Genomic DNA, 72,089 nt, shown 5'->3' with positions numbered 1-72,089 from the left:
CATTTACTGTCAGCTGCATTCAACATGGAGTGTTTATAAGATCAGGATTCTTAAGTAATTTTGTTCTGCATTCAGTATTTGTTACATTTACCAGGAAACACATCAAAGAATGGCCTTTGCTTCGTTGTTGAGAACACTTTTATTTTGGAATCAAAGTGACATCCCAAAACTAACTTCAGTAAAAATATAGTGATTTTTCATTTTGCTATTTTAATTTGTTTTTATGTTGGCTTTGATTCCTGACACTCTGAAACACTAATTTTCCTAAATCCTATGTTTACCTGTTTTCTAATATTCATTTCACCCAAGAGTGTGTCAACTGGATATATGTCTAAGTAATGGTTGTCTCCAGATATTTTTAAACTAATACATCTTAAATAATAAAAATAGAAATCTTAGGACCTGATCGTGGGATTCATTTTTAATGTAAAGCTAAGTTACATTGATTTCAAATGGGAATAAAAACAGATAAAATAATACCCAGACCTTATGTTTGCCCTTTATCCACAAAAACTTTACATGCACTGTTGACTTCTCAAAATGTATCTCACATCCATTACTCTTGTTGCCATTGAATTTTAGTCTTTATATATCATAACACTGTTTCAAAAGTTCCCCATGTGGTCTCAATGCTTTCGAGAATTTTCTTTATAATCTATATTTCTCAGAAAATGATTTTTTTCTAAATATGATTTAACTCTTATCAATGTTTTGCTAAAAGCCTAGAATGGAATTCAAGACCTACTCTGAGTCTAACTTAACGTAATTCATCAACTTATATAATGTATCTACTCAGGACCCAACTCATACTATTTTGCTCAATGACGTCATATGCTATTTTGTGTTTCTAATTACTCATTAAAACCACTGTACTCTGATTGACACTCCTCCTCTGTTTTCTTTTTCATTTCTACCCATCTTTCTAGACTCATGGCATCTCCAGACTTATGGAACAGTTGAAGTCCCACCAAAATGATCAACTCCTCTAACCTTCCCTTAAAATCAGTTTCTCCACCACTCATTTTGCTCTTGTAAAAAGTGCAAACTAATGTTTAGCACAAAGCACCCACATGCATGTTTACACACTCAAAAACACATGTAACAGAAGCACATTCATATTTTGAAACAGTGGAAGTGTGCACTTCCCTGGTTCATCCAGTAGTTATATGTGTTGTTGCCACTAACCATATCCCAGTCCAACTGGTTATCAAATTACTTTACCATGAGAAAACAAAATTCAATTAAGCTCAAGAAATTCAATTGAACTTCATTCTATTACTTCAATATCAAGTTTTAATAATCCATTTTCTTTGAAATTTGAAATTTGAAATAGTTTTGCATATAAATACCTATTATTTCTTCTATGTAATAAAAATATACATTTAAACTGATATTTCAGGAAAATAGAAATCAAAAATATTGAGATTTTGTATCTTTGCAAGATATTATATTAATCGTAAGAGCTACAAAGATCAAATCTAACAGCTCAAAGAGTTTATAAGTAGCATATTACAAAATGGAAAACTTGATTTTTAAGCTGACAGAGTCAAGTGGGTAAGAACAGAAGAGTTAGAAAAGGCCAGAAAGGAAAATTGTTGAAGGAAGTCTTAAGAAAGAAGGAGGGATCACTTCACGATGAATAAATGTTCAAGAAAAAGTCAGAGCTCAGAGTGACAAAACCAATTTAAGTTTCATGAAACAATTTGAGGAGACTAACCTCATTAAGTGGAAAGAAGGAAAAGTTAGGTTTGAGTTTTGTTTTGACAGGATTCGAATACTGATCATAAATATGAAGCTGCTTAAAAGGTTACCCAAAGAATACACAATCAGGGAAAAAGACAATTTCTGAAGTTCTTTTGATATAGATACTTTCTCATACTTTCAATCCAAGAATAGATATTCAGTGTTATACCACCTAATCATTACATTAGTTTACCCTACCAGAGAGTTAAAGAAAATATTAAATTTAAATTGAGCATAAGACAAGGTGAAGGAGATATGATTGACAATGAGAAAAACTTCATTATATTTGAACTAAGGAGATCAAATATTAATTTTAGGTTATAAAATATGTGTAAATATTAACATTAAAGACATGAAGGAAAACTATTTGTTACAAAAACAGACTCTGAGAACTTAAACTGAAATCAAAGGAAAAATTTCTTCATGCATATTTGAAACCATATTTAAAAAGAAAGGTATGGGTAAATAGCAGTAATTTTTCTCAAGGATAGATTTTCAAAGAGAATAACCCTCCTTTGTTGTGGTTTGCCATAACTGCACCTAGAAAGTATAAAAGTCCAGGGCACTTGGTGACATCCATTCTCAGGAAACTCGCCATCAACTTCATCTCCATCCTCAGCCCCAGCACAATGAGTTACTACTACGGCAACTACTATGGTGGCCTTGGCTATGGCCTTGGTGGATTCAGTGGCCTGGGCTATGGCTATGGCTCCCTCTATGGCCTGGGAGGCTATGGTGGTTATGGCTATGGCTACTTCCGTCCCTCTTTCTATCGAGGATACTATTCATCTGGGTTTTACTGAAAACACGGCCATCTCTGTTGTCTGTTTCCTGACCCAGCATCCATCCCTCAGGCTGGACACCCTCACTTCTGCTCTGCTATGCACATGAAGAGTTCTTCTTTTTCCCATTCTATGATATTGCTGGACAAGTTATTCCAATAAGCACTCTTTGTGAACATTTTAAACCTTTTTCAATTTATATTTCTCCACCTAAATGCAGTTTTTATTCATAATTTGAGGATATCTAAGAAATACATTTCATGTAAGCACATTTTCCCCATGCAATTATATACTTCTTTACAAAATAAATAAAATTTTCAGATGATGACCATGCTCCATGCCTTGACTTGATCATTATTTGGTGTATGCTTAAGTGAAAACATCACATTTTGCACCATAAATATGTGTGTTATCTTATGTCTATTAAAATTCTTCAAAAGAAGGAATCATATACTTTTTGCAGGTGACTTCTTTGTTTTATGCGGCACAAACTCTTATGTATTGATCCCTTTTTGATTTGAATTCTAGAGAAAGATGTATATTTAAACATTCTTAATTCTTATAAATTTTTTTTCCACATAATCACCAAAGGAAATGTTTATTCTGACCACACATCAGGAAAATTGATAATTCGTAGGATATTTTAGTAAAAAATACAGTTCTTTTATGAACTCTATAAAGAAGAGCTGCTCATGCCCTGTTGCTGCGATGGTGTTCTGTACCCACTTCAGTGACTTCTCACACATTTCTCACAGAGGGACACACTGGACTTCATCCCAGCCCTGCTGCCTCCCTGATCACCCCACCAGATCCTCGCTTTATCAATGCAGGGGAGAGTCTGGGAACCGACTTTGTCCATTTTCGATGTTCCTTCACTGTAATAATTTTAACAGATGGCTGCCAATGTTTCAAATGTAACCCAACAGTTCTTTATATACACAAAATATTGAAAGCTAATTTTGAATCAAGGTTTCTATAACCTTTCCCAACATATGTCTAATATTGTTGGTATTTGCTCTTCATTTTGGGCGAGGGGTGTACTGAGGATTAAATTCAGGGGCACATGAGCACTGAACCACATCCCCAGTCCTTTTTTGTATTTTCTTAGAGACAAGATCGCACTGAGTTTCTTAGCACCTTGCTTTTGCCGAGGCTGACTTTGAACTCACAATCCTGCCTCAGCCTCCTGAGCTGATGGGATTATACACCTGCACCACCGGGCCCAGCTTTGTTCCTCATTTAAACCTGGGAAGGTATTGTAGATGTCTTTTTGGATCTTTCCCTCAACATCTAGCTCTGGTTTTGCAATCTTCTCTTCCCTAAGTTCAACTTAGTCATATGTGGCAATAGAGTCTTCATGGATCTTAAGCAATTCTGCTTAGATTTTACTAACCAATTCATGAACACAGAGTTTGTGCTGATCTTTTTATGATGTACTGAAATGAGGAAGGACTTGGGTGATGACCCTTTACTGATTCAGACTAGAACTCGATAAATCACATAGCAGTTATTCATATAGCAACCCATTTAACCTGGCAAGGAACTTTAAGCAGTAGTAGGAAAAATGATATTTTTAAAACATACCTAAAACTGTTTTGAAATACATTTGGCTTATATCTTTGAATTGAATGACTGGTTTGGGGCAGCTCTTTATTACTACTCTACTTGCCGCTCTGTACTGAGAAAATATTCTTTAAGGAGAATCTTAGAAAACAGTTAATATTTTTACTCTATTGTAAGACAATGGAATTAAAGAAAGTGGAGAGGTGTATCAAATGGAACTATACTTCATGGGAAAATTACAAAAACACTATAATTTAAACAAATTAAAGAAAGGCACAGACAAAAGAAGACAGAATGTGTGTTGTTATGGGAAAGAAGAAGAAATATCACTAAAAGAACAAAGAGGATACTGGAGCTTATTTGTCAGGTTTGTATTATCACACTAAGCATAGAACATGTAATGCTTAAATAAATAGTCAGTAAAAACAAGTGTTTTATTTTATATTTCAAGAAAAAAATATTTTTCGTTAGGTTCCACAATCCATCATTTAGAGACATTCAGAAAATAAGATATTAATGCTCCTTCATTAAATTCTTTGGTATGCATTGGTTCTGGGGTTTTGGTTTATGATTTTTTAATTGACACATAGCTACAGTACATATTTATGAGGTATAGTACAATACATGTGTTCAATGTGTAATCATTAACCATTATTTTTCTTCCCATGATTCATCGCTTCTTGGGTTAGAAAACTTTCAGCTCCTTAACCTACGTATAAAATATGATAACTATGTGATAGATAAATAATAAGTTAGAGATGTCCCACTAACAGCAAAATATTGGAAGTTAGTGCTGCTATTTAACCATATTTTGATACTCTACAACATCACTGTCTTCTTTCTCCATGAAGTTTCCTAGATTAGCGGCACAGATTTTAAAATAAAATTCAAAGAAAATAATTGAAAGTCAGATGAAATACTGCTGCAGAAAACCTGAAATTTGACAAAGGAGTCTCAATTCAAATTCTGTGCTCAACTTTGGAGTTTGGAATAGAAAGGGACGGAGTTCAAGAAGACATTTCACAAATATCTGGCGGATTGAGTTTTTTGAGTGACGATAAAGCAGAGGAGAGCAAGCTTTTATGTTTTCAGGGTTAATGAGCTGAATAAAGTTGCTTCTCCCAGTTATATAAAAAGAAGTAGCTATTCATTTGAGTCTAAATTTGATAAAAGTTTGATTTTTGATTGTTTACATTGCTGCAGTGATTGGCAAGTGAAAATACATTGTGGGCACACTAGTACTAGATTTATGGATTTTATGTAATTATAATTTTATGTATTTCTAATTATGTATCGATTGTAGTTACTAAGAAACACCTCCAAATCTGTCCTCTGCAAAACTAACTATGGCACCTTAAGGACAAAGGAATCAAAATGACATTAAAAACTTCAGTTTGAATCAAAATATTTTTCAGAAGGTTTTTTTTTTAAATTAGAAAAAAGTTGTCAATAATGAGTCCTCGTTTTGACTTTTTAAAACTAAATTCCCACTCAGTTGAATGTTGACTAATTAGAATCTGAAGAAATAGACTTCATCAAAATCATTTAAATTTATATAAAATTAACCAGAAATAACATGGCCTGATAACTGCTTATTTTTATTTTTTTAAAAATGATGTTGACCTAAAGGTATATTACACCTTGTAGTTGAACATAACTGCAACTGGCAAATTGTATGCTTGCCCATAAAAACCTGTAAAATGTTAGAGATTATAGTAAGACACCTTGTATGTATCCTCTCTAACCATTTTTTTCGCTTCGTTTTTGAAAAGAACATTGTGAAAGCCTTGCAAGTACTCCCCCTACTCAGCAGAATTTGCCACATAATACACACTGCACAGAATAGATACATTCCTGAAACATCACTCTTCAGAGGTCACTGCCTAAATCAACAGCATAGAACATCAGGCATGGCCCACCTTGGTCATAAGCCAATTCAGTGCTCAACCATCCATTATTCTTTACACTCTGTGCCCCTGGTGCAGATTTTGGCTCAGTGAGGACACATCTGCTTAAGTTTGTCCCCATTGGTGAACTAAACTTCTTGTTCCTTGCCAGAGCTACCTCTTTCCCTCCTAAATACAATTCATTTAACTCTTTCTCCAGAGTTATTTTGCAGGATGTTGCAATTCCTCTAACAGTTAATCCCTCTAAATCACTTTCAAAGTGAGTATCAGCACACGTTGTCTTTTCTTTATACTGTCTCAAGCTTTTTATGTTAAAAACTCACAATAATTCATTCATACAATAAATACCACACGAATATATTATGTCAAGAGGACATTCATATATATTTATGACAGTTCTTTTCACTTAACATATTAATATGAATACTTTACTGAATGTACCAGTTTTAATAATTATGGTTATCTATATTAGCAATTTTGAATATAGCATGTTATTTCATATAAATTCTCCCAACGAAATAGTTCACAAATTAAATTGGTATGTTTGGGAAAGGGGACATTTTTAAATTATACAAATGTGTACTTCACTTCTCCAAGGGATCATATTAGACCCCAGAAATGTGAAAATAAGTTCAAGTAGCTAGTTTAAAAATGGAAAAAAAAATAACTAATTCTGCCAGAGGCCATACTAATTTTAAAAAGGTAGCATGCAAACAATTTGTGGACTGGAGTGGTTGCGGATATGCTAAGGAGAGGAGGAGGGAGTCACTTCAGAGTGAGACAGAACTCAGAGTGAGAAGGCAAAAGTAACTTTTTTTCAGGTTTTTTTTTTTTAATTTTTTTTTTTTATTTTTTACAGACTGCATTTTGATTCATTATACACAAATGGAATTTTAAGGAACAATTTACATGAACTCGTGTAAGTAAGCTGATTGTGCCATATTAGTTATTATACTAAGAAACTTGAAAATGTAGGCTTAGATTAATTTATTGTAAGTATCGAAAAATCATCCTTGAAAATAAGCCATTTAGAAAGTTATCACACCAATATGCCACCAAACAGAAAAGCCTCATATTTTTCCACATGCTCTCCTGACAATATGTGCGCTCCCATGGTCTCAGTTGAATGCTGTCATTAAGATTATTTAATAATTTTGCACTAGTTGATCAATAAATAAGAAGAAGGCAGAATCAACATCCTGAGAAAAATATTTTCAGAAGTGAAATGGAGATGTCATTGACAATGGGAAATATCTCAGGCTACTGGGAGCAAAGGAGCCTGATGTGCAAGACGTAGACACAGATGTACGTAAAATCGAAAGCTTTGAGGACATGGAAATAGCTAATATCTGCTAATAGTTTTTTAATGTTCAATTAAAATGCCAGATTCCGAGGCTTGATAAACTATATTCAAAGGAACACAGTCCTCCTGCACGTTTGGAACCATACTTAATAAGAAAGGTATGGGTAAATAGCAGTAATTTTTCTCAAGGATGGATTTTCAAAGAGAATGACCCTCCTTTGTTGTGGTTTGCCATAACTGCACCTAGAAAGTATAAAAGTCCAGGGCACTTGGTGACCTCCATTCTCAGGAAACTCGCCATCAACTTCACCTCCATCCTCAGCCCCAGCACAATGAGCTACTACTATGGCAACTACTATGGTGGCCTTGGCTATGGCCTTGGTGGATTCAGTGGCCTAGGCTATGGCTATGGCTCCCTCTATGGCCTGGGAGGCTATGGTGGTTATGGCTATGGCTACTTCCGTCCCTCTTTCTATCGAGGATACTATTCATCTGGATTTTACTGAAAACATGGCCATCTCTGTTGTCCTTTTCCTGACCCAGCATCCATCCCTCAGGCTGGACATCCTCACTTCTGCTCTGCTGTGCACATGAGGAGTTCTTCTTCTCCCATTATGTGATACTGCTGGGCATGTTATTCCAATAAACACTCTTTGTGAACATTTTAAATCTTGTTTGTTTATATCTGCATGCCCTAATACACTTTTTATTCATAATATTGACATTTTTGGACAATATATTTCATTGAAACTTCCTCCCCATAGTATCACACCCTTCCTCACCTTTAATCTGATATACTTTTTAGCCAGTAATTCCTCTGTTTACTCTGGCATATGCTCAGATGTTTCTTTCTCTTTAATTTGATGTTGTATAAACATAATATATAGATGCTCCTAATTCCTATGACCATATGGAGACATACCTGCCTAACAATTGTTTCAGGATATCAGGAGAGAATATTTTTTAGTGTATGCATCATTTAAATATGGTTGTTCCTTTGTGTTTCATAAGAAAAAGCTGTCAGGCCCTGCTCCTGTCTGTGTCCAGTGTGCCCCTCACTTGGTGCCTTGTGATGAAATGATGACGGGGATACCCAGGGCTTTTTTCCAACCTGGTGCTCCCCAGACCAGTCCACCTGAGTCTGTTGTTTTCAATCATGTTGGAAAGTCAGAATATGCTTTGTCTATGTTCAGTGATTTATTTTTTTTTTTAGTTTTATCATTTTAACTCATACCATTTAAATTTTCAGACTTGACCTTATTTTCTCTTCACATTAAAAATAATGAGAATGGATTGTGAATGAAAGTTTCTACAATTGTTTCCAGCTCATTGCTAATTGTTTCTTATTTATGCCTTAAAAAGCAATTGTATTACAGGTCTTTTCTTCAGTCTTCCCCCGACCTGAGCCTGGCTATTGACCTTTAGTCTGTGTGTAGGCATGCTTGGATGGCTGATCTTTAGTTTTTAGTGATAGGTGATGTAATTCTTAACACAACTTTCCCTTAATTGGATAAGTTAGAGAAGTCTTCACGGTTCAAAAGTAATTTTCAGTAATCCTTATGCATTTTGTTCATGAACTAACACTTTGGGCTGAATTTGTTATGATTTAAAGAACTAAGGAATAATTTGGGTAATGAATATCTGTGGTTCAAGTTAAAGTTAGGATCCTTTAACCAATCTATAATTTAAATAATTTTGCATTTAAATGTTTATATTTCATTAAAGTGAACCAGATAAGAAACTTCAAATATTAGAATTTGATTTGTAGAGAAGTAATAATATATTTTATACTCTCTTAAAAGTATTTTTAAGTACAATTGATCACTCTTGGTAATTTTTAAAAATACATGACAGGTTCATGAGTGTTCTTTTTACTAGGGTACCTACTTTCCCATATTAGCCACTTTTAGAAAAGTTAGATATTAACTAATATGAAAAAGCAGATACTATAGTAAAAAGTACCATTTAAGGAAATGGATAAATAAGTCTGCCTATTACACAGACGCTGCATAGTAGAGAAGATAGAGAAATATACTAAAATAATTTCACTTAAAAAGCAGAATCCTCTTGCAAAAATGTTAGAATTTAAACAAATTAGATATAGTAAATATCAAATAGGAGACCAGCATGTGTACTATTATGAGAAAGAAAAAGAAAACACTATCAATAGAACAGGGAAGAAATTAAGCTTTAGAGTGGCTTTGGGATTTTTCTGCTGAATGCATCACATTAATATCTTTAAATAACAAATGCAGCAATAAAAAGATATTCAACAAATGTTAAAGGAGTTTTAAATGAAAAATAATTATAGTGCTTTACAGAGAATGATTGAATGTCAAGAAAAAGGATGCAGTAGTAGTCCTGGCACTTGCCAAAGAAGCCCAAACGGAATCTCTGTAGACTGATGTTATTTGAAATACAGAGAAAGTGAATTTAAGGAGATATATGTCAAATATATCATTCATACTGATAATATGTGACAGTGAAGAAAAGGAATGATAGTGGAGTCAGATTTTCAGAACTAGTGATCTGAATAGTGTTGCCCTTAATTGTGTGAAAAGAGAAATGGATACAATTTTAAAAGAGAAATGGATACAGGAAATTAATGAAAGCTTTATTTCAAACTGTTTGCATTTACATTTCTACTTGGATTGACAATGAAAGTAGATTGTGGACAGAATGCTATTTGATTGACATGTTTATGTAACAGCATTTTAATGAATTTCCACTCAGATATTATTATGGTTACTGAAATTTGCCTATAGTACAGCTAATAATTGATTTTTAATTCAGAATATGAGAGGCAATCTTTCTCAAACTGGTTTGAACATTAAAATATTTATTTTCATAAGACTCTTAAAAATATTATCATCGATGCCTCCTCATTTTATTTCCAAATATAATTTCTCTGCAATTGATTGGTGGCTAATAGGAAGTTGAAGGAAATAAAATTTATCATAAATATTCAAGCTTATGCAAAAAGTAATTGGAATTCTTAGATCCTAACACTGCTTATTTTGTAATTCTAAAAAATAAAATTAACTGAGAAGGATAAAACAGGGTGCCTTTAAATACAGAAAAATAATAACTATTATGTGTAAATTTTGCACTTTTCTCTAAAAATCTATATAAATGCTATTGATTTTAAATAAGCTTGTATTCATCCTCTCCCATCTATTTTTCTCATTTTATTCTTGAATGAAACTTTGTAAAATCCTTCAAAGCGCTCTACCAACTCACCAGAATCTGCCGTGCAATCGGTACTGCACTTATTCTTGAAACTTCATTCTTCTGAGGTCACTGCCTAAACTAAGAGCATAGAATATCATGCACAGCCCTTCCCGGTCATAAGCTAGTACATCGCCAAAACACTGATCTTTTCCTTATTTAAATTCCATGCCCAAGCTACAGTGTGTCTCAGTGAGGACACGCCTGCTTAGGTTTGTCTCCAATGGTAAACTAAATTTCTTGCTCCTTGCTGAAAGCCCCTGGTCTCTTACTTTCCAGAGAAAGGCTTCTAGATGCAGCTCACTTTACACTTTTCCAGAATTCTTTTATAAGGCATTGAAGCTTCAATAATAGTTAACTCTTTATCTATTCATCTGTTGAAGGGCATCAAGGTTGGTTCCATAGTTTGGCTATTGTGAATTGAGCTGCTATGAACATTGATGTGGCTGCATCACTGTAGTATGCTGTTTTTAAGTCCTTATATATAGACCAAGGAGTGGGATAGCTGGGTCAATTGGTGGCTCCAATGCAAGTTTTCTGAGGAATTCCCATACTGCTTTCCATCATGGCTGCACCAATTTGCAGTCCCACAACTAGAAGATTAACAAGTTGTGCTCCATTTATATATGATGGGTCAAAATGCATTCTACTGTCTTGTATGACTCATTAGAACAAATTTTAAATAAACACAAAAAAATAGTTAACTCCTCTAAATCACTCTTGAAATGTGCCAGGGTCCATTATTTTATTTTTCTATATACTTTCTTATTTGTACAATAAAAATATGTATTCCATCCATGCACCAAGTACTGTGCTCACATATGCAACATAAAGAGACATGCTTACAATGGTGAACAATATTAGATAGTGATATTTAAAATCTAAAAATGATTTTTTATCATCTTCATATTTTATCTCCCTGACTAAAAGCTCTATCATAGCTTCTTTCTGAAGATTACATATTTATATTTCTAATTTATTGATTGGTTACTTTTAAACATTTTTCTATATTTCAAATATAAAGCATTCATTTCAGTCCCTGTCTATGAAAAAAAATATACTCATAAAAACTTAAATTGCTCTTTCTACAAAGAAGCAAAAAATTCAATGAACATGTTTCAGTTCTTCACAGTATCACATTGAACCTCAGAAATACGAAGATAAGGTATCTTGCCTCAGAGTGCATTGGAAGCAATTCAAGAAACCAGTTCAAAAATGAAAAAAAAAAAAACAAAAGAAAAAGAAAATCTGCCAGAAGCGGAGTCAATTTAAAAGATCTTAACCTGAAGGTAGATGCTTGTGGACTAGAAAGGTTGAAGGAGGCTCTAAGGAGAGCAGGTAGAAATTATTTCAGAGAGAGAAAGAAAATCTGAGGAAAAAAAACTTATAATGAAAATGCAGTTTGAAGGAAACTTTGAAGAGGACTCACCAACATAGAGTAATTTTCTACCCTAAGGTGTGTTGGGAAGAAATTTGAAAATATAGACCTGGGTTACTTTATGACAAAACTTGAATATTATCTTTTTAAATAAGGAGATGTTTAGAAGATTACCACACTAATATAGAAACATGACAGAAAAGTCATTCATTTGCATGTGTTCTTCTGAAAAAAAGTATGTATTTTAATTGGTCTCAAATGAATTCCATTCATTTAGAATGCTTTAATAACTTTACACTGTGCATTCATTCATAAACAGAAAGAAGGTCACATCCTTAAGCAAAACTCCATCTGAGACAACATGGAGATATAACTGATAGTACTAAAAATCTCAGGATATTTCAAGTAAGAGTATCCGATCCCTAAGATATAGACGCTGAAATATGTAAAACAAAAGTTTTGAAGACATGAAAATAACTACTCAACACATTTGTTTCTGAGAAATGAAAACTGAACTAAATTTAAATTAATGCTTTATGCATGTTGTAACTCTAATGATAAAGGTGGGTCAGTAGCACATATTTCTACTGACCATTTTCTAAGAGAATGTAGTTTGGGTCTTATGGTTTGTCCTACCTGCACCCAGGGGAGTTGAAAATCCCAGTTGCAGGTGGTGACAATCACTTAGAAAACTCACCCTTAATATCAAACCCAATTCTCACACGGACACATTAAGCTACAGCTGCAGCAACTTCTGTGGTTCCTCAGCTATGGTCTTGGTGGCCTGTGGTTCCAGCGATGGCCCTGGGACTCTATAGCTACTTAATGCCTTTCTCTATGGAAGAAGCTGGTCTTCTGGATTCTTCTGAAAAGAATTTTCTATTATTCACTGAACACATTTTTAATGATTTTTTTGGTTTAGTTTTTTTTGTCTCCTAAATCATTAAGGAAATTTCTGGAAGGACACAAAAAAAGATATTACAAGGTAAAACACATCCTCTGATTTGGTGGAGACCTACATTTCTGAATAGCATTTGTCCCTCACTCTTGACCGTCCCATCCCAAAGTGCTGCTGGCAGTTAGCTTTTTTACCTATAGACTCTGATAATACTGGGAATACTCTACACATAACCTTCCTAAGCATAAACATTGAGAACTTGAACTTAGTTCTTTTTATTCATCCTAACACAATTGATTTTAAGTTTTGTAATAATAATATTTTCATATTGGACACTTTTTCCCTCTGGGACTATTTTCTTCACATTATCCTCCTTATACACAGACTACTGATGCTTTGGGATCATAACTTCTTCAGGTGATAGATTTTTCTCAGTTCATGCTTTCATTTAACTTTGAAATCCCACAAAATTAATTAATTTTAGATATTTCTGAATTCTAATGAAGATATTAAATGTTCCAAAGAGCACCTGTTCTGTTTTCAATACTATTGTGTTTTAAGAATCTTAAAATGCTGTAAGGGGGTGAGGATCTTTTTGTACACAATATTTTTTAAATTATTAAGCTGTGAAAAATGTTACAGATAGATCAATCAAGTAATTGCTCTGTCTTCAGAATACCTGGTGTTGTACTTCTTCTGAGAAGCCAGGGGATTATGTAGGCATTATGTATTAATTCTCCTGCATGTATCTAAATCAAACGGTTCTTCTATACTTTCTGCTCTGTGTGGTTACTGCTACATTCTTCTTGTTTAATCCTTCCTAGCAATTCTTTCCCAGGTCTCATCCTTGGCCTTCTACTGACTGTTGACTTCTCCTTCCTGTTCCACAGCCTCAGAGCTCTCTTCTTATCTGTGACTCTCAATCTGATCCCTGACCAACACTCACTTAACTGTGTGGACCTTTTGCATTTTCATGATTTGCAATTGATTTTCACAGGTAATTAATAAGTGCATGTAAGAAAGAAAAATTAAATTCCAATGATCATTGCAGAGAAATTGGGTATGATTACTGGTGTAACAGAAATTAAACTTTTCAATCAATTTAATAGCAAGTATTTATGTATTACTTCAGTAAATCTAAGAAGTAACTCTAGAAAGTGGAGCCTGTTTCACAAGTAAATAAGATAAAAAATAGAATTAAAATTGGTTTGATTTACTTCAATATGTTCCATGTTTTCCATTTTATATTTTCAGGTTGTACACATATAGAAGTGCCATCAGATAAAATTGTATAATGTCTGGACTATTTTCCAAACAACAAAAACAAAGTGTAGCTGCATGTATAAATGTAAGATAAATGGCAATGAATTGATTACTAGTAAATATACGTGACATTATACTATATTATCTAATTCTACAATTTTCCACTCCAAAATTATAGAGGACTGCACCAAAGTTAATAATTCTACCATGGGAGATATGCATAATAAGACTTATAAAAAAGAACTGGCATAATCAGAAATAGTGTAATATCTTACCCAAACCTTGTAATAAAGCTAAGGCTTGAACTTACTGACTCCAGGAATAGCAAGTGAAGTCTGCAGTATATGCATTGCTTATGATGATAGAAAAGAATACACCATATTGATGAGAAAATGAATATTGAAGTTCAGTATATAGGTTTTGGAAAGATTCAACTGCTAAGTAAGACTTTCTCCCTTAGGTATATTTAAAGATTTTTAGAAGAACAATGGTAAGGAAAGAAAGAAAAGAAAAACTGTTTTTAAAAGTTTGAATCACACTCTCATCCCAAACAAATACTGTTGCATTTTTCTGACGTTTGGTAACAAGGTCCCAAGTCTCCTACTGTGCCTTGGTTTAGTGACTAGCTTTAAGATAACATAGTTCAAAGCAGTCAAAATCTGTCAACATAAGTCATGAGATTTGGAAATGCAATATAGATTCAAACTTTGAAAATTAAGTGTGCAGTAATTACAAAGTAATTGGAAGTTTATAATGTTTCAATAAAAATCGAATAAAATTTCAAATAATTTATATTGATAGCATCCATCAGATTTTGAAGTAATATCATCTAAAGAGGTTATTTTTAAATGTATGTTTCCATGTATGGTCTCTATAATACAATACTTATTATGGTAATATTTTATATTAACAAAATACTCTGAAGTACAAGATTTGGCACCAAAATATTTCTTTGCCATAGGTTTTCTGATTGTTTTAGGTTACACTTTGATGATTTTTTTTTTTACTGTGAATTGTCAGGTTTACTTAAAATATGTTTTAATATTTTTTAACAAATACTCTTAATTCCAACAGTATTATGGACCAAATAGGTGGACTAACCCTTTAGAATTCAGGATATATGTTATAACATTTATGAGAAATTCATTCATTTTAAAGAAAAGCAATGATGGTTATTAGTGTGATATCATTTAGCTTTGCCTAAATTTAATAAATATTGCCTTAAAGACATTATCTTGGTAATATTTTCCTGTCTCTGATAAATCATTTTGCTATGAACAACATGTCATAATATATCAATACCTGCTAGCTATATTGTCATAACTGTTGCATCACAAATTTTTCTGAAATTTAGAGGCATGAAACAATAACCATTTATTATTGTTTATGAGGCTGCAGGTCTGCTACGCTGTTGTGTTACCTTAGGGTCTCATCCTTGGGTCTGTGGTCAGCCACATGTCTGCTCTAGAGATGATTTAGCATTCCCTTGCCTATGATGACCGGGACAGCTGGAACTATTTATGGGCCTCTTACACACTTGTAGGCAACAAGCATTGGGATATTCTCATGGTGATGCTGAGAAGAAAGAAATAAAATGACCGATTGTACAAAAGAGCTAGGGAATGCATGTAAACTTTTTTTAGTCCTCTACCTGAGTCCCACTGAGTCCTACTGACCAGTTGAGTCTCACAGCTAAGTCTGAAGTCAGAAAGTAGGACAAAACTCAAGGACATGTATATATGGAAGCAAGAAAAACCACCCTGATCAGCATAACAGATGCCCAACTTCTTTCATCTAACCCTTCCTGCTCATCCCTGTTGCTACAATGTTGATTTTTGTCCTTATCACACCATACTAAAACTACATTATAACCTAGTTAGCTTTTTGAAAGATCTTTACTTACAGTTTATCCTGATATGAGATGATTAGTCCAAAAATGTTATATATTTCCTGGTAGTTTCTTGGATAAAAATCCTAGAATAATTGAATCCTCCTAATAGGTAATATCCAGAGGCCTTTCCTGATACAGAACCAACAATACGTTTCTCTTCGAACATCCTTTCCAGAAGTTTTCTGTCCTGTTTACCCTCACATTTGGCTTAGCCTTGACATTCAGCATTAGTTAAAAAATTGCATCTTGATAGTGTCTTCTTTCCTCTTTTCTGTCGAATTCTTATTAATTATTAGTGGTGGAGCCTTCATTTACATCTTCAGAACCTCTGTTCCAGGACAATCAGCTCACTCCTCTGAACAACTTCTAAAGAATATAGTGCATACTCTCACTTTGGTCTTCCACTTATGTAACTTTGCACCTACACATACAAACACACACACACACACACACACACACACACACACACACACATGGCTTTATAGAAGTATGAAGTGATCATTTATTTCTTATCATCTTCCTGTCTAAAAGTATGAGAAATCATCTTTTATCTGATAAGGATTCATTGGTAGTACAACAGTTCAATAGATGATTGTGGTCAAGAATATTCCAGAGACAATTAGGAGAAAACATTCCATACATGTGTGAAATGTAAGAAGACTTAGTAGAAAGGTGTATGAATGAGCTTGAAATATAAATGCCAATTGCAGTTTTAGGAACAATTGGATGATCCTGAATAGAATGAAAATTTCATAAAAAAGAGTAATAGGAAGGAATTTGGGATGTGTTATAACATTACTTGAATACAATTTAAGATAATTTGATTTAAGTGATGTGAAGCTTGATGGAATGTTGTTATATGGAATAGACAAACAAAAAGATGGTCAAGTATTTGTTTTTTTCTCTGAACAAATTCTATCTTCAACTTCAAATGTGTATAATTATGCATGATAATTTTATAATTTGTATGCTACTTTATGGAATTTTTTAAAGCAAGAAAACATATTTGGCATAAACCTTATCTTAGCTAAAGTGAAAGACATATCCTTTGACTAAATCAAACCCTCAGGCAATACCAGGAATAGGTTGCCTGATGCAAGAGATCTGATTATTACATTTTAAATGTAGAAATATGTGTAGTCATTAACTTTGAAAAGAAAATTTAATTCTCCATAAAAACCTAAACTTAGACACAGCAGTCAAATAAACTCAAAAGAAATATTGACTTCATGCATGTTTGAAGCTTCCCTTAATTAATGAAGGTATGGCCTAATCGTACTGTTTTCCATCAGAGTTTTATTTTCAAAGCAAATGAAGCTCATGCATTGTGGTGTGTCACACATTTTACTACAAATATAAAGCATTGATTTCTTTATGGTCTCAAGTCTCAGGACATTTACTTCACTATCAAACCAAATCCAAAACCCATGACATGAGGAATTACTATAGAGCTTACTACAACACCTTACTTCTGGTCTTGGACTGTGACTCTATCCCCAGCTTGAGCCTTGTGGTCATGGTGGCTATGGCTATGGCTAAAAGTCTGCTGATCATTAGGACATCAGAAGCTGCATATTGTCATGGGTCAAAGATATTTTATGTTTTGCATGCTAAATTCCATATTTTGTGTCTGTTTTTTGGCTTCTAGCTAGTTATGCAGCATTTGGTATGAATGAATGATGCTGCTAAACATGACCAAAGGCAGTAAGAATTTATGAAGTGAAAGGGGATTCATAGAACTAACCTCAGCTCTCTGCAGAGGAGCCTGAGATTGAGGGAGTGGGGAGGGGATCCATGTGGGTAGCCTCAAGTGGAATCTGGGAAATGACACATGACAAAAGGTGGGAAGAAGGTTGGTCAGTGAGATCAGCCCAACTGCACTTGCTCAGATGGAGGAGACACAGACTCTTAACAGCTTCAGGACAAGATTGGTTTTGTAATCTGGAGGGAGGTACACAAGGAAGTTAGGCCTGAGTGGATGGAGAATTGGAGGCGAGAGAGCAAGGGCCCCTGGGAGGTTTGCATTTCAAAGGGAATATTCCAGAGTCCTTGAAGAGACAGTTCTGAGCTGTAGAAAATAGGTCTCTAGGGGACAGAGGAGAGGCTTAAAATTATAATGTTTTAAAGTGAACACTTCTAAGAAAAGTGAAAAGTGAGGTCAGGAACCAGGAATCAAGTTCCTACAGGAACAAAGAGTAAATTCATTTAGCACTGCAGAGTTTTCTCAGGCAATCAATTATGGTAGAGGAGAGCTGCAGTTCTTATAGGTCAGGGTTGAGAACTCCTTCAGCAGAGGGCTCCAAGAAGTCTGATGAAAGTTTGGTTGAGGAGACAATCTTTTGTCCCCAGCAAGCGAAATGATGGCACTGAATGAATTCTAGTGCCAACTGTAGTAATAGGAGATGGTGCCTCAAAAATCCTTACGGATTACATGAGCAGGAAAGTGTTCTGCCATGCAATGGCTTCTCCAGAATGTAGACTTCATCAATTAATAAGCAGAAGTTTATGTAACAAAATAGTATTTTCTTTATTAATCATAATCGAAATTATTACCCAAATGGGCTGTGAATTTCGGTATCATTTTAAAAGTTTTTGTTAAATTTTGTTTTGTGATTGTATATAATTTTAAATCATTGTTCTTAAAATTAAAACTAACAGGGAAAATGTATCCTTGTCCTTCACATATATTCCTTGAGTATATCAGTTCATCTTTATTACTGTTTGCTTTCTCTTGATTAACTTTTCTTCTATTCAGTGTCTACTGCTCCCTTAAGCCTCTCAAAATAGGTAAAACTGAAGTTCTTCCATGGACTCTGATTCTTTTATTGATTAGAATGAATACCTTCTTCCTTGCATTCGAATTACTTTTACCCATACTTCTTTCATGATACACACACATTGACATCTACTAAAATAAATTTTATTCTCCACTTATCTCTCCCCTCCAGAAAGAAATGTGTTGAGGCAGGACCATACTTCAGTTGTTTTTGAATTCCCATCAATTTAGTCAACATGTGCTACGTTTTTGTGCAGCATCCCAGAGACACTGGTACCTACTAAGAGTACCAAGATGAACAAGCTAAAATATTTTTCTTTGAGGAATGGTATACATTATGCCCTTTTTTGAAGACAAGAGAATGCATAGAAAAAGAGTCAGTTTAAATTTGATGACTCTTAAACTGAAGTTGGAGTGGTATAAAGGCTCAGTTAAATCGCTTCTCGGCCTTTTGGCTAAGATCAAGTGCGAAGGCTCAGTTAAACATCAAAAGATGTGTTTTATCCTTGACAAATGAGAAAGACAAAGGGGAAAAATGTGCTTGGAGGCCATGAGCAATGATGTCCAGGCATGAGCACTGTGTTCTGAGTACTTAGAGTCTAGGCAGACCTCCTAATCAATCACTGCACCATATAGTTGAACATCCCTGAGATGAAGTCAAAAACCTGGCCACATTCTGGTACCAAAGCACTGTCAATGCATAATTTTACATAGTTGAATATAACATGCTTATAGTATGTGTAAAATTTTATTGAATGCATGAAGTAAGACAAACAGCAGGGTGACAAACCCAGTTCAGAAGACAGTATGAAAAAACGGGATATTCATTGTTAGCAAATCCAAGCAATACTGAAGTACCTAAGTTAGACAAAAACCCAATTCATTTGTAAATACCAATTAACCACTATCTTTCAATTTTTATTGTCTTGAAAAAGAATATCATCATATTTCTTCAGTTTTTTCAATTGGAAAATGTGGACCAAAATCTGTTGTGCAAACATAGTTTATTCTCTTGAAGAATCAAGTAGATGACCCTTGGGTGAAAGTATTAGAAAACATCCTATAAATTCTAAACTCAAGGTGACATATAGTGGCTCAGGTTTATCTCTGTCATGTAAAGTGCTTGGAAACCATCACCACTATCTTTACAAGAAAATCTAGACAAAATGAAAATCAGCTAATTTTCTTGAATACATGGAAAAACTAAGGTCACTGGGAAAACTTTTACCCCAAAACTAGAAATTTACAGCCCACCAAATCATACCTGGAATAGAAACTTCTCTAGACATAGCTTACAAAAAAACACCTAAATGAGACGTTGTATGTGAAATTTTAGAGGTGAGCATAGACAGGCAGAAGAGTGAGAAAGTTCCAGAGCACATTGTGGGAAAAGACCCTGCGCTTTCTTGGTTTTCCCTCCAGGAAGCTCACCAGGTTTCCCTGTAAGAAAGATCAACTCTCACAGTAGAGGAAGGTCCCCTCTTCATTCTAGATGAGAAAGAGAAGAAGAATAATTCTGAAGAATGTCTGCAGTCTTTCAGATAAAAGTAAGGCCTACAGGTTAGGAGACAAAAGGAAAGACAGAAAATAAAACCTCTGACAAAGTGACCATCTAAAACTTCAGATCAGCCAGAGAAGGGAATTCCTTACCACTCCAGGCCACTCCTGTCTTCTCGTCTTAGGGAAAGTAGGGAGGAGGGTCATAGAAAGCAAATTAAGAAACTTTTGGATTGTGCAGAGGAGAGTGAGGAAGGGGAGAAGGTGTGGGGATGGGAAGGATGTGTAATGAGAAGGACATGATTACCCTACATACATGTATGATTACACTGAATAAAATTCAAAGCTATGTGTAATTTATTCTAATGGATGTATTAAATCCTGGACACAACTATGTATGAAGTCTGAAGATTAAAAAAAAAAAAAAAAAAGAAGAAAGAAAGAAAAAGAAAACAAGGACCAGTGTCTCAAGGAAATATATGAAGAAGACTTCAGGGAAAGAACAGAGTGGGTAGAAAAGGGACAGGACCACAAGATCAACAGGACTCAATATAGAACATCCAAGTGGACATAAGATGAACAGCTCCAAGCCAGTGGTTCTTTCTGAGGAAGAAGAGTAGGAAAGGTCGAAGTCACAAAGACAGACTGGGATAGAAGAATTGGTAGCTGTCTGGAGCCTACAACCACAACACACATTAAAAAGCCAAACACATAGCTACATTAACAGAAATGCATCTGACAAAGCTCTCTTTATCTCAGGTCTTGTTATCTAATAAATCATGCCAAAGACATCAAGAAAAAGATCACCACTGTATGGGTCAGGACAAAGGAAAAATTTCAGTGCATAACTAATACATGAATAAAAGTACTTTCTGAATAGATCATTAGCTGAATCAGAATTAATATGTCATAGATGGAATTAGTAGATGAGAAATTTAAAATACTGAATCGTGTAAAGAATTAAAAAGGTGAAAAGTAGATAACATATAAGGGAAGAATGAGATGAGCAGAGAAATGAAAACTACAAGTCCAAATCAAAAAGATGTGGTATGGTTGGCAAAGATATTCTCCCACTCTGTAGGCTCTCTCTTCACATTGCTGATAGTTTCCTTTGCTGAGAGAAAGCTTTTAAGTTTGAATCTATCCCAGTTGTTGATTCTTGCTTTTATTTCTTGTGCTATGGGAGTCCTGTTAAGGAAGTCTGATCCTAAGCCAACAAGTTGAAGATTTGGACCTACTTTTTCTTCTATAAAATGAAGGGTGTCTGGTTTGATTCTGAGGTCCTTGATTCATTTTGAGTTGAGTTTTGTGCAGGGTGAGATTTAGGGGTTTAGTTTCATTTTGTTGCATAAGGATTTCCAGTTTTCCCAGCACCATTTGTTGAAGAGGCTATCTTTTCTCCCTTGCATATTTTTGGCACCTTTGTCTAGTATGAGAAAATTGTATTTATTTGGGTTTGTGTCCATGTCCTCTATTCTGTACCATTGATCTTCCTGTCTATTTTGGTACCAATACCATGCCATTTTTGTTACTATTGCTTTGTAGTAGAGTTGAAGATCTGGTATTGCAATACCCCCTGCTTTGCTCTTGCTACTGAGGATTGCTTTAGCTATTCTAGGTTTTTTATTCTTCCAGATGAATTTCATAATTGCCTGCTCTATTTCTGCAAGGTACATCATTGGGATTTTAATTGGAATTGCATTGAATCTGTATAGCACTTTAGGTAGTATAGCCATTTTGACAATATTAATTCTGCTTATCCAGGAACATGGGAGATTTTTCCATCTTCTAAGGTTTTCTTTAATTTCTTTCTTTAGTGTTCTGTAGTTCTCATTGTAGAGGTCTTCCACCTCTTTTGTGAGATTGATTCCCAAGTATTTCCAGAATCTATAAAGAACTCAAAAAACTCTACACGAAGAATACAAATAATCCAATCAACAAATGGGCTAAGGAAATGAACAGACACTTCACAGAAGAAGATGTACAAGCAATCAACAGATATATGAAAAAATGTTCAACATCTCTAGTAATAAGGGAAATGCAAATCACAACTACCCTAAGATTTCATCTCACCCCAATTAGAATGGCGATTATCAAGAACACAAGCAACAATAGGTGTTGGCGAGGATGTGGTGAAAAAGGAACACTCATACATTGCTGGTGGGGTTGTAAATTAGTGCAGCCACTCTGGAAAGCAGTGTGGAGATTCCTCAGAAAGCTTGGAATGGAAACACCATTTGACCCAGCTATCCCACTCCTTGGCCTATACCCAAAGGACTTAAAATCAGCATACTACAGAGATACAGCCACATCAATGTTCATTGCTGCTCAATTCACCATAGCCAGATTGTGGAACCAACCTAGATGCCCTTCAGTTGATGAATGGGTAAAGAAACTGTGGCATATATATACAATGGAATATTACTCTGCAATGAAGAATGATAAAATTATGGCATTTGCAGGCAAATGGACGAAATTGGAGAATATCATGCTAAGTGAGATAAGCCAATCTCAAAAAACTAAAGGACGAATGATCTCGCTGATAAGCGGATGAGGACTTAAAATGGGGGGTGGGAGGGGTTAGCATTAGGTTTAGGGTTAGGTTTAGGGTTAGGGATAAGGAGTGTGGTAAGAATGAAGGAAAGAAGGACTGTATAGAGGGAAAAGAGGGGTGGGAGGGATGGGGGGAAGGGAAAAAAAATAATTGAACATCATTGCCCTATGTAAACGTATGATTACACAAATGGTATGCCTTGACTCCATTAACAAATAGAGAAACAACATGTATCCCATTTGTATACAATAAAAAAAAAAGATGTGGTATGAAAAAAAAAAATAAAAACAAAAAACAGAATAATAGAAATGAACCCTGGAAGGGTTCATCCATAAACTCCACACACACAACCTTGGAAAGAATCAGTGACCTTGAAGACAGGTTGATATAATCTGAAATGAAATGTAAAGAAAAACAGACGTAACAAAACTTTGAATAAAGGTGAGGCAATATTGAAACGTGTGATGCACACATTATTATGATACTGGAAGAAAAAACAAAATAGAAGAAAATGGTTGAAGTGTTCAGGTACCAAATATTGAAGAAATAAAGTAGTGCCAATGGTAGCAGTGTCGGTTGAAAAAGCATGAGAATGAATAAAATGTTATAAGAAAAGAAGAAGAAGATCCAGAATTTTCTGTTATTAGGCACTTGTACCACAGGCCAAGTAGTAGAGTGTTATTGGAAGGTAAATTCAGATTGGTTAAGAATATGTATTTCCAACTCTAGGGAAAACACTAAAAATAAACATCAATAAGCATAATGACATGCTTTCTATGACACGAGATAAAATAGGATAATATAAAATGCATATTTAATTTCAGAGAAGAAAATAAAACATAATAAAAATAAAATGAAGACCAAAGGTAAGGAATAGATAACAGTTAAAAATATTCTGGTTATTAATCACACCATACAGTAATCACCTTAAATATGAACTCCGGACAGTATAAATACATAGGTTAGAAGTCAAAAGACTGCTGGAGCTACTTAAAAAATAAACAATGAGCAAAACTCCACACTTCCAAAACCCAATTATATGATAACAACAAAGAAAAGCCCTCTTTGACTATCAAGACTCAGGTAGGTTATAGTAAAATATCCGAAAGATACAGGAGGCAAATACTGACTAGAGGAAAGCTGGGGTTCCTATGGTAATTTCAGTACAATAAAAACTATCAAGAACAAAGAAGAACATTAAACAATAACAATTAAGGGATATTCTCTAAGAACACATAACAATTCTAAGCTGTACACACTAGCAAATATTTTAGGTTTTCTGTCCACATATTCTCTAGCACAACCACTCAGCTCTTTTGGGATCTGAGGTCAGCAGCTACAGGCAACGTGCAAGTGTAACACCTGTCTGTGTTTCAATAAAATGTTACAATTCTAGGCACTGTCAGGACTGACTCACTGGCTACTCTGCTGATGTTGCAGTTACAGGATGAAATACAAAATCTTTAACGGCATTTAAGATATTTAGAATGGATGACTGTTTATTTCCCTCATACCAACTCCCTGCACACGTTTTATTGCCACATGTTTAACTCTGCTCCACATGCTGCTGTGGCTGCATAGCAGGCAACTTCAAGTTCTCACAGTACGAAAGCTCATTTTTTCTTTTCTTCTTTTCTCCCCTATCTGTTAAATACGTATTTACTCTTCTTGAAAGATTTAATGCACCAGTCATGGTGGTGCCTCCCTCTAATCGCAGTGACTCAGGACGCTGAGGCAGGAGGATGGCGAGTTAAAAGCCAGCAAACACTTCAGGGTGGCCAGCCATTTGAGTTTACTTGGGACTGAGAGTTTCTCAGCACTTGGTGTAGTAGGACTGCAGCCAGCACAGTCCCAGGAAAATGCTTCTACCTTGGAATCCCTTGAATAATTGGTTGTCGTAATCCAAAATTTAAAGTTTTAGGTTCTACCCCAGTACAACAGTACTTAGTTATAGCATATGTACTTTATTTTCTAAATAATTTTTCATAATGGCAACTCTATGACAGTAAGAACTAGGCAATATTTGTCTTTATACACACACACACAAACACACAGACATACACACACACAGACACACACACATATATATATATAGGGCATTAGAATGCAGTTGAAAGAAGGCATATTAAAAAAGAAAAGAGAAAGGAAAACAGAAAGAAGAGATCTTTCAGTTAGTATACTATAAATGAAATAATAAAATATAATTATAGCTCTAATAGCTAAATAAGACTTACAACAAAATAAAAAAAAAAATTGTTTTGGTCCTGCAAGTGTAAAGGAACATTTTGGAAGGAACACTTTATTTACTTTTGCATTACTTTTTGATATAAGCACTAAAGTGTTATTGACGGAAAAATATGAAATACTACTTCTTGCTCTTAACTAAACATAAATTACAAACATTAAATATTGGTCTTATTGATTACCTGCTAAAATTTCGAGCTTAAATTCTCATGCTTAAAATATTTTTAGTATAAAAAAAGCATGATTCTGAAGCTATAACTTGAAAGATCACAGAATTTGAATAAAAAAGAATTTTGTAAAAACAAATCATTGCTTAACAATTATCCTTTTGTCATTTTAAAAGAATCCCAACTTTACATAGTATTGTAGCGTTAATGATTTATAGATCTAAGTATCCTGAACGTTGAAAAGATAGAAGCTCAGCAATACATTTCTTAATAACAGGGACACATGTTGAGAAATACGTTACTAGGCAGTTTTGCCTCTGTGCAAACATCATGAGGTGCACTTACACAAGTAAGTAAGTAGGGGTATACCTACCATAAACCTGCACTTACACAAGTAAGTAAGTAGGGGTATACCTACCATAAACCTGGGCTCTACTGTGCAACCGATAGCTCCTGGGCTATGAATCTGTATAGCATGTTGCTACACTGAATACTGTTAACACAGAGAAGGTACCGTAAAAACATGGTGCAAAAGCTTAAAAAGTAGTATATTTATCTTGGGCACTGACCATCAGAAGAGCTTACAGGACTGGAAGGTGCTCTAAGTGAGTGAGTGAAGGTGAGACCTGGGACGTTAATAAACCCTATAGCAGAATTTTCTATACACTATACTTTTGGGATGCACTAAATTTATACCATTTTTTCTCAGTAATGAATTAACCTTATCTTATTATAACTTATTTAGTTCATAAAATCTTTAATTTTTAAAACTTTTTTAAATGTGCAACACTTAGGATACAAACACATTATGCAGAAAATAAAATTTTTCAACTCTTTATATCCTTAGTCTATATGTTTTTTTCCTATTTTAAAATTCTCAGTTATTTATTACTTTTTAAATTTCTTTGTTAAAAACTAAGATACAAACACACACATTGACCGAGATCTACACCAGGGTCAGGATCATCAACATCATTATCTTCCTCCTCCACATCTTCTCTCGTGGGAGGATGTTGGTGAGCAAGAAACACATGGCAGCTCTTACCTTCCCTGACAGCAAAACCATCTTTTGGAACACCCCCTGAAGGACCTGTCTGAGCTTGAATGGAGGAAATCTCACTCTTTTCAGAAACATTTCTATGGTGGATAGCTCAATTTATTTTTGCTTTTCATCATAAATTTGCTAGTAAATAGACAATGTACCTTAGACCTGCTCCTCTATTAAACTTTTAGGAGTCTGGGTCCAAAATAGAAAGGGCTGAGGTTGTACCTCAGTGGTGGAGCATCACTGGGTCCTATCCTCAGAACCATGGGGAAAAACTAAAACATAATCTCTATTAAACCCTTTTCCGTAAATTTTCTTGGAGGATCTTTTTGTTTTATTTTGTTTTGTTTTTCCTCTTTTGTTTTCCACTTTCCTTGCCTCTTCTGCACCTATTCTTCTGTTTCTGTTTCTGTTTTAACCACTCCCCTTTAGTCAGTTCCTCCAGAGTCACCTCTAGAAGCTCCTGGGTGTCATTCTTATCCACACCTACCTTAAAGCTGTTTGCCACCTTTGACCACAGCCTTGTTGATCTTTGCATTCTTGGCAACACATTTGGAACCAGGGGCACGTGTTGTTTCCTTCCAGATGCCCTTTGCACACTGGTGACATCACCTCCAGCTCAAGCAAGGCTCTTGACAGAGTTGTCCATGTTGCAATCCTCCTGGGATTGCATCAGTGTCCTCTGGGTGTCTTCCTTAGTGTAGCAACAGCCTTGTCAAAGGTCTTCCTTGGGTTATAGGCCCTACAAGTTGCTAGGAGTCTTTGATCCACAGGTTGGGTCACAGTAGAGGTGTTTAGGGAGAGAAACACCATTTTAATATTGGGGTAAAGATAGCCAATAAAGAAATGATCAAGGTTGGGCAGACGTGAGGCTCATGGGGAGAGTGAAGGGTGAGGCTTAAAACTGTTAGTAGTCAAAAATAAAAAATGGACTTATGGGGCTGGGAATGTAGTTTAGTGGTAGAGCATGTACTCAGTATGTGAAAAGCCCTGGGTTCGGTCCCCAGCACACACTCACCCCTGGTGAGTCAGATTTTTCATTATAATTTACCTCTGATGTCTAAGTGATGACAAAAATGTACCATGCTTCATTTAATTGAATTTAAACTTATTTAAATAAACCATTATGGCACTCTTAAAAAAAAAAAAAAAAGGTGGGTATTCTGGGAGTATTGTTAATAATAGTAAAATCTTGAGACATATGCTATTCTCCACGCAGTATCTATCCATTTAATTGGTATAGCAATTCAGGGGGCATCTTCAAGAGAAGCCGGTTTGCCTATGACATTATCTATGGCTCCAGTTGTGCACTGGCAGTTCATGCTTATCAGTATGGTTGAAGGCCATGTGGCTTTCACTGTACCAAGTCACAAGTGGTTTCAATTTGCAACCTGCAGCACTGACCCCAGCAAGACTGTAATTCTGTCTTTAAAGGTCTTGTAACCTGACATTGACTTGGTCTCCTTATAAATGAATTTCCTTTCAGGCTTCCATTTTCTCAATAGAGAGATTTCATCCATACTGAAAATTTGCCCTGGTAAGTAACTTTCATGCACCATCAGCTAATCTAGAGTTTACAAAAATTTTTCAGCTACCTTCACATCAGTACCACTCACGGATTCACTTTCTCATGATGGAATAAATGATTCAAGAATCATCTAAACCACACAGAGCTAGCAAAAATTCAGCATCGTGGTCAGATATTTTGTTCATCCTCCCAAACAATTATTTGCTTTGACCATGATCATGTGCTGCTAGGGATATACTTCTACATCTGGACTTCAATCAAGATCATTAGACATTTCCCCATACCTGATATAGACCTTTCTCAGAAATTTTAATCTCATTACCTTCAATGAAGAAGATCCTTTAATAGCTCTGTCTCTTTGTTCTTTAGTAGCATATCCATAGGAAAACAGGAAATGCCTGATGAGCAATAATCACCACTAATGTTCTGCTTTTATTCTCTTTAGCCTGTTTTAATTTTGTGTCCAGCTCAATCACATCATGGCCTCTTTCTGGCAACATTAAGCAGTAGGTTTTGTACGTTTAGGAGCCACGATAAACAAAACAGCATGAGGTCAATTCAGGCATGAGAAAAAGATGGTGGCAACTGAGAGATAGAGAGAACATGAGAGTGTGAAGCTGGAGCTGACATAGTACTGCAGTCTGTTTTACAGAGAACATTTTTATAAGTAGGAGCACATGCTAACATAGTGAGAACACTACAGTACAGCACATCCGTAAATATAAGTTTCAAGGAAATAGCGTGGATTGGGAGACACACCTCAGGTGACATACCAAGGCTGCCTGATGCCTGTAAGTCTGGCACAGTGCTGACTTGGAGGACTGAGTCATGGTTGGCTCCACAGAGTCCATCAACTCTTCTCATTATGGGCACAATAGGTTTTGTGGAAAGCAAACTCAGCAAGAAAATCAAATTAAAAATGTGAGCTTCCTTAATTGGAGCTCTTCTAATTAAAAGAATAGTTTAATTGGATTTCAGTTCTATGGTAGAACTGCCTTGGTTTTGAATAAAATTGAAGTAAATCAGCATGGCTTGTTTCACCAACCACTGAGGGAGCTTGAAGGACTCTCGGCAGGTACTAGCTGATACGCAAAGGAACTTGGACAACCTTCCTCCAAACTCACAAACTCTGACCCTGACTTGGTGGAGCTCAGGTCTGGTTGTGGTCCTGAATATCCACTAGCCTGAGCCTGTGACCTTGTTTCTGGCTAGGGAGGTCTTGGCTCTGACTCTGGTTCTAAGAGATGTGAATTTGACTTCTATTGAAAAGTTATTGTTTCCAGTTCTTAGAATCATAAAGTTCAACTTCTAATGCTTTGCTCCAAATGGTTTTCTAGTAAGTTCTTGGATTCTATTATAAAAAAAAATATAAACATCCTCATAAACCTGGTAGAAAATTTCATGAGAGCTAGGAGAAGCAATAGCTATAGAAACAATAGAGTGAACAGAGATTGTTGATTCTATGATTGAAACTGGGATTATCTCTGAACCATTACATTACTAATATGTAACCATTGCTTCTGTATCTCTAATGATTTCTCAATAAAATTTTGAGTGGTATCACACATTTTCCCCTTTTCTGACTGATTAAAACTGATTAAAAATAAAGAATGTGTTAATTTTGGAAGAGGTTTTTGTCTGGGCTGGAATACTTTTCCTCCAGGATTACTTCCATGTCAACAATATTTTCAAGCAAATGGGACAAGATATTCTAAGGCAATTTATTCAAATTAAGGAATTTAGGCAGATGAAGGAATATTTGAATTTTGCTTATTTAATAATGATTTTTTGAAAGGAACTATAAATGTAAAGTACTAACACTGCATGTCTTTAGAATAGAAATGATAGGAATATTGATTTTCTCTTACAATTGCTCTGTACATTTTGGATACTTTTCAGTGTGAAATGAAGGTAAATGGAAAAATTATAGCACTAAATGAATGCCATTTTTTGGTCCATTCTTAGCAGATTCAGGGAAACTTTTAATGGAAATTTTTTCCCTCGTATGTTAGAAACTTGAGGAGTAGAGAAGAAAAGAGTAAATCCTGAGTTTGGATGGAGATATAATTTTCTAGGAGTGCCCAAGGAAGGACATTTGCTTTTCCTAAAGTGGGATTGCAGTACATTTATAGGAAAAAAGCAGAATCTTACTGTCTCTATTCCAAACACACTGCTATAGAGGTGCAGATTTGTGTTTTTAATGAAATCAGATGAAGGTGTGTTCACTTGCTCAGCAAGACTTATTGAACAGGTATCTTTCATGTGCTAGGCATCCAATGAATAAAATAAGATAAATCCAGTACAGACTCCACCAGATCTAATTCTGGCATCATAGATAAGTAGTAGAGGCTATATTGTCCTCAGAGGTTAATAACACAACATGATATAATCAACCATGAAGAAAGGTAGAGACAAATGAATTTGAAATGGATGTTAAATGGAATTGAAGATTTTTTTCCTACAAGTAAAAGGATAGTGTCATTTATGATTTGAGCACAAACACTCCCCAGTACACAAGTTCAGCATCATCAGCATGTTGTTATTCATATATATGAATTTCATTTTTACAGTGTCTTTCAGGGCTTCAGGATACTGTACTTCTAAATAGTATTCTGTGCTTTTATTTATTTATTTGTTCCTAGTTGTATATCTCAAAAAGCAGACAGCAAGAATAACAACATGCTGATGATTCTGAACTTGTGTACTGGGGAGATTTTGTGCTCAAATCATCAATGACACTATCATTTTAAACAGAACTAAAACCAAAGAGCACAAATTGGGGAAATACTGATGAATTCACCAAAGCAAGCCTAGTTTTAAAAGATGACAGGCCCCCACCTTATATAGAAAGAAAACAAGCAAATGCGATTTTTCACACATATTTTTGATATAAATATTGTATACAGATTGCCTAAGACTTACCACAATTATCACTGAAGATGTTTGAATGTCTCTCAACAGCAAGCATCAACTTTATGTGGTGCACTTGAGGGAGATGCAGAAGGGTGTTGGCAGCAAGGGCAAGTTGGCAAGGAAGGAAGTTAGAGGCAGGTCCAGAGAAAGGAGCATGGAGAGAGTCAATCTCTCCAAGGAGATCAATCGTGATTGATGGAAGTGCTCATGGGCACAAGTCGGGGACCCAGTCGAATACTTCTGTGCTCTGCTCCTATGCTGGGATCTAATAGAAAAACAAATAGAAGCTTGGGGTGTACCAGTGAAAATTAGTGAGGAGAGCACAGACAGGGAAAAGAAAAGAATCTAGGGACCATAAAAAAGAACAAGTCAAAACTTCCCCACTGGACTCCCAGCCACAGATCCCTTCTCTTAGGAGGAGTCTGTTTCTGTTGCTTTTGAAATAAACCTCCTGCTTGCTTGCTAGCTCTGGTTCTGTTTTCAATTCTTTGCTGAATGGAGACAACGAATGAAGACCCCAGACAGTAAGAAACTTTTCTGGTACCTAGCCAGGAGTCCTGGACTGTGCCTTGGTGTCCAGTGCTATCGCTGTTGTGGATTTGGAGACTTTGGTGGCCTGTGCTATTGCTATTTGTGGATGTGGCCATGTCTGTAGACCTGGGTAGTGGTAAGACTCTGGTTATTGGGTAAGGCCCTGGTCATTAATATTTGAATGCTGCTATCTAGTTCGGTGTGGAAAACACTGAAACTTTGGTCTTTGACAAGGTTTGAGACTTATGACTCTTGGGAGAATGATTCATCAGTAAATAAAGCTTTTCAAATGTTTCATTCTATTTACTGTAGCCTCAGCTCCCCGAAAGCAGGGAAGATGAATTATAGGCTTTACAAGTTTGTTGGCGTAAGATCTGTCAGTGTATGTACTTCTCTTCAACAGCAATTTAGATTTATTCTGTAAATATAAAATAAAATATCCACGACAGTTATTTCTCCTTTCACTCCCAAGGTACCAATTTTTAGCTGAAATTCCAATAATGTATTTCAAATGGGAAATATGTCTATAATCATTTCATATTAAATGTTTTTAATATGGCATTGCAATATGATCCTAACTTCAGTCATCTCTTACTGTTTTCCTCTTTTTTTTTTTGATATTTGAAAAGAAGGCAACTCTTATTCCTCTGAGGATACTATTTATTCCCATTATTAAGTCAATGAAAACAAATATCATAGATGAAATTTGAAAGAGAGAGGGACAGTGGTCTTTCCTAGTTGCTCTTCTCCTCTTTTCTGTGTTTGTGAGTCAGAACCCACATTTCCAGTCCAAAGAAGACTTATCAGTCATAACTGAAAGTATTTACTAGACACCTGATATGACACAGGGCTTTTTAAACTCTTAATCAAAATTTTATTGGTGTGAGTTTTAACTTATGGCAAGAATTTTTTGTGTTAAAACCCTTGAGTTCTGGTTATAAACAGTTTTGAATGTGATATTAATTTATTGGGCCACTGATGTCTAGTTACAAACATGTTATTTTGAATCAGTGAAAGAAAATTTATAGCAAGGAGCTGGGTGAGGCTTCATAGTGTGCCACTTAACCAGTGTACTGATCCTGCTAGTTTCTGCTTCTTACTGTCTGATGAGTTGCCTCCTGAGCTATTTGTGGGGACTGAAGGATGTGATCTGCTCTTTAGGCAGAGCATATAGGGAAAGGCTTTTATTACCCACAATTTTTGTTATTTTCACTTTTTCATTATTTTAAATTAAACATGTTCATAAAATGTTTTGAAGTTTGACACCATGTACCAAAAGCTTAGATTTAATTTCTTGGGAACTTAAGAAAGGTCTAAGTTCTAATTCAAGCATTATACTGGAAATGAATTGAGATTTGCATTTGTATTGGTAATTGTTAAAAAAAACTTTCAAAATTAAGGTGATTGAAAATTTTATATAAATTATAATCTATATCGTAGTCCACTGAATAAAAAGACATTTTTTTTTTTCATTTTAGTGCTTCTATTGGGTGATTTTAATAAATGTGTTAGATAAGTGTGATTTTAATTTGCACTTCTCAGATAGCTCTGAAAATGTGTCCAAGTCTTTATTCATGTTTTTCTTTTGACATTTGCTATATAGGGGAATTTTATTCATGAAACCTCTATATCTATTTTTAAATGAACCTTTCGGTTCATAGTGTTTTTCCACCAGTATATAGTTCGATTTGCTTTTTCTTTCCGGTGTTGGGAATTGAACCCAGGGCTTGTCCTTGCGAGTTCATTTCTCTACCTACCTGTATTCCCAGCCCCTATGGTTTACTTTTGATGAAGTCCATTTCACAGTGTTTTATTTTATAGTCAGTGCTTTGAGTCTACTACAAAAAATTATAAAAGATTTCAAAACTTAACTATTATGCCCTGATTTAAGATACACTGATAATTAATTTTTGTATATAGTGTCAATAAATTACTAAGATTATTTTTTTCTCCTGCCATGTTAATATCCCATTGTTTCAGTAGCGTTTGATGAAGTTGTTTGTTTTCTTTTGAGTTTTGTAGAAAAAATTGTAATTCTAGATTCCTTAACTTTACCCATTGATCCATTTTGTATCTTCAAGTAAGTTTCACACTCTTTTGATTATTCTCCAATAAGTCTTGAAGTAAGTCCATATAAGTCTCCAAGTTTATATTTATGAACTTTGAATTGAATATTTTAGATCCATTGGATTTCCTTACAAGTATTAGGATAATTTATAATTATCTATATGATACAGACATTTTGATTAGAATTTTATTTAATATATAATTTGAAAATATTCAATTGTCAATAAATAAAATATTTTTATTGTTAATGATTTTTATTAATTTCTTCTAGTATTACAGTGTAATTGTCAAGAAATAAAGCTTATACAGAGTTTGTTAAATTTATCTGTATTTTGTTTTCAGATATAATTGTAGTGAAGTGGTTGTATTTTATTTTCTAATTTTTCATACACATATATTGCATGCTGAATTGATAGATTGAGTTAATTTCTTGAAAGAATCTATATAATATCAGTATTTATTTCTTCATTAAATTGTTGCTAGAATTTGCCAGTAAAGGAATATAGACCTGCAGTTTCCTTTGGTAGATATCTACTTTTTTAACATATTTTTAAAGAAATATATACTTTAATATTTTTATTTCTTCTTGTGTCAGTTTTAACAAACTTTTTTTTTTTTGAGGAATTTGTAGATTTCTTCCATATAGAATGAACATATTTCAGCAGTAAAGAACACTTTGTTTTTATCTTTAAGAGATATTTGGAAAATCAGACTAGTATGTTTTCTATTGCATTAGTCCCACATGGGGTGCAAACTGTACTAATATTTGGTTGATGGAGTAGTATAGCCAGAGTATGATAGAGTTCAATAGAATTCAAAATTGAGACTAAAGCAATGGTATGAGATGCTTCATGGCTCTTTAAATCACCTAAATTACTGCAAAGCATTATGTTAATCTCCTCCCAGAAGAACTTAAAACATATCCCTAGTTATAAATGGCTGACTGTCAAAACAAAGTGTATGGATACCAGGCTATTGGAGTATCAAACACCTTGTTGGTATCACGTGCAAACACTTAATAAATATTTCTTTAAACAATCATAATTTAGTGGCAATGAGTTTTTTAAATGAGTCCAAATTAAAAATGGATTGATATATATTAAGTATCTCCTTTGGTTTTACCCTGGATAACCACTATTCTTATACTGTGTTCACTTTGTTCCTCTCACCAGCACCTGCACAAGAGCAATAGGTCAGTTTATTTCTCTATGGCATGGTATCAGAATTTTGGATTCCTTCAAACAGTCCCAAATTGCTAGAATGCATTTTTTTTTAAAGTTGTCATTGTAAAGGAAGATGAACATTATTTAACTGGGGCTCCATCGGTTTTTGAAGTGTCTCAAAATAGGAATATTTATTTGTTTTCAGCTGCTGATGACAGAGAGAGAGGGATATATATATATATAGATAGATAGATAGAGATAGAGAGAGAGAGAGAGAGAGAGAGAGAGAGAGAGAGAGAGAGAGAGAGAGAGAAAGAGAGAGGGAGAAAGAGAGAAGTTTGAACATGCCTTCCTTAAGGAGGTATCAATATTTTCAATATTTTGTTTGTCAGAAAATTTAAGAAAAAATTCTAAGATATACAAAACATGAGAGACACTCTCAATAAGATTAATTACATGTTGTACTCAAGCTGCACAGAAGTCAGCTAAAAACTTTTTCCTCTAAACCTTTCTAGATATTCACCATCTCGGGGATTACAGTTTTGAATAGGTCTTGCCTCAAATGACAAGAAGTAGTCACAACATGGAAAAACTGCAGAAAACAACTGCAGCAAAGAAGCGCCATCTCAATTTTGTCACATAGCAACTTGACTGGACTGTTCAAATACTCTGAAGTCTAAATGAGGTGGAGTTTGTGGGAGTCCTGTTATAAGAGCCATCTTTGAAGTTTCAAAGGGTATTTGTCATTATAGACACAATTTAATCAGAGGGATTGTAATTGAGCTAAAAAGTTAATTTAAAGATTTTACTGAGATGGAAGGTAACTTCCTACATCTTAAACAAAAGACCTAATATTTGTTTCATGCAATTTCCTCTGAGGAATTAAAATTAAGTAAATCTAAATGACTTACCATACATCACTCAGAGTGTCAAATCTCTGCTTAAATGTGAGAATTATACGCGGGAAATAGCAAAAGCAGAACAAGCCCATGACTCCTAAGTATATATTCTTCTACATCAACAACTGCAGAGGACTTCTTATGGTTGTGGGGCTTTGGTGGCCTGGGCTATGGTCACTGGTACAGATTACCAGCTTCTGCAGACTAGACTGTGTCTAGCTATGGAAGCTACAGATATAGTTCCTGTCAGTCATGTTGTTATGAAAGAAATAAGTTCTCTAGCTTAAACTAAAACTCTTCTTCAGAAATCTGATATTGGGTTCTGTGATTGAACTTGATGAATCTAATTTTAATCACTGAATCAGACAAGGTTATGCTATATCTATTTGTTCAAAGTAAATAGCATCTAGGACTTGCAGTATATTTCCAATTATAATAAATTCCTCATCCTATCTCCTGATTTTCCTTAATAAAATCTCTTCATTTGAGAGTTGAGAAAACAAATACAACATTTGTTTAATTTGTTTCAGTTATATAGTATAAGCGTAAGTATAAGCACATCTCACTTCCAGTGTGGAGATCAATGTACTTTCTTAGGTATTAAGTATTTCATAGATAGGATGGCAGAGAGGTGTAGGCATCTAAAAAGGATAATAGATTTAGGTTGAATTAAATAATGATTCCTTAAATATATTCAATGATCTTAATTTCTTTGCTTTTAATTAGATAATTTTAAAATTTAAACTTGACAACAGTAAAAAAGAAAACACCAATGTCTTTCAACTGTGTGCTTATGCTAATAAAGACATTTACCTGTTTTGAATTTTATCCAATTATGCATTTCAATGCAGTCCAAAATGGTACCTAAACAATACATCCCTTCTTTCAAAATGCGTGCTTATTCAGTTGTTTCATTTCAAGAAAATAACAGTGGGAGACCAAAATCTTTCTTCAATCTTTGGAAAGAAAACAATATCTATTTTAAAAATGTCTTGGTTATGTATAATATTTCTCAATCCACTCTACATGATGTGTCATTCCACTTTGGATTTCCATGCAAATAGATTTTTTATAAAGATACTAAAAGTGTTTCAAATTAGGTAATCAAAATATATGTCGTATTACGAATATTTAGTTGGTTTAGTTAGTTTTTATGACACAGTTCCTCTGTAGCATACAATGAGTCTCCTCATTTTTTTTACTATGCTATCATTCTCCTGACATTAAAGATTTTTCCAACTGCAAAAGGAAAATAAAAGTCCAGATAAAATCAAGATATCTCTGTGCAGTTTTATTGGATGAGAATCATAATTCATCAAAAAAATTTCTGCTTGCTTTCTCCTCCCCCCGCCCCACTTCTTTTCACTTCTTTCTTTTGTCCATTATATTTGTAATCAATTGGTATTCACCACAAAGCAAGTATTTCCTGGTTGGTGTTTCACATGATATAATACATTTAATATCTAGAAATATATTATTTTCCAAAATAGAATGGTACATTTAAGTTATGGTATAAAGTACAGTTTATTATTACCATTATTATTATTATATGTGATGAAATTCAGCAGAAACAGGAGATGCGCCCAACATTGAAGATTGCACAGTGCTGCCCGCTGTAGAGGGGTGTGGGAACTTCAACAGTGACTTCCCTGGAATAACAAACATCACAAGTGTGAGAATCAAGTCCAGAAAACAGTTGACCTGAAGCCCAATGTCCTGGGCTGATTTTCTTTCAGTGCACACTCCAAACTTGATGCCTTCTGGAAAATCATTTTATCATTCCCATGAATGACTTCATCTTTATAGTAATTTATGGGGATTAGTTCTATCTCTTAATTACATTTGGCTGTTTTTTTCTTTTACGTTCCTATTTTTTTTTTCTGATTTATTGCTTATTATCTCCTATGTATCAATTACTAACTTAACTGTACCTGGAAACAAGTAAAGAATGAATAATGTTAAAAGCCAATATTTAAGATTATGTCTTTTATATGAAGGACTTGGATTTCTTCATACAATACAAAGATAGAACAAAATAAAACTCAGTCAACATTGATGATTTCTGCTTTTTTTTTTTCAAATATGAATTTTTTTTTTTTTTACGTTTACATAGGGCAATGATGTTTATTTTTTTCCCTTCCCCCCACCCCTCCCACCCCTCTTTTCCCTCTATACAGTCCTTCTTTCCTTCATTCTTACCACTCTCCTTATCCCTAACCCTAAACCTAACCCTAAACCTAATGCTAACCCCCCCACCCCCCATTATATGTCCTCATCTGCTTATCAGCGAGATCATTCGTCCTTTAGATTTTTGAGATTGGCTTATCTCACTTAGCATGATATTCTCCAATTTCGTCCATTTGCCTACAAATGCCATAATTTTAACATTCTTCATTGTGGAGTAATATTCCATTGTATATATATGCCACAGTTTCTTTATCCATTCATCAACTGAAGGGCATCTAGGTTGGTTCCACAATCTGGCTATGGTGAATTGAGCAGCAATGAACATTGATGTGGCTGTATCTCTGTAGTATGCTGATTTTAAGTCCTTTGGGTATAGGCCAAGGAGTGGGATAGCTGGGTCAAATGGTGTTTCCACTCCAAGCTTTCTGAGGAATCTCCACACTGCTTTCCAGAGTGGCTGCACTAATTTACAACCCCACCAGCAATGTATGAGTGTTCCTTTTTCACCACATCCTCGCCAACACCTATTGTTGCTTGTATTCTTGATAATCGCCATTCTAATTGGGGTGAGATGAAATCTTAGGGTAGTTTTGATTTGCATTTCCCTTATTACTAGGGATGTTGAACATTTTTTCATATATCTGTTGATTACTTGTACATCTTCTTCTGCTTTTTAGATGTTGTTCCTTCATAGCAACCGGTGAGGAGGTAAGGTAAATAATGTTCAGAAACTCCCTGAAAGGAATGTTAACCCTTAAACATGAATTTCCTCTAAAATATTCTGTTTTGTACAAGTCAATATCTCTTCAGTTTGAGGAGGTATTACAAAGTCGCAAAGAAAACAAATGATCAGAATAATTAAAATGAGAAAAAAACCTGCAACAGTCCTAGTACAATAAATTAACATGCTTTTGTAACATACATTTTGAGATTTTATTGATTTGCGTCTGACTTAAGGGAAAGCCTTGGAATTTACAGCAGAATTCCCTTTATATGCAAGTAAAGCTGTCACTCATCTCAAGTGAAAACCTATTTTCCTCTCCCTTATCTATTGTGATGGAGTTATTCAACATATGTTCAAAGTAAATTTAAAAGAGAAAAAAATAAAAAAGATCATTGTTCAATTCACCTCAGGTTTCACAACTTAGAATACAATCAATACCTCTACAAAGAAATGTGTATCTCTATTTTATAATGGATATTTTCATTTTGTTTATTTTTTCACTTTAAATAGACAAGGCAAAACCTGTTTTATAAATTATATATTTGAGAATATTTTTTCTTTTATAGATAATAATAATAAGTTTTGTGGAAAGTGTTATATTTTATTTCTTAAAAAAGAATTAAAAGGATAGTCACTTATTTGATTATTGAGGTTTTAAATTCATTTCTTACCTGGTTTTATATTTTTGTGGATGCGTACTGATCTATTCCAAACTAACACCTATTAGTTAATAGTCATTCTCACTTTATCTGGCTGAGTTATATGGACAAAATATGGTATCTTAACTATTGTTTGTGCTTCTAAGTATTCAAGAAGTCTCACTGAGAATATATAATTCATTAGCAAGACCATGGAAACTTGTGAGATCCTGTCTCAAAATTAAAAAAAAAATTGAATAAAAATGCTGGGGTGTAACTCAGTGGCAAACAACCTTGGGTTCAATCCCCATTACCAGAGAGAGAGAGAGAGGTTTAAAAATTCACCTTATCAACTTTATCAACTGTTTCAAATTCAGATGAGAAATAAGAATAAAACATTATTCATATGAAAATTAAGAAAATTATTAGGTTAACTTCTCCTCTACACATTAAAATACATTCTGTGCCATTTTTCTCTCAAAGTTGTCCTAAGAGTATTGCCCAGATTGGGAGATCCAGGTGGTTTCCTGTCAATGTACTTAGGGTTTCTCTGGTAGTTCAATAAACAGGTATTAATACCCTAGTTCTTTGTTTATAAGAACTGAAACATTTATTGAAGGAAATTTATCTTCGATAGAATACTTTTAAACCTCATAAAAACTCAGCTACATGTTCAAAGTCACATGAATTAAACGTGTTTTTTGGTGATCCAAGCTGAAAGCTACTGTTACGTGGAGATTAAGCCAGGAGAGGGGCAGCCTTGGACCTGGTACACTGACCTGTGAAGTGATGGTCTAATGAGCCAAGGTCAAATTTCCTCATGGATATTTTTTAATTTGTGTCATTTTGCCACTGTGTCTTCATTTTGAAACCCTTGAAGACAACCTAATTTTTAACATTTTTTTTCTTTTTTTTTACTTTTTACAGACTGCATTTTGATTCATTGTACACAAATGGGGTACGTCATTTTGTCTCTATAGTTGTGCACGATGTAGATTCATACCATTCATGTAATCATATATGTACATAACCTAAATTTTAAAGTTTGACAGAAAGCCTTAGGGATTGGGGTATTTTTTTAACAGGATACCTTAAGAAACTATTAACAGATAAGGAGGGAGTAGTCTCATGTTGCCTGAGAATAACTGGGTACCAAGTAGACACAGAACAAAGGTAAATAACTTGTAGTGACTATGAAGTTGAGGTAGAAATGAGGAAGCATTAATTGTGATAAATAAAAGGAAGTCAGTCAAAGGATGTTGTCAACTTACTACTTTTACCTGGCTGTTCCTAGTAGGCACTGAAAGAGCAGGAAGAATACAAAAGATAAAGTATGAATAAAAATAAGGTCACGCATGCACTACTGAAAGGGTAAAAGGAGGAGGAAATTGTCTGAAGTGTGTAAAACAGAGGTAGACACAACCTGCAACTTTAGTAGGACTTTGTATAGAACCAAATACAAGGGAGACATGGGGATTTTTAATAAACACTGAACTATTAGTCTGATAAGCCTGATTACAAGACAGATTTTGAATCAATGGTTATGTATTTTACAGCCAAAATAATTTCTGAAGCTCATGTGTAATCCCAAAATTTTACAAAGATTATTATCATAAAAATGCTAGAATTCAGCATGGTCCTTCTTTCTTTGAGTCCATGGACTATTGTACACAGCATGCCACTGAAGACTTTTTGGTTTTAAGATGCTTTCATATATTCCAAGAATAAGCATTTTCCTAAGTCCTCACCATGAAAAATATGTTTGCTTTTTGAAAAATAGACTCAATATCTGCAAACTTGAGCAAGAAGTTATGGATACAGTTGGCAATGGAGTCAACAATTTGGGAAGTAACAGCAGAGAGGTAATGTTTAATCATAAAAAATATATCACATGTAGATGATGCAATATACTTGGTAACAAGCCATTTTATTTAGGGTTTGGAATGTGTGTGTTTTGAAGAGTCAGCCATTTCTTCTCATAAAAGTGAGACAATAAGTTAAAGGACATCCCAAACAGAACATTAAATAAGCTGAAGTATTTTAACAAGAATCAGGGCCTTTCTGTGTCATGAGATAGCAGATTAATGAGTTGTAACATTAAAGGTAATACCTATAGTTAGACAAAAGGAAGGTGTGCTTGTGACTATTCTGTGCTCCACCAGAGTATATAAGCCTCCCTCTGCACTTGCTGTCATTCACACTCAGGATCTCACCTTGAACAGCAAACCAGCTCACCATCCCTGACACCATGAGCTACTACGGCAGCTACTATGGAGGCGTGGGCTACGGCCTTGGAGGCTTCGGTGGCCTGGGCTATGGCTATGGCTGTGGATGTGGCAGCTTCCGCAGACTGGGCTATGGCTGTGGCTATGGAGGCTATGGATATGGCTCTGGCTTTGGAGGCTACGGATATGGATGGGGCCGCCCATCATACTATGGAGGATATGGATTCTCTCGCTTCTACTGAAATCTTAGGTGTCCTGGAAAACCAACTCCTAAAGTCAAAAGAAGATCACCAAAACTAGACTTCAATTAACTAAATCAAGCAAGATCACCCTGACTTTCTGGAACAAGCCAAGATTGAAGAGCCTTCAGCATCTAAACTTTTAATAGTAATTATAATCTTATAATTGCCAAGATCCTGTCTCCTGGTATTCCCATCTATACTTTAAAAAATGTAAAATTTTGAGATTCCCTTTGCAATAAATTATCCTAATTTAAAACAGCATTCACGGCTTTCATTTTTCATTTAACTTTTTACTATACTTGTTAGAACACTTGGTTTACTCTTAATTTAATACCATCTTGGATAGGAAAGAACCTTCAAAATGGGAAGTGAGATGGGCACTGTGACCCATGCCTGTAACCCAAGCAGCTCAAGAGACTGAAGCAGGAAGATCACAATTTCAAAGTCACTCAGCAACTTAGCAAGGCCCTAAGAAACTTAGCAAGACTCTGTCACAAAATAAAAACAGGACTGTGGATGTAGCTCAGTAGTTGAGTGCCCCTGGGTTCAATACCTGGTAAAAATTTAAAAAAAGGGAAAAAAGAAAGGAAATGATTTGCTAAAACTTAAAATATTGAAGTACTCATACATTGTTGTTGGGACTGCAAATGAGTATAACCACTCTGAGAGGAAGATTCCTCAAAAAACTCAGAATGGAACCACCGTAAGACCCAGTCAGCCCACACCTTGGTATATATCCGAAAGATCTAAAATCAGCTTTCTATAGTGGTACAGGTACATCGATGTTAATGGCAGAACAATTCACACAAATACCCAAGTTATGGAGGCAGCCCAGGTGCCCCTCAACACATGAATACAGGAGTTGTACTCAGCCATAGGAAGAATGAAATTTGGGCATTTCCTGGTAAGTCGATGGAACTGAAAAACATCCTTCTAAGTGACCCAATTCAGACTCAAGAAGTCAGAGGTAGAATGTTTACTCTCATATGTGGAAACTAGAGTAAAATAGAGGGAAAAGGGAGATTCCATGAAAATATAAAGGAGATCAGTGTAGCAAAGGAAGGCACCAGAAGGGGATGAGAGGCACAGGAAAAAAGAGGAAGGGTGTAATGAAATTGACCAACATATCCTATGTACAATACACCACTGTGAGCTTCACCTTTATGACATCTATAAAGCACTAATCTAAACAAACAAACAAACAAACAAACAAAAACTATAAATAAATAGAGAAGACCAGAAGAGTCGAGGAAGGTGAACAACAGGAAGGAAAGGAAAAGTACCGGGGACTGAAATGGAGCAAATTATATTCCATGCTTTTATTAGATGAGATTGACATTTAAATTTAGTACTTTAAAACTTGTGAACTTTCTTATCCAAAGTGCACCCACATGGTTTGTTACAAAAATATATGTTTATTTGACCCTTTAATGATGAGTAAAGTAACAACAAAATAAAATATATCCCTGAGAGTATATATTGAAAATGAGCTGTTTTTGCTGGATTCCCAGCATGCTTTCTTCGTAGTCCCCCTTGGTATGGTATGCTGGTGACAATCACTGCCACAACCTCTCTGCTGGCCGTTAATCCAGAAACCACCTACGGGTAATGGTGGATTGAGAAAAGACAAACAGGCACCTCTATAGAGAGAAAGCTGTGACCAGGTGAGACACTGTTCTCATGGAGGAACAGTGACCCAGAGCTAGCTCAGCACATTTATTACATAGGTTTTATCATCAAAAGGTTATCTGTGGGAAAGTTTCTGCAAAGCAGGCAGATGAAGGATGCAGGACTAGCGAGACATTAGGGTTATTTTGTTATGCTCTATCCCCTGGAGCTGGTGCCTGAGGTCAAAGTCCACACTAAGATAACTCCAGAGTTTCCTCAGGTCAGGCATCACCACAGCAAATGGGTACTCTTGACCTGCACCTTTGCACAGGAAGTTCCCAGTGCAAAAATATATGTTTTGTACAGCTGCAAGACAGTAAGAGATCATGATTCAAGTCACTGCTCTCTGCAAATAACTACATTGAAATATTTTTCAATTGGCCATAGAAATTTTAAAAATCACTGTCATCACTTTGGGGCAATCTGTATTGAGACCATGACTGACTTTCAACTTCATTCATTCTAACCCAGTTTCTTGTAATACTGACCTTTCTTTAACTGCCTATTAAAATTAAATAATAAAGTATCACTGCTTTGTAGAGAAAAATAACTATATTTTCAAACAAATGCCAAAGTGAATGTCTTTTTTTTTTTTTTCCTTTTTTGAGTTAAACAAACTCAATAATACCAGGGCAATAATACAAGGATAAAATGTAGAACTAGAAGAAATAATATAAAGTTTACTCAGTGCTTACTCTAATACCATCTTGGATAGGAAAGAACCTTCAAAAGGAAAATTATTTGCTAAGGATCAAAAACTGTCCTGCGCTGTAAATCCCAAGTTGGAATCCTGTTTTAATAAATAGCAGGCATACCCCTGCTCTGTCACACCATCCCCTTCCTGGGCACAACCCTCCTCCTGTGCTGTCAGTGAAGTATCTTCAAAATTCTGGTCATGTGTTTCTCTGAGGAATTTAATCATCAGGGCCAATTGACTGACTCTATTTATTTTGATTTCTGAATATACTGTTGTAGAACCATGAATTTATCAATTTCTAATTTAGCCTATGTCAAATCAATTTGTAAATAGTGAAAATCCAAACTTTAAAAAAATTAAGAAAATTAGAATTGTTTACTGAACATAGGGATGGATTGGCATAGCAGACAGTATTAGCAACTCTTTCACCCAATTAAGTGAAGTTCTGTAGTTTCATAATGAAGAGATCTGAGGTGTATCTTAGTGTCACCACTACAACTACTACATAGTTGGAGTAAATCAGAATTTCATACCAAACTCTTCTACTCCCTAAGTAATTAATGGCTCACAGTCTGAAGTGACATTTTGCATTTCTAAAGAAGAACACTCAATATAATTATTTGAAGAAAGTATTGAACACTCTCAGCATAATGCAATTTTGCTATATTAGTATACCTCTGATTGCTCGGTGATGTTGCTTGGAGCTGGAATGAAGAGAGTAGCTCTCTAGAGCTTCCTTTCCTTTCGAGGAAAAGCTGTCGCCTACTCAAAAAAGAATGCAGCACAGCATCCTCAGCCCCACAGCTGAGGAAGGATCTGGCAGAGTACAAAAGGCAGAGAGACAGCATTCAATCTGCTAGACTACTTTGTGATTGTATAGCTTCCGGTTGACTTAATGAGAGTTAAATATTCAAATTAACAATCATCTTTTAATTTAGAGTGTACCCCAAATGGTACCAGTTTTTAATAGACTTCACAAAGGAATTAAAAATAAGATGTAAGATAGTCAAAAGTTCCTTCATTAAAACAAAAAAGCATGAAACATATACATGTTAACATATTGGATTTCATGACACTAAGAAACTTTTCATATATGGATATTTTTTAAATTATTTTTTTATTTTTATGGACTACATTTTGGTTCATTGTACACAAATGGGGTACACCTTTAGACATTTTAAAGTGAACAAACCAACCCCCTGTGGAGAGTAACTATTTTCAAAACAAACATCTTGATATCTCTCTATAAAGAGCTCCTATAAATCAATGCTAAAATATTATTAACCCACTTAAAAATGGGAAAAATAATTGAGCAGACAATTCCAAAAAGAGGATATCTAAATGGACACTAAGTATTTGAAATGATGCCCAGTATCATTGCCCATCAGCTAAATATCAAAATAAAACATTACTCAGCTATTATTATCACATGCTCACTAGGGTAGTCAGAGTTAAAACAGTACGTTGCTATAGATGGGTCTAGAATGGTATTATGATGCTGGAGAGACTGTAAACCATACGATCAGTTTTGGAAAACTACTGACAAGACCTACTGATGTTAGGTGTTAAAAAGATGGTTACCTCTGGAGAATTATATTGATTAAAAGAATCAGTGAAATATTTTGGGATGTGGCATGCTTGCTGAGGTAGTGGAGGCAGATATACTTGTGCACCCAATGTCCACAGCACATGTTTTTTAAACCCACCCCCAGGGGATGCCTAAAACTTACTTAAGATAGCAGCAAACTCTATTTCTCTGGTGCATATGTACTCATGACAAAATTTAATTTACATACTGGATACAATATTAACAACTAACAATTACATAGAACATTTACAACAGTATATTATAATAAAATTTATGTGGATGTAATCTCCCTCTAAATATTTTGCTGTGATTAGCTTCTTATTATGGGGATGTGAGGAGGTGACACTGTGTCTACAGGACGGGATGAGGCAAGGTGAGTGATGCTGGCGTTGTGACATAGCACTGGCCACTTAAGGACTGCTTGGACACAAACACTGATACCAGAACAGTTGCTCTGATCACTAAGAGGGCTAAGTGGCACGTGCAACTAGATGAAGGGATCATTCACATTCCAGGTGGGAAGGAGGGGGATGGACTGAGACTTCATCATTTTTTCAGAATGGTGCACCATTTGCAACTTAAGAATTATTTCTGGAACTTTCCATTTAATATTTTAGGACCATGGTCGACTATAGGCAACTGAAAGAGTAGAAAATAAAACTGCAGAAAAAGGGAGACTACTATGTTTGAGTTAGCTTTTTCACTGCTATGATTAAAAGTTCCAAAAAGGATGATTTCAGAGGAGGAAAAATTTACGTGAGGACGTACTGTTGCAGAGGTATAAGTCTATAGAGGGCTGGCTCCATTTCTTGGGACTCTACGTGAGGCAGAACATCATGTGGAAGAGTCTGGCAAGGGGAAGCAGCTCATATAATTTCTCCAGTCATTTCTCCTCTAAACCTTCTGGCATTGCCTCACACATGAGCTTTAGGGGACACATCACATCCAAACAACATATCGCATTACAAAAAAAATCATCAAATGTTACACTTAAATTTATATAATTTATGTAATAATACACTCCATTATCATGTGTACATTATGCTTCCAATAAAAGAACTAATGTAAATGAAATGAAGGTTATATATTCTTCTGAAGTCAAAAGTCTCTTGAGCTCATCTCTTTTTAAAATTCTTATAGATTGGATGCATTCAGTGAATCACCCAATCCTGTATGGGGCATACTGCTTCTATTTTAAAACTTTAGAATTCATTCATCTATGCAATGCTTATTTATGGTGTTATTACAATATAGCAGTTATTGCAGAGAGGTCAACACATCTAGTTCTGAAAATGTACCCTTGAAAATTACTTGTAGGACAAAGTCTATCTATCCTGCTTATTGAGGTCATAGAAAATTAACAGAAATTAAAAGGTTTTAGGTTAAAGTTACAGTCACAACTGCAGGAACTTAACCATGTTAGAGGTCAGTTTTGACTATAGGTGACTAACTTCCTTGTGCTGGCTATGGAATTTTTCCTTCAGCTCTCTTTTCCCACCCTTATCTTTTAATATTATTTTGGAGACCCTGACGGTATCTTAATACGCTTTGGAGATCCTGGAGATATTTCTAATTAGTGATATCTGTTGAATCTCAAGGAGTCCTTGGATTTGAATTCTCATTTATATCTAGTATCTTAATAATCATTTAATGGCTAAATAGTTGAGTATGCTATTGCCTGAGAAAAAAATAATGAAAAAGGACAGAATAGGGAAAGGGAATACAAGAGCAAGACCTTATGGTAAAAGCAAAGATACAAGATGAAGTAGGAGAAAAGAGATAATTATATGTTTTATAAATATTGATGTTTTGACAGGTTCCAATCTTGTTAAGTGAAATAAGTCAGACACAGAGAATCAAGAGTTAAATGTTTCCTCTCATATGTGGAAGCCAAACCACAATGAGGAATAAAAACAGGGTGCAGATTCCATGAAAACAAAAGAGAGATCAGTAAAGTATAGGAAGGGGATTGATGGGGAGGAAGGAGGGACAGGATAAGAGAGGAATGGTGGAATGAATCCTAACTTTCCTATGTACATATATGAATAAACCACAGTGAATTTCACCTTTATGTGTACCCTTAGTGTACTAATTTTAAAAAGCATATATAAAAGAAGATCAGTAGTTGAGGAAGGAGAACCAGGGTTGGAGGAGGATGAGGGTAGGAAAGGGAAGTACTGGGGACTGAATTGTAGCAAATTATATTCCGTGTATGTAAGATTATGTCAAAATGAACCCTAATATTATGGATATCTATAATGAACTACTGAAAAAGGCAAAAGAACAAAAATACCATCACTAAGAAATATGAACTATTTGATCTAGTAGCAAGTACTTTGGGTTTAAAATGTACACACTAATACACAAAATTACACCAAATATTTGGACTTGTAGAATTTGCTTTGTACCTATGAGCCATATATACTACTTTAACCCATTAACTACAATCATTCACTCTGTTTCTACAGTATTCAGAGCAATGCCAGTAATATGGTAACCTAGGTGAAGCTCAAGGAGATCAACATGAGTATGATAGGTTCTCACTGAGGAATTCTTGGGGATCATTTTTTGAGACTCTTTAAATCCTCTTTATCTAGTCACCTCAGAGAAATTCAAGAAACTGAAATCACCTGAACCTAAAATGAAGAGGGTCACTCTTTGTTTTGTCTGATCAGATTGTTTTTCCAGGACAGAAAAATTATTTTTTATAGAAACCATCATCCAAGAGGATGGAGATTGTGGGAAACACCGTTCTTTCTATATAATATCTTCATTTTTTTTTTCTATAAGCATCTGACGCTGAAGATTGATTAAAATGAGTACTGATGACTGGACTAAGAATTGAAATAGACTGTGTATAAAACAATTTATTGTTAAGGACTTTTATCTGCTCATCTCTGCATTATACACAGTCTCTGCAGAGCAGAAGATCTATACCTGCATCAAAATCTCCAAGAATTTATATCATGTGTATTATGCATTCTGAATTCACTATATATTTCTAAAATTAAATGTAAAAAGTACTAAAAGTAGGAAAACTATGTTTACAAGTATGACTTTTTAATCATACGTGGTCTTTATTCTTCAGTATTGTTACGTGTATGTGCACTCAATATGAGTATATTTGTCAGCTATAACTATGCAACATTCAATCTCTACATCATATTGTCTTACACCAAAACAAACAAGCAAGCAGATAAACAATTAAAAATGTTGTGTTTCAAAAAACTTACATATTTCACAATTTCATCTATCTTAACCTGATAAATAAGGGGAGGACACATGGTGATATTTTAAAAGGTATTTTTAACATACCTATTAGAGTAACTAAAATTCGGAGGATTGACAACAAGGATCTGGGATATGACAGGTAAGGGGGTTAAGCCTTTAAAGTTGCTTCTGAATTAAATTTTTGATGACTCTGTTTTGACCAAAGTTTCTGAGAAATTTTTTCTCATGGTTTCAAAGTCAATAGAACTATACAATACAAAGAGTGAATCCTAATGCAAATAATGGATTTTAGTTCACAATTAAGTATTAATAATTGTAAGTAACATTAATTTTAATATTACCTTAACAATTATAAAAATGAGGAATATTTTATTGTTCAAAATAGGAAATAAAAATGATGATGACAGGTGTTTCAAAATTTAAAAAAGAGATCCCTTTATTTCTAGAATTATTGCTGGTTGACATTTGAATCAGTGCTTCATGACTTTTAGATGTTTGTTTCCTTATCTCTGAAGACTGAAAATTCCCTTTTTAGACTAAAGAATAAGATGCTTTAAAAGCATATGATAAATTGTACAGCATTGAATTTGGCATATTTCTATAATTTAGTTTGTAAATTAAGCATATCAATTCAAGGAAAAACAAGTATGAACAAATATTTACTTGAAAAACACAACTATTAAATGTGATTGACATAATATGCCTGTCTATGAAGAATTCTATTTGGGGTCTGGTATGCCAGACTTTGAAGACACACCAAATATTGAATCAGGCAAAGTCAGTCTTCTCATTAAATGATGCAATAAGCTTTAAGGGCCACCCTAAATCAGTAGCTAAGCACGTTCAAACAATTTAATGAATGCAAAGCTCGCTCCTTGTGTCAGAAGACAGTGGGTTAATGAGTATAGTTAAGCAGTTGCAGTTTTTAAAGATGACACAAAAGTAGGTTATGCATGTGACTTATCACATGCTCTTGGACCCTGGTATATAAGCTTTCCCCTACACCTGTTGACATTCACACTCAGGCTCTCACCTTGAACAGCAAACCAAACTCACCATACCTGAAACTATGTGCCACTACGGCAGCTACTACGGAGGCCTGCGCTATGGCCTTGGAGGCTTTGGTGGCCTGGGCTATGGCTATGGCTGTGGATGTGGCAGCTTCCACAGACTGGGTTATGGCTGTGGCTATGGAGGCTATGGATATGGCTCTGGTTTTGGAGGCTACGGATATGGATGGGGCAGCCCATCATACTATGGAGGATATGGATTCTCTCGCTTCTACTGAAATCCTGCCCAGAGGAAACTTACATCTAAGGCCATAAGAGGATTAAGCAAATTTGACAGATGTTTAATCAAACAATGTTTCTCTGGACCAAACCAATAGCAAAAATATTTAAGGAGTCTATGATTTTAAGAGTATTTTTCATCTTGTGATTATATGCATCCTGATGTCCTCTATCTATACTTGAATAAACATAGACTATTTCAATTATCTTAATTTGAATGGCATTTATCAGTGCATTTATTTGTTGGTTTGTTTAAAAGATAGCTCTATCTTTTGTTGTTCATTTTCCTTCTTGAGTGCTTTCAAAATGTAATAATAATTTTAAAAAAATTAAAAATTCTACTCCTAGGTTTCCACAATTACCACAGTTCAGTTCATGAAGATTTGTATACTTTCCACATTAACTGTCTCTTTTTATTTAACAATTCAAGTTCTGATGACCCTTAAATGTACTAATTTCAACTTTAGTTGGATCAGAATAAAATAAGTAGTAAACAATACTAATGCTAAATCAAATAGTATTAAAATATTAAAATGAATTAGAAAGATTCAGATTTGCTTTTTGTGTGCATGCACATGTGTGTGTGTGTGTGTGTGTGTGTGTGTGTGTGTTTTGGGGGTATTATGGTTTAGACTTGAAATGTCCCCAGTGTATCGTATATCAAAGGCTTGGATCCTCATGCGGTACTGTACAGAAGGGGGAATTTGGGGGAAGTTAATTAGGTCAAGAGGGCTCTGACCTCATAGATGGATCGGTTCATTGATGGGTTAATACTTCAGATGAACTATTGGAAAGTGGTATAAACTACATGCAGGTGGCACATGACTGCAAGAAATAGGTCACTCAAGGCATACACTTAGGGATATATCTTGTCCATGGTCCCCTCCTCTTTTTCTGTTTCTGTTTCCCATTTGCCAGGAGCTGAGAATCTTTCCTCCACCATGTATTTAAACCATGATGTTTACCTCAACTTAGGTTCAGAGACAAATATAACCAACTGATCATGGACTGAAAACTCTGAAACCATGTGCCACAACAAACTTTTCCACCTTTGAGTTGTTTATGTCGTTTACTTTGGTCACAGCAACAGAAATTGGCCAAAGCATGGAAGTTGAAACTAGGTGCTCCTGCATATGAGGCAAGCACTCTCTCATGGAGTTACATACCCAGCCCATTTCACACTTGCTTATTAAGCATAGAAATATCTTTATACAGCCAGCCTGTAAGAATTATCTTTGAATCCATCTAGTCAAAGGATATTACTTTACATTGGCAAGCGTGAAGCAATAATGCTCAGAGGTTCCTGTGGAGGACTTCACTACTTAGTTTAATAGAATATAACAATAGTTATTCTGTTTCCTTTTTGAACTTCTGTAGCAATAAATAAAAATAATCAAGGCAAATACCTGGAGAAAATGTTTAACACTCCTACAATAATGTAGCATTATTATATTACTAGATCTTGAATTTATTGCTTTTATGGATTCTTGCAGGATTAAAGAGAAGTATTCCAGAATACCTTTACTTCCAGAGAACATACTTGCTAATTTGTGGGAGGACACATCACAATATGATCATCAGACCCAAAGCTGATATATTGTTGGCAGAGTTAAATAGGTAGAAGGTGATATCCTAAAACTTGTTTGATTTATTTGGGAGTTTTATGGCTTTGTCTTGAAGTAATGATGATAAAATATTCAAATTACCAACTATCTATTTAGTGTCTTTTAGAATAATAAATTAAAAGGCAACAAGTTTTAAAGAAACCTGACAAAAAATCAAGTAATAATATTAGATAGATTTTTTTTTTTTATTGGTATCGGGGATTGAACTCAGGGGCACTTGGCCACTGAGTCACATTCCCAGCATTATTTTGTATTTTACTTAGAGACAGGTCTCACTTAGTTGCTTAGTGCCTCACTTTTGCTGAGGCTGGCTCATGGTCCTCCTGCCTTCGGCCTCCTGAGCTGCTGGGATTATGGGCTTACACCACTGTACCCGGCTAGATATTTCTTAATTAGAACCAAAAAGCCCTAAACATAAAATTAACAGATTAATGAAGTCGATTTCACTATATTATTATATCCCCATATGGATACTACTTAATGTGAAATAAAACTAATTACATAAGGGTGAAATTATTGCCAATTCATAAATCTGACATCTATACCAAAAGATGAAAAGTACTCCTGCTAATCAATATTAAAATATTTTAAGCCAAATTACAAAGGGACAGAGTATTTGGATAGGTGCATCTCAAAAGAGGATATCCAAAGTAACCAGAAGTATACATAACAATCACTAATATTATTATGAATCTGGTAAATCAAATTAAAATAATATTGGGATATCACTCTACAGACTCAAAGAATAGTAAAATCAGTGAACCTAAAAAATGATCTCTATATGTAGGGATGTAAAGCAGCAACTAATTTTATGTTTAAAATTTAATTTGAGGGCATATTTACATTGGGATTAGCCAGGTTTTGTATCAGTGTTGGTTGCTGAATCAGTTGAAGAACTTCTTGTCTCTAATATTATTTCCTACACTCCAACTTTTTACATTGTATTTAAACTTTTGAAGTTTCTAAAGACATTCCCTGTGTTAACAATCTCTTGCTGAACTTTACAGGGTCTTTGGAGATGGAATGTAATCAATATCTAAGACCTAATAAATATTTAATATCTTTTGAAAACTAGTTAGATATTCCTTGTTTATGAAAAATAATGAACAAAAGGAAGGCAAATGGAAAATTGATTGTGAAATGAACTCACAAATGCAAGGTTTAAAGAATTGAACGAAAAGAGACGGGAGCCAAGGAGAATTCACTTCAATATTTGAACAACAATATACCATGTTATCACATTAAAGTGGCAAACAAGGAAAATAAAAGTGGAAACTATGAGTTATGGTGATCAATCTTGCAAAAAAAAAAATAGAAAAGAGATTACTGTATCTCCACTTTTTTTTCCTGAAGTTCTCTCCTGGCACACAGACCAGATTAGTTGATGCCTCTGGAATTTCCAATCTTCCCTTTGCTCTGAAAGGAACCTCACCATGATTTGATAAATAGTATAGCATTGAATGCGATCAAATCCTTTCATTGAATCATAAATGAAACATAACAGTTCAATGAAAGTCAGAGGTGAAGAGATGCTTAATTTAAAAAAATTCTACTACCAACACAATAGGTCTGGAGAGATTATTGTTTAGGGGGTAGTGTGTTCTGACTTTAGTGACACACAAATTTCTTCTTCAGTCTACTAGTTCCAAAGTCAACACACAGGGCTAAAAACAAAAACCAGCACCAGTGTTACTAGATTGGAAAGCACTGTGTACAGGACTCCTGGTAAAATGTATTTTCATACTTTATTACATACTTTTTTGTAGATTTACTTTTTATGTGAATTTTTGAACATTTTGTATTTATGGAAAAATTATGCTTAACTTCCAGTGGAAGACTTGGCCAATAGAAGGGTATATTTTCACCATTTTGCAACACAGGATCTGAGCTTCAAAACCAATTCACCATCTTCTTGGAGCCATCTGCAAAGAAAAGAATGAAGGACAATTGTCCAAGTCATTGAGTTCACTGAGTTAAGAGAACAAGAATCTCACAAGAAAATCATGTTTCTCAATTCCCAAAAGTGATCACAAAGTATATTACCATTGTTGCTTTTTTCAACCTAAAAAATTTGATAAAAAATTGAATGTTTTTTATTTGATTCATAAACTTTATAGAATCTTTTCAAAACTGTTGAGCTGTTGAGCATATGTGTGTGTATAAATATACATATATATGACATACATATATATGCATGTATGTGTGTGTCTGAATGTATATCACAGTGAGATATACATTAGATAGATAAATTTTTTTATGTTTGAGAGAAAATAAATCAGGTTAAGTAATACAAATAAATCAGGGCATATTTCACTGTGAGAATTTTTTTCAATTTGCAATATCTATTTGCTTTTATGTGAAATGGGCGTAGCTATACACATCAAAAGCAATAACATTAATAGCCCTTAGTCATTTCAACACAATCTAACAGATACACCCAAGCATTCATGAAATGCTTAAACTGTCTGGGTATGTTTACATTTTTTTCCCTCCAAAATGACTCATTGAGAATAAAAAAATTTGCCATCAGTTACCTTTTTCAGAATGAAAAGTAAAGGTGGAATAAATCTTGATAAAAGTGCAAAAGGTATTTAACATCCAATGCAAATACTGATCTAAATATTCCTTTAAAAACCGTAAACCATTGTGGGTCCATTTCTACTTTAGATCATTTCTACACTTTGTACCAGACACAGTTCACTTTTCATTCATTCAGCAGGTAGGTTTTTCCTCCCTTTCTAGAAGAATAGTGAAATAATCCAGTTGAGAAATATATTACCAAGAATGTTATTTATAACTCTCAAAACAAAATAAAACAAAACTAAAGAACAAAAATACACTCAACTACCTATTTAAAGTCATGCAAAGCTGATTAAAGACCCAAGTCCGAGATCCAAGATGGTGGACTAGAGGGAGGCTGTGTTCCTTGTCGCTCTGTAACTCCGGTTTCAAGCAGAGGATATCTGTTTCTTGGTAAGGCAGTTTTTGCTGCTTATCGATCCCCTGCTGTTTACCCCATTTGTCTGCTGTGATCACCTGCAGTCTGCCAGTATATTGAGGCCTTTTTTGAGTGCAGATTGCTCAGTGTCAAGTGCCTATCATCCGCCATTTGCCTGCCTGTCGCCTGTCCGTCACCTACCTTATACCTATCCATCACCCAACGCACAAGGTTCACCTCCCAATCGTCCAACAACAGTTAGCAAACGGATTGCCGACCACCAGTGGAGCACCAGCTGCCTGCTGTTGCCTGGAAGTTCACTGTCACAGTACCTGCAGGTTTGATTACACGTGGCTGCCACCATTTTGAGACAACAGTCAGGCCCCGTAGGACCCCTGGCCAGACTGAATGAGCCCCATCTCCAGGATCCCTCAGCCCGACCGATCACTTCCTGCCTCTGGGGCCCTCACATTGACTGACTGCTCCGGGCAGCCAGGACCCCCAGATCAACTGACTGCGCCCTATCACCGGGACCCCAGACAGACTGATTGCACCTGGCCTCCAGGATCCCACAACCACACCAAACACACCCGACCTCCAGGACCCCTGCCTGACCAACCGCACCTGCCTCCAGGACCTCCAGCTAACCATGTCCACACCCTGAGCTGCAGCTCCCCATTTGCCAACACATTTCGAAGCCAGAGCAGCCATCTTGGATAATCCTGGAAGCCATAGCTCTGATCTTTAGGTGGGGCAAAACCCATCCTGAGATGCCTGCTGTAGGCTTGAAGCTCATTGTCAGCTACTTCTCATGCATCAGGCTACTGAACTCTGGGAGGTTTCATTACTATATGACTGTTATACTGTAGATTTTCTTTTTTCTCCTTATTGAAAAAAATTAAATTTTTATTTCTTTACTTTCCTTGCTCTCTTTTCCTTTTGTTTACCTGTTCCCTCAGAGTCTCTTTCTCCCTTTTTTGCATGCTAACATCCAATTTCTTTTGATTACACTCTCACCCTTTCTATTATCTAGAACTTCTGTATATTCTTTTCTTATCCCATTAACAGCCACATTCTACATCCCTCTGCATCCTCTTTGTCCTCCATTTGAAACTGCAGACCTTATTGCAAATTTGTTAGTTTTACTGAAGGTAATATTTGAACTCATTCTGTTTATTATGACAATTTTGTTATTGTCCTCATAGGAGCTATTTGGTCTAGGATTGCATAGTGTCTGAATTGGGCCCTGCTAATATTTATCTCCCCTTAAAGAAAGGGTTTTGGAAACCTATAGGGCCACTATAAGCCTATAGGGGGAAATCTGCAATACCCCAGATCTGCACTGCTAGAGGGGAAGATACATGAACAACATGAAAAAAACTAGGGAAGAAAATGATCCAAACAAATCTAGATTCTATATTAATAGAATCCAATGACAGTATGTTAGAAGAAATGTCAAAAAAGGACTTCAGATTATACATGATTAAGATGATTTGCGAAGCAAAGGATGAGATAAGAGAGCAAATGCAGGCAATAAATAATAATATCAATCAGCTGAAAGAGCAACTGCAGGAAGCGAAAGATCATTTCAACAAAGAGATAGAGATTCTCGAAAAAAAACAAACAGAAATCCTTGAAATGAAGGAAACAATAAATAAAATAAGACCCAAGCCCAAGACATAGTCATGTTCCAGTGCAGCTTAAAATTTGACTTGGTTTCTTTTCTCCACAGAGGGCATTAAAGAAATCTGGGAAGACTGATCTGCTCCCTTTAAACCCACAATCACACTGTGATTTATTTTTTGAGATTTTCCAGGCATCAGAATTTTAAGGCACCCTATTAAAAATAGCATATGACCCTAGGAATGTAAACATATTTTTAAAAATCTGTATGTTTAATAAACAAGTAATGTCTTGTGTAACCATGTTAGCTAAATCATTAGGAAATAAGGAAAATGAAGTACACCTAGCTGGAAAACAACATGCAAAGGCAAAAAATATAATTCTTAAGTCAGATATATGAATAGAAAAATGAAAGTCTGACTGTATAAATGGATAAGAACAAAATGCCCTGATGGTGCTAATATGTGTTGGGAATGAATTCAACACAAAGGTAAAAAGAGGTTTGATAAAGAAAATAGACTTGTAGATTACCAACATAGGGAAACAATGAAGAAAAGCAGGTAAAGCGTGAAAGCCAAGATCACCTGAGCTTTTAGATGATACTTTGGATAGAAACCACTCTGGAAAAGTAGGTCATGACATAAAGAGAAAATATGTGAACAGATGTTCAGGCTGGCTATAAAAGTGAATTTATTCTCTTGGACAGTCCCTCAGTTTCTGACATAAAGTTTAGTACATTGATAAGTTATAAAGTTTTGTAAGTTAATGAAATAATTTTCTGTTCATTAATTTCTATATATCAGTGATGATCAGAATTTAACTATTCAAAATAGTTATTTTAAGGAGAGCATATCATTGATTTCTCAACAAGAGAAATAAATTTGACATTGGAAGACTTTGCTGAATTCCAAGATTTAAACTTGACAATTTATATGAGTCTAAATGAGTGTAAAATATACCAATCCAGAGAAAAATATGAAAAGGAGAAATGAGAAAATATTTAATGAGAAAATATTCTCAAAGTTGTATGATGCAACATGTTTGGTTGTGAAGAACCAAAATTCAGGAAATTTTTAATCTTGTAGTTTTGAAGACATATACTTGGTCTTATTAAAAAAATAATGTCTCAAGTTCAAGCTCAGGGTAACTAGACAGTGAAGCAATCTAAAAAATTTTAATGAGTTGTATGCCTCTCTGTGTTAGCAAACAGATTAATGAGTTGCTTCAACTAAACTAATAATTTAGGATGGTACTAAACAGTGGATCCAGGTTTCATCACATGCTCAGCTCAAGACAGGTATATAAGCATTCCCTTGCACCTGCTGACATTCACACTCAGGATCTCACCTTGAACAGCAAACCAGCTCACCTCCCTGACACCATGAGCTACTACGGCAGCTACTATGGAGGCCTGCGCTATGGCCTTGGGGGCTTTGGTGGCCTGGGCTATGGCTATGGCTGTGGATGTGGCAGCTTCCGCAGACTGGGCTATGGCTGTGGCTATGGAGGCTATGGATATGGCTCTGGCTTTGGAGGCTACGGATATGGATGGGGTCGCCCATCATACTATGGAGGATATGGATTCTCTCGCTTCTACTGAAATCCTGCTCTAGTAATTCCACATCTGCTATTATAAGGGGACTTTCTAAAACATTCTAAAGTCAATGGACTTAAGTGGCTTTAGGCTTATAGAACAGGTTAAATCTAAGAATTTTAGAGAAATCATTTTGTGACCTCATCCTAGATTGGAGATGCATAGCCCAATAAATGATCTAATATGAAATTGAAAATATGTCTTGTGTTTGGTTTATTTTTTATTTGTTCTAATTAGTTGTACATGACAGTAGAATGCATTTATATATTTTGATAGATCATGCATAAATGGAGTTTAATTTCTCTTTTTTCTGATCATACATATTGTAGGATCACATAGGTCATGCAGTTATCAATGTACATGAGGTAATAATGTCTGTTTCACTCTACTATCCTTCCTACCCTCATACCCCTTTCCCCTCCCTTCACTCCCCTCTATCTTTTAATTCAATTATGTATGCATACTTGAGTTTTGAAAATTGTCAAGTAGAAATACAACTCACACAAGATTACAAATGTATGTAAATGAATATATGCAAATTGAGAGATAGAAAACATTCCAAACATAAAGAAACAATATGGAGAATGAAAATGATTGCCTTGATTTAATCAGTACCTGCTGTATACATATGTTGTAATACCACACCACACCGCATAAGTATGTACATTTTCTTAGATTAATATCTATGTTTATTTAACATTTTATGCTTTCCTTGAGTTGAACTAAACATTTAATGGTTTATCTGATTCTGAATGTAATTATATAATGACCCCAATGTTAAAATTCAACTCTTTTAAAAACAAAACAAAACATCATCCTCAAGAGCTCTTCTTTCAGTCAGGGAGTGAATGCACCGTCAGCTTGGGCTGAGAAGGGGAATCGACTATGCAAACCTGTTGAAGGCCAAGCTTTGTAACCTGATTCACATGCACTTTTCACTAGAAGCATTTTTGTCTGACTTGGGTGGAATCTCCAGGGATATTTTCCATGTAGTAAATAATATAATTATTACTGCTATTGATAGTCTCGGTAAAATCAAGATCATAATTTCATTTTCTCTAAGATCACATTGATCTATGTCTAAGTTGAGAAAAAATATTTTGAACCATAACAAAAGTTCTTTCCTTTTGTGGAAAATATGAGGACATTTTTCATCTTTCCCTGTGCCCACATGAGTAGAAATTTAGGTCACAGATTAAAAGTTCTAAAAAATTAATAATGATGCAAATGTGCTTTTGATCCAGTGAAGTGACAGACAAAATACCATCTTCTCTAAGAAAATTCCTTTGAGACTGTTTTAACTTGTGCCTTCAGGAAAAAAAAAAAAAAAAAACCAGAATTGTTGAATATTCTTCAAACTGTCCTTTTCTTGTTTTTACAGCTAAAGAAGAAATAAGTTACACATATGATTGTCAGGTGTTTTCTTCATTGAAGATGCAAAGTTTACTTTATTATTAAATTTTTTTATTTATATATCATTATTTCCATATATGGTGACAGTTTTTCTCATCGAAATCAGAAATACATTTTGATCATAGTCACATGCAATGACAGTTACACAAGAAAAATGTGGAATCCTTACTATGCAATTCATTTACAATTCTAAAGAGTGCATTAAAAATGAAATTGCTCATTTTATCAATATACTGATTTACTGAAATGGTGAATAAAAAATGGATTGAAGTTGGGTCAGGGTAGCACAAATATTGCAGGGCAAGTCCAGTATTGGATTGGGTGCCATACTGATACCAGGGATCTTGTTGGAACTCTTATCCAGCCTTAAACATTGTTTTAGAATAACCAGTGAGTAGTTTTCATTGTGCTGAGTGTCCTTGCTTTAATGTCTGTTAAAGTCATATACTTCATTCAGAAAATATTTTTGGACGTCAATTAAATTTTAGATTTCATTTTGATAATAGGTCAGTGAACAATCCCAATGGAAAAAAATGTGTCCCTTTCCAATTATGAATAAACGTACTACAGTTAAAAAGTGTGCAGATGAAATATTACTCATAAATATAAAAAAGAACTTATTGGTATGATTAGAGTCATAAAAAATAAGTAATTTTTATGAGTTCCAAATGTTAAAATATGGACCAGGTGAGGCTCATTGTGAGGTCAGCCTTGGGTGTTTCCTCCTCTCTAGGCTGAGCTGAGTGAAGCTGTGAACACCCAGTCAATGACTGGTCCAAAAAAACCTCCCTTTACTTTTATCCTTTGGCTTTGTGTGTGTGTGTGTGTGTGTGTGTGTGTGTGTGTGTGTGTTATATTTAGAGAATTTCTTAAGTTATTCTAAATAGTACAAATCCTTTTAAATTTCCCAACGATTTTAAGAGTTGAAAGATGTTTCAAATGAGAAATAACCTCATCAGCATGTTATAAAGATCCTTTTGATATTTTAGGCCAGGAGAGTTAGAAATTGCCTGGAATCAAAAACTGGGTTCAGAACAGGTCAAGTAAAGACAAGGGTAAATGTATTTTACTGACTATGGAGATCTGCATGGAAGGGATGCAGTACTAATTTAAACAAACTGGTTGCAGCCAACACAACATTACATGCTTGACACCTTCAACTGGATACAGTGATGGAGCAAAGGACATTGGTGATGCTTGAAGTGAGCTTTGAAAAAGGTACAAGCCTCGTGGTCTAATGACTAAAGAAAAAGAAGGTGAGATGATGCAAGGGACAGGTGTAGTCTTGTTTGTGGGATCACCGAAGCTGGAACTTATTTTGGAGAGAGGACACGGGTCTAAATGGAGAACTCTGAGAAGACATCTCCTTACATGGGTTTGTGATCCCTTTACTAGTCTCTCCACTGGTGATAGTACAAATATCTTGGACATTAGTTTGTAAAGTCCAAAGTAAATGTATCAACTGTGCTTTGTCCAAGTTCTAAAACTCTAAAATGAGGTGATATTTTGGTATTGTTTTCTGGCATCTACAGCCAGTGAATCAAATATTTCTTTTTTCTCATGTTACAAAATATGTGGGCTTTTTCAAGAAATTCATGACTTTAAAGATCCTCACTGGCTTTTTATTGAAACATTGCACAATCAATTACAATGACCACACAACTCCTTTAGAATGTACTTAGTTAGATATTTAAAAGTACTTAATGTGACTGACATCAGGTAACTAGTAATAAAGAATTCTATTTAGTTTGGTATGTGTATACCTGGAAAATACAGCAACTCCTTCCAATAAAATTAAAGCAATAAGATCAAGAACATCTAAGGAGGCAGCCAAGCAATCTCAGACATTCTTACTAAATGTTTTTCAAGTGACAATAGATTAATGAATTGTCTCAGACAAATATAATGCATGGAATGACAGAAGGAGGGGCACATGCTTTATCACATGCTCTGACCAGGTATATAAGCAACTCTCTACACTTGCTGACATTCCCACTCAGGATCTTGCCTTGAACAGCAAGCTAACTCACCACCCCTGACACCATGTGCCACTACGGCAGCTACTACGGAGGTCTGCGCTATGGCCTTGGAGGCTTCGGTGGCCTGGGCTATGGCTATGGCTGTGGATGTGGCAGCTTCCGCAGACTGGGCTATGGCTGTGGCTATGGAGGCTATGGATATGGCTCTGGCTTTGGAGGCTACGGATATGGATACTTCCGCCCTTCATTCTACAGAGGATATGGGTTCTCTCGCTTCTACTAGATGAGTTGCTGAAAACACAAGCAAAGGAAAAACTTTTAATTGTATTTGCTCCTTTCCAGTTCTTATTCTGGAAAAATCCACCCTATTTTCTCCATCATTAATTGATCAATATTTATCAATGTTTAAGTTACTTCTATGAATATGTGAAACCATTCCTCTGGCTCCATACATTTGTGATCTGAATGCATATTCAATGTCTATAAACATTCTAGTTCACTTTCTTTATTTGGATTTTAATTTTCTTACCACCTTTACCATGACATTATCTTTCTAGCAAATTCCTAGGAAACAATTATATTTTGCATTTATCTAATAAATCGACTACTTAAACTATAAATATTTTGCTTTTTTCTATGCTTTTACTTATTTTTTTTGCCTGAAGATAATTTTATTTTATTTATTTTCTTTTTGTTTATTTATTTTTTAATTATTTATTTTTTTAATTTTTATAGGCTGCTTTTTGATTCACTGTACACAAATGGGGTACATCACTTTGTTTCTATGGTTGTACATGGTGTAGATTCATACCATTCTTGTAATCTTACATATACATGGGGTAATGATGTCTGTCTCATTCCACCATCTTTCATACACTCCCACCCTCTCATTTATCTATATGTAATCTAAAGTACTTCCATTCTTCTCTTACCCCCCCCCCCCCCATTGTATATCATCATCCACTTATCAGGGAAAAAATTCAGCCTTGGGTTTTTTGGAATTGGTTTATTTCACTTAGCATATTCTCAAATTCCATCCAATTATCAGCAAATGCCATAATGTTATTCTTCTATATGACTGAATAATATACAATTGTGTATATATACCACAGTTTCTTTATCCATTCATCTGCTGAAGGGCATTGGTTCCACAATCTAGCTATTATCAATTGAGCTGCTATAAACATTTATATGGCTGTGTTACTGTAGTATGCTAATTTTAAGTCTTTTGGGGATAAACTAAGGAGTGGGATAACTGTTTCAAAAGTTGGGTCCATTCCAAGTTATCTGAGGATTCTCCACACTGCTTTCCAGAGTGACTTCACCAATTTGCAACTCCACCAGCAATATATAAGTGTGCCTTTTTTCCCACATCCATACCAACATCTATTATTGTTGTGTTCTAGATAATAGCCATTCTAATTGGAGTAAGATGAAATCTTAGAGTTGTTTTAATTTGCATTTCTCTAATTACTAGAGATGTTGTACACTTTTCCATATATTTATTAATTGCCTGTATGTCTTCTTCTGTAAAGTGTCTGCTGAGTTCCTTGGCTCATTTATTGATTGGGTTATTTGTATTTTTGGTGTAAAGTTTTGAAAGTTCTTTATAAATTTTGGAGATTAGTGTTCTATCTCAAGTGTGTGTGGAAAAGATTTTCTCCCACTCTGTAGGCTCTCTTTTCACATTATTGATTGTATCCTGTGCTAAGAAAAAGCTTTCCAGTTTGAATCCATCCCATTTATTGATTATGCTTTGATTTCTTATGCTTTGGGAGACTTGTTAAGGAAGTAAGGTCTTAAGCCAACATGATAAAGATTCAGGCCTACTTTGTCTTCTACTTGGTGTAGGTCTCTGGTCTAATTTCTAAGTCCTTGATTCATTTTGAGTTGAGTTTTGTGCAGGGTGAGAGATAGAGGTTTAATTTCATTTTACTGCAGACGATTTCCAATTTTCCCAGCACCATTTGTTGAACAGGATATCTTTTCTCCATTGTATGTTTTTGGCTCCTTTGTCTAGTATGAGGTGACTGTATTTATGTGGTTTTTGTCTCTGTGTCTTCTATTCTGTACCATTGGTCTGACTATTTTGGTGCCAATATCATCCATTTTTATTACTATTGCTCTATAGTATAGTTTAAGGTCTGGTATTGTGATACCTCCTGCTTTACTTTTTCTGCTCAAGATTGTTTTGGCTATTTGAGGTCTCTTATTCTTCCACATGAAGTTCATGATTTTTTTCTCTATTTCTATGAGGAATGTCTTTGGGATTTTAATTGGAATTGCATTGAATCTGTATAGCGCCTTTGGTAGAATGGCTATTTTGACAATATTAATTCTGTCTATCCAAGAACATGGGAGATCTTTCCATCTTCTAAGGTTTTCTTCAATTTCTTTCTTTAGTGTTCTGTAGTTTTCATTGTACAGGTCTTTCACCTCTTTTGTTAGATTTATTCCCAAGTATTTTTTTTTTGAGGTTATTGTGAATGGAGTGCTTTTCCTAAGTTCTCTTTCAGAAGATGCATCATTTATGAATGGAAATGCATTTATGCATATTGATTTTATATCCAGCTACTTTGCTGAATTCATTTATTAGATATAGAAGTTTTCTAGTGGAGTTTTTTGGATCTTCTAAATATAGAATGATGTCATTGGCAAATAATGACAGCCTGAGTTAGTTCTTTTCCTACTTGTATCCCTTTAATTCTTTGGTCTGTCTAATTGCTCTGGCTAGTGTTTCAAGGAAAATGTTGAATAGAAGTGGGGAAAGAGGGCATCTCTGTCTTGTTCCAGTTTTTAGAGGGAATGCTTTCAGTTTTTCTCAGTTTAGAATGATGTTGACTATGGGCTTAGCATAGATAGCCTTTACAATGTTGAGGAATGTTCCTACTATCCCTATTTTTTCTAGTGTTTTAAGCGTGTAGGGGTGCTGCATTTTACCAAATGCTTTCTCCACATATATTGAAATAATAATATGATTCTTAACCTTAAGTCTATTGATGTGATTAATTACGTTTATTGATTTTCAGATGTTGAACCAACCTTGCATCCCTGGGATAAACACCACTTCATCATGGTGCACTATCTTTTTAACATTTTTCTTTGTATGTGATTTGCCAGCATTTTGTTAAGAATTTTTGCATCTATGTTCATCAGGGAATTGGTCTAAAGTTTTCTTTCCTTGATGCATTTTTGTATGGTTTTGGTATCAGAATGATATTAGCTTCATAGAATGAGTTTGGAAGGGTTCCCTCCTTTTCTATTTCCTGGAATACTTTGAGAAGTATTGCTATTAGTTCTTCTTTAAAGGTCTTGTAGAATTTGGCTGAGAATCCATCTGGTCCTGAGCTTTTCTTGGTTGGTATACTTTTGATGGCTTCTTCTATTTTGGTGCTTGAACTCGATCTGTTTAAATTGTGTACATCTTCCTGATTCAGTTTGGGAGGATCACATGTCTTATAAAAATTTGACAATATCTTTGATATTTTGTGTTTTGTTGGAGTATAGATTTTCAAAGTAGCTTCTAATTATGTTATGTATTTCAATGAAGTGTGTTGTGATCTTTCTTTTTCATCACGAATTCTAGTAATCTGAGCTTTCTCTCTCCTTTGTTTGTGTAGCTAAGGGTTTATCAATTTTGTTTGCTTTTTCAAAGAACCAACTTTTTGTTTTGTCAATTTTTTTGAATTGTTTCTCTAGTTTCAAATTCATTGATTCCAGCTCTGATTTTAATTATTTCCTGTGTTCTACTATTTTTGATGTTGATCTGTTCTTCTTTTTCTAGGGCTTTGAGATGTAATGTTAGGTCATTTGGTTGTTGATTTTTTATTTTTTTAATGTATGAACTCAATGCAATGAACTTTCCTCTTAGTACTGCTTTCAGAATGTCCCAGAGATTTTGATATGTTGTGCCATTGTTCTTGTTTACTTCTAAGAATTTTTTTTTTTTATTTCATCCCTGAGGTCTTCTATTATCATTGCATCATTCAATAGCATATTATTTAGTCTCCAGGTGTAGGAGAAGTTTTTGTTTATTATTTTATCATCGATTTCTAATTGCATTCCATTATGGTCTGATAGAATACAAGGTAGTATCTCTATTTTGTTTGTATTTACTAATGGCTTCTTTATGGCATAGCATATGGTCTATTTTGGAGAAGGATCCATGAGCTGCTGAGAAGAAAATATATTCACTCTATGGTGGATGAAATAATCTGTATATGTCCATTAAGTCTATATCATTGATTGTATTATTTAGTTCTATAGTTTCTGTGTTCAGTTTTTTGTTTGGAGGATCTATCCACTGGTGAGAGTGGTGTGTTAAAGGCACCCAATATTATTGTGTTTTGGTTTATTTGATTCTTAAAATTGAGAAGGGTTTATTTGATGTACATAGATGCTCCATCATTTGGGGGCATAAATATTTAAAATTGTTATATCTTGCTGGTTTATGTTTCCCTGGAGCAGTATGAAATGTCCTTCTTTATCCCTTCTGACTAACTTAGGTTTGAAGTCCTTTATCTGATGTGAGAATGGAGACCCCTGGTTTTTTACTGAGTCCATGTGTATGGGATGTTTTTTCCTATCCTTTCACTTTTAGTTTATGGATGTCTTTTTCTATGAGATGAGTCTCTTGAAGGCAGCATATTGTTGGGTCTTTCTTTTTAATCCAATCTGCCTATCTATGTCTTTTGATTAACAAGTTTAGACCATTAACATTCAGAGTTATTATCGTGATATGATTTGTATTCCTGGTCATTTTGGCTTATTTCTGCTTTTAACTTGACTTGGTTTCTCCTTTGATTGGCTTTTTCTTTAGTGCAGTTCCTCTCTTTGCTGACTTGTATTGTTGCTTTTCACTTCCTCCTCATGAAATATTTTGCTGAGAATGTTCTGAAGTGCAGGTTTTATATTTGTAAATTATTTTAACTTTATGATGAAAACACTTAATTTCATCATCAAATCTGAAGGCTAATTTTGCTGGGTATAGGATTCTTGGTTGGCATTCATATTCTTTCAGAGCTTGAAATATATTGTTTCCGGCCCTTCTTGCTTTTAGGGTTTGGGCTCAGAAATTTTCTGATATCCATATTGGTTTTCCCTTATAAGTAATCTGACGCCTTTCTCTCGCAGTCTTCAGAATCCTATCTTTATTTTGTATGTTAGGCATTTTCATTATAATGTGACTTGGTTTGGATCAGTTGTGATTTTGTGCACCTGGTGTTCTGTAAGCCTCTTGCATTTGATTTTCCATTTCATTTTTCAGGTTTGGAAAATTTTCTGATATTATTTCATTGAACAGGTTGTTCATTCCTTTGGTTTGTATCTCTGTGCCTTCCTCAATCCCAATAATTCTTAAATTTCGTCTTTTCATGTTATCCCATAATTCTTGGGAGTTACATTCATGATTTCTTATCATCATCTCAGATTGGTAAAGTTTATTTTCAAGGCTAAATATTTTGTTTTCATTGTCTGAGATTCTGTCTTCCAGGAGATCTATTCTGTGGGTGATGCTTTCTATTGCGTTTTTAATTTGGTTTATTATTTCTTTCATTTCAAGGTTTTTTTTTTCAGAATCTCAATCTCTTTATTGAAATGCTCTTTTGCTTCCTGCATTTGCTCTTTTAACTGTTTACTGGAGTGATCATGCATTGCCTACATTTGCTCTCTTATCTTTTGCTTCATGGATCATTTTAATTATGCAGATTCTAAAGTCTTTTTTCTGTCATTTCTACTGCCATGCTGTCATTAAATTCTACCAAAATAGCATTTTAGTTTGTTAGGAATACTTTCTTTCCTTGTTTTTTCATATTCTTTCTGTATATTCCCCTCTAACAGTGAAGATCTGAGGTACTGCCGTTTCCCCCCTGCAGGCTTATTGTGACCCTACAGGTTTCTAGTACCTCTCCTTTGAGGGAGAGATCAATATTAGCAGCACCCAATACAAACAATATGCAGCCCTAAACCAGATAACCCCTATAAAAACTTTAACATTATTATAATAAACAGGAGTTCCATAAATAAATGGAACTCATTCCATTATTATCTACAGTATTTCTAGTGGTGGATGAAAAGGATGGGGAGGGGTTAAGATGTAACTGTTAATGGGGAAAGAAGTGAGTAAATAGAGGTACCTGATCAAGGGAAGAGTGAGAGCAGGGTCAAAAGAAGTTGGCCTTTATCATGAGAAAAGGGAGAAAGAGACTCCAAGCGAATAAGTAAATAAAAGGAAAATAGTGTGAGAGAAGAAAAAGAAGAAATAAAAAATTAAAAATTAAAAACAACAACAAAAATATCTATGGTTCACTGTCACCCACCACCCAAACCTCCCAGTCCTCAGTATCTGGATATGAGTGTAGTACCTGGCAAAGGACCTCCCGTCTCCTGTAGGTGTTTCAGAAAGGGAGCTGCCCCTCCAATGATGGTGGCCACACCCTCATGAATAATTCAAATGTCTGCACCAGCCTCCAAAGAAGCTGGGGAGCCACAGCGTGGGGTTACTGAGGTCTGTGTGCAGCAGGGGGGCAGGCAGAGTGATCTCCAGAGTTCATCTCACTTATATTATTTTAACAGAACAATTACTCTGAAGATATTTACCATGAAGCAGTGAGATCTGTGCTCACATAGCACAGTTTGATGTGAACATTTCTATTCACTGTGTTACACAAACTCAGGAACATGAGATATCATATTAGTGATAAATGAAAACTGCTCACCTCCATTGACTCACTGGGAATCTCAGTCCTCCAAAGTGCCCCTCAAGTGTTCCTGGAATTACTAAGGAGATGGCCATTCTCATATTCTGCTATGCAACTTTGCTGTTTGATGAATACCACCTTGGTACCATCATTTCAGTCAATCATGCCTTTGCATTTTTTTCAAACATTTTTTAGTGGAATGAAGCAGATTGGGAAGTATTTCTTTCCTGTGTTGTCTACTTTTTGCTTCTAATGTGGGCCTTTGTCCCTTATAACGCTGACCTACTAGCCACTGCCATGATGCAAGAGAATCACATGTTACCTTATTCTTTGGAAAACTGGGGTGGGAGTGCAGGTGCGGGATTTTCAGATTTCTTTTGTATTCTATCAGAGGGTTCCTAATGTACTGTAGACCTTCTGATGAATGAATGATGACACACAATCGAATGTTAGTAGTGCACTAGATGCTTTGCTGATGAGAGCCCCTCTTGGCTGCCAACTCTGTCGCCTTTATTCAATCAAGATCAAAGAACCTGGCTCTCTCTTCCCTTAGGATTATTCTCACCCAGAAAATTCCTCAGTTCTTCCAGAGCAAATTACCTTTAGTTTTTTCTTCAAGTCTGTCACTCTTGGTTATGGACTTTAGAACTTCAAGAGCAATCACAGATGGAGCACTCATCAAGTAGACTTCTTGTTGAACTTTAAATTTGTCCAGAGCAGCCTGCTCCAACAATGTGTTGGGCATGAGCAGACGTATTTGAACACACTTAAATTCAAGTTTGGATCCCTACTATGTATTTTTTATTTCCCCTTAAAAGGGGAAATTTGCTGTTTGAACAATTTCTCATAGAAAAATTACTAATCTTTTTTTACCTACATATAGTTTTTATTTCAAATCAGAAAACCAAAGGGAGGGAAGGAAGAAAGAGAGGGAGGAAGGAAAGAAGGAAGCAAGGAAGGAAAGAATTCATAGTTCAACAGACCAGTCACTCACATAAAAGGTCTTCAGTGTATTTGTGAGATTGGAATGAAAAACAGATAATACATGCTCAAGTCCTGTTAAATGGGAAGCCATCAATTCAAGACTACAGTCTCTTTCGCAATTGCTATATTTAATTTTGCTTGTGAGATTTTGAACTCTTAAGTTTAGTGTGTTCTAAGTTCCTTGGACAAAATAAAAGAGTCCTTCCGATAGTTATTTTATGCTTTAAACTAAAACGGCCAGAAAATGGTCCCTATATATTAGTTAAGCAGTTACTATTCTATATGATTTTCATCACTGAGTTTTCATTCTTCATAATCAACTCTAAATTCAACAAGTAAAGTAGTATGCATATTTGCATTTTCTCTCTAAGGAATGTAATTGTATGAAAAGCTTGCTCTGATAAATGTATTTGCAAAATGGGGGTTGCTTTTAAAGATTCATTATTTGGAATGTACAAGATGTGATAGCTCTACATGATTTTCTCCAGAGAGACATTATATTGACTACAGATGACCTTGTGTGTCCTGCACATTAGGTTTAAAGGCTGGTCTTACTTGAAGGCCTTTTTGATTTCTGATATGAACTGTCCAGATGCTATTAAATTTGATTTGTACCCTAATACAATTAGTGATTCTCTTGAATGTCATGACTTTTAGAAGCATATTGCAAAAGCTACATTTATGCTTTGGGTTAGATTGTTAAAGAACTGGAAGCTGGGAACAGGAAACACATTTTAAAAGTGCAGCCACTAAGTAGTTCTTTTGGGAGAACTGAACATTTGTTTACATATATTATATCCATGCAATATTAAAACACATTTCTTCTGAATGCTAGCACAGAGGAAATCTCCAGATGAAAAGTATAGGCCCTCATTTTGAAGATGGCATAATATTGGTAAGTATACTACAGTGTGCCAACAAACAGTGATTGCTTAAGTTAGGATACAGGATGAACATTACAGGATAAAATTGGAGGATGAATAATTACTGGAAACATGAATGCAAAAGGTAAAATATTTCACCTCCACGGAAAAGGATTTTACAGACATACATCATGATAACTTATAATCATCAGACTCATTCAATCGGTAACTGGCAATCCAATGGTAAAAATCAACACAAAAATTCTTTAATAATTAAAAATGTTCTGTTATCACAAAGGAATAGTTTAATATTTCAGCATGCATATAAATCAAAAGTTCAATATAACGGATCAGTTTTGTAACTCTGAATAAAAGTTTTTCCATTTTTTTTTCTAATTTTTGGACATATGTTCAACATATATCATTACCAGCCTTTGAAATTTAGGGACTAGATTGAAGCAATGGATCATCTATGGCTCTGGCTATGAACCTGGAGATTCTTTATCTATTTGATTATGATTCTTCCACTTCTCTTCCTGTGAGCTGCAGAGACCATACAGATTGGTTCATAATGGTGCTGTGATCCATATAATCCCCCAGGTAAAAGTGTGGAGAGGATTCCTGTGCCCATATCCCATCTCTATATTCAATGGGTAAATGTTTGCTTAAAATATCTATATGCCTTTATATCTACTATGTATCTTATTTCATTTTATCCTTTTCTATTAATTTGCTATTACCTTTTGTCTTTGCCACTTGTGCTATTTCTGTACCTTCTCATCTATTCTTTTCTGGTCTAAATTAAAAATCTACCACTTTGGTTAATCCCTTAGTTAAAAGTTCTTTGTTTAAAATAGCTCTGTTATGTCTTGGATGTTAGGTGTCTCCAAAAAGCTCACATGTGAGACATGTGAGAGGGTTCAGAGGGGAAATGATTTGGTTGTGAAAGCCTTAACCCAAACAGTGATCTCTTTACCTGGTGGGATTAATTGAGTGATAATTGAAGACAGGTGGGGCACTGGGGGCCTGGTTATGGGGTATATATTTATTATCTGGTGAGTGCAGACCTCTCTCTCTGCTTCCTGATCTTCACATGAGCTGCTTCCTTCTGCCACACTCTTCCCCCCAGGAATGGAGTCTGCTGTTTATGGATTAAGACCTCTAAAATTGTGAGCCCTTAAATAAACTTTTCCTCTCCTAAAATTGTTCTGGTCAGATCTTTTAGTTGCAGTAGTGAAAGTCGACTAAAACAAGCTCCCTGTATCTTTTATTGGAATATATATAATGCAGCTATCAATGTGCTGACATAGAAAGGAATCTACTATAATTCATTTAAAATAAAATGTATAGCAGAGCATAGACCATAGAAGTAGTCCACTAGGTATGGTACTCAATAAACCTCAGCTGAAATATGTGTTTATCCAAATGATTCACAATCTTTGTTAAATATTTGCCTTTATACTACTAGCTCTTCCTTCACCTCAGGTCTTTACTTCACTTCTCATAATGAGTACCTAGTCATGTTCTAAATTCATAGTAAGTAATTTCTCTGTAGAGAGGCATTCACTGATTCCAGCAGAAAAATAATGGCATTGTGTTCAAAGGCCATTTCCTCTTCCCTATGTAACTTTTTCTTCATGGTCCTTATCACCAGTGGACATTATACATTAGCTTGTTTACTCACATATTTGTGTTAGTGTATGTTTGTGTGTGGTGCTGGGAATTGAACCCAGGGCCTCATGCATGCTAGGCAAACTATCTACCACTGAGCTACATGCTCAGGTCCTTACTTACATATGTCTTCCTTGGGAAATATAAACTCCAAACAGATGTATACTTATTCCTTTTGATTTATCTCTGCATGAACTAGGCTTAGAACATGCTAGCACACAGGAAGTATTTCATAAAATATATACTAAATAAATTTATCAAAGCACAAACTTATTGATTAGTACTTATTTACATGCCAGTTTCCCTATTGAAGTATACACCCTTTTATTATAATGGTTCTTTTGATGAAGAAGAAAAACTTTATTTTTTGTTAAATAAACATGCTTTATTCATCTTTCAGAGTTATTCATTAATTCTCTGTATTGTGCTGGGTATTTTCTAAGGAGAAAGGCATAGTCACAAAACCAACTTCAGTATCATAATAGTTCATATTTATTGAGATCTTACTTCACTACCTGCATTATCACGCCTAAAATTCATATACCATGAAGTAAATACTATTGTTATTTCTCTGCAATAACTGAGAAAACTGTAATTTAAAAACTTTAAATAGTTTATCTAAAATCATACAATAATGTCTTGTGAGGTTAATACAAAACCTATGAAAATTAAAAATTAAAGGAATTTTGACCTCTGCAAAAGTCTATGTATGGGAGAAGATGTAGGCTAGGCAAACATTCCTAAAAGCATTCAATACTTATCCTAGGCTTTCACTAGCCACATTTAATAGTGACAGACTCCAGTCTACATTCTTCTGTGATATTATAGATACCCCTTAATCTTCCTCTTCTGTTTTCCAGAGTTATAGTTAG

General features: G+C 34.9%; 2 protein-coding genes and 1 pseudogene across 2 annotated transcripts; all 3 read left to right on the top strand.

Annotated features, from left to right (window-relative positions):
• Positions 1-41,137: 41,137 nt before the first annotated feature.
• LOC124992437 (keratin-associated protein 19-3) lies at positions 41,138-41,356 on the top strand. The gene has a single exon (XM_047563180.1). The coding sequence runs from the start codon at positions 41,138-41,140 to the stop codon at positions 41,354-41,356; it is 219 nt and encodes a 72-aa protein (XP_047419136.1).
• Positions 41,357-57,396: 16,040 nt separating this feature from the next.
• On the top strand, positions 57,397-57,674 carry LOC124993751 (keratin-associated protein 19-5-like; annotated as a pseudogene).
• A 3,391-nt stretch (positions 57,675-61,065) lies between these two features.
• On the top strand, positions 61,066-61,284 carry LOC124992344 (keratin-associated protein 19-3-like). The gene has a single exon (XM_047563041.1). It carries the CDS (start codon positions 61,066-61,068, stop codon positions 61,282-61,284), a length of 219 nt encoding a protein of 72 aa, XP_047418997.1.
• The last annotated feature ends 10,805 nt before the right edge of the window (positions 61,285-72,089 follow it).

Source organism: Sciurus carolinensis, chromosome 9 (assembly GCF_902686445.1).
Source record: "Sciurus carolinensis chromosome 9, mSciCar1.2, whole genome shotgun sequence".
Classification (NCBI taxonomy): domain Eukaryota; kingdom Metazoa; phylum Chordata; class Mammalia; order Rodentia; family Sciuridae; genus Sciurus; species Sciurus carolinensis.
Note: the sequence above shows the minus strand (reverse complement) of the source record. Positions and strands in the feature narration are given on the sequence as shown.

Excerpts from the sequence above, each read along its gene's own strand:
- LOC124992437 (XM_047563180.1), top strand. The coding sequence starts at position 41,138 with ATGAGCTACTACGGCAGCTACTATGGAGGCGTGGGCTACGGCCTTGGA.
- LOC124992344 (XM_047563041.1), top strand. The coding sequence starts at position 61,066 with ATGTGCCACTACGGCAGCTACTACGGAGGTCTGCGCTATGGCCTTGGA.